This window comes from Periplaneta americana, chromosome 2, assembly GCF_040183065.1.
Source record: "Periplaneta americana isolate PAMFEO1 chromosome 2, P.americana_PAMFEO1_priV1, whole genome shotgun sequence".
Lineage (NCBI taxonomy): Eukaryota > Metazoa > Arthropoda > Insecta > Blattodea > Blattidae > Periplaneta > Periplaneta americana.
The window spans coordinates 104,378,179-104,450,267 of record NC_091118.1 but is presented as its reverse complement, the minus strand read 5'-3'; positions in this window follow the sequence as shown (position 1 = coordinate 104,450,267).

The following is a 72,089-nucleotide window of genomic DNA, read 5'->3' as shown; positions in this document are numbered from 1 at the left end:
TATCAAAATTGCAGCAGAGCAGAGCATAGGTTATTATGAAATTAAGAACAAGAAACCGTGGTTTGATAAAGATTGTTGCACGGTAGTAGAAAGAAGAAAACAGGAAAAATTGAAATTCTTACAGGATCCAGTTGAGAGGAATAAAGATATTTATTCCAATGAAAGACAGGAAGCAAGTCGTACACTTAGGAATAAAAAGAGAGATTACTTGAAGGAAAAACTCAATGAGATAGAAACAAGTAGTAAGACTAAAATATTAGATATTTATCTTAAGCCAAAAAGGAATTTAAGAATGGATATCAGGCAAGGATAAATGTGGTCAAGGATGAGAATGGTGACTTGCTTTCAGATTCTCATTCAATCCTGAACAGATGGAAAAACTAAATGTACATAGGCCAAATAGAAGTCATCAGAACGAAATTCAAATATAAATTGCTGAGCCATTTATACACGAACCCATACTTTCTGAAGTCAAAATTGCGATAGAAAATCTGAAAAAGTACAAATCTCCAGGTATCGATCAAATTTCAGTACAATTAATACAACAGTGTGGAAGCGCATTATCTAGCGAAATTTATAATCTTGTACTAAGTATTTGGGAAAAGAAAATTGTACCAGAACAATGGAAGGAGTCCATAATTGTATCTATTTTTAAAAAAGAAGACAAGACTAACTGTAGCAACTATCGAGGAATATCACTTTTGTTGACGTCGTACAAACTTTTGTCCAATATTTTTTCGGAAGATTAACCCCATATGTAGACGAAATTATTGGGGAGCATCAGTGTGATTTCAGGCGTAATAGATCGCCTATTGATCAGATTTTTTGTATTCGACAGATATTGGGGAAAAAATGGGAGTATAAGGGTACAGTACATCAGTTATTCACAGGCTTAAAAAGGCATATGATTCGGTTAAGAGAAAAGTTTTATATAATATTCTTATTGAATTTTGTATTCTCAAGAAACTATTCGATTAATTAAAATGTGTCTCAGTGAAAATGTACAATACAGTCCGTACAGACCAGTTTCTGTCAAATGCTTTTTAAAATCACTACGGGCTAAAGCAAAGAGATGCACTACCACCTTTACTTTTTAACTTTGCTATAAGGTCCCTGAGCTAAATAACGCCATGTATACCTCTAACGCCACCCTATTAATTTTTGTTAACGACACAAGTTTTCGGTAGTGCACTACTGTAGCCTGCATTCTCTTGGAATCTAGTGATGAAATGAGTTGCTAGCTGTCCGCTGACATTTACGAGTGACATGATATTCTATCATTTTCCTGTTGTGTCTTGACAGTGAATGGCTGTTCTTATATCAAGGTAAGAGACAATATTTTATTTTGTGTGTTGAGCAAATAATAATTATATTAAACAATATATTTTCGTGATCCTTAAACATTCTTCTATGTATAGAGAGTATTTGCTATCTATAAAATTTGAAAATATTAGAGAAACAGGCATGTCATGTGGCGTTAAAGGTCTACAGACAAAATTTTAGGTTATGTTAGTACTAAGGCTGACAGTACAGCATCAGCAGATTATTCTGGCTAGGAGAGGTGCAAGAAAGAGCATCTGGTTGCACCTGAGCACGCAGAAAATTTCACAATCAATTTATTGTTACATGCGCTAATGCTCTTTGTACACGTATGGTTATCTTCAAAAGCCAGCGTTTGTAGCCGGAGTGGGAGACAGATTTGCCTCTTGGAACAGAGACTGTCATGGGTGCCAAGGGCTCTATGACAACTGCTGTATTCGTCCACTGGCTTGATCAATTCGCCCGATATAAGGTGGCAGGAGAGGTGGCGTTGATATTTGATGGAGCATCATCTCATCTGGACGCAAACATTACAAGTGCCATTGATAATTACGGAATCACACTGTATTGCCTTTCCAGTAATACAACACATGAGCTGCAACCCATGGATAAAGTGCAAGCAGTAGTTGGATGTGTTTTATATGTGAAGAAGATCGCGTTGAGAACATGTCATTATGTTCGTATTGTGCGAGGTATTTACACGATAAGTGTAAAAACATCAGGAAAATCATTAAGCTTTCAACTTACAAATGTTCAAAATGTGCAGTGATGATATTGGTTCAATTGTTTATCGAACTCTTATTTTTTTATTTTACATAACTTACTTTGTTTTACTTATTGGAAAACATTCATATTAAACTAAGATAAATGCTTTCGTGCTTAATAACTTTCTACTGTGTCACATTGTCTCTTTTTTTTTTTAAGTAAGGAGTCACTGGAAAACATATTTTCCTACTCCATCTGTGTTTCAGTTTCAGATCAAGAATCTTACATTAGTATTGAGTGATTTTGTATCTTTTATTAACAGAAACTCAAATTTAGTTGCTTAGTTCAATTTGTGTTGCTTAGGAAAAATAATTCATTAATAATTATAAGTGTATAGGTTATTAGAAAATAGGTGGCGTTAATTGGACAACCTATTCCTAATAACGCCAGTTTACAAACTTTTCCTATTTGAGTTCTAATTCTTGTTCGGTATATAATATATCCATTTTCATTGTGCTATTTGGTAAAGTTAAGATTACAGTTTCTATTTCATAATTTTCGTGTTTGTACATAACTTATTTGCAGAGCAAAAGTGACTGAAGTGTTAAGGTGGCGTTATTTGGTACGTGTACCTTAGTATACTCCCTTAGGAAAGTCCAGTATAACAGAGAGGGCTTGAAATTGAACGGGTTACATCAGCTCCTCGTTTATGCGGATGACGTGACTATGTTAGTAGAAAATCCACAAACTATTTGGGAAAACATGAGAATTTTACTTGTAGCAAGTAAAGAGATAGATTTGGAAGTAAATCCCGAAAAGACAAATTATAAGTTTATGTCTCGTGACCAGAAAATTGTACGAAATATAAATATAAAAATTGGAAATTTATCGTTTGAAGGGGTGGAAAAATTCAAATATCTTGGACCAACAGTAACAAAATAAATTATATTCGGGAGGAAATTAAACGCAGAATAAATATGGGAAATGCGTGTTATTATTCGGTTGGGAAGATTTTTGTCATCTAGTCTGCTCTAAAAAAAAAAAGCTTAAAGTTAGAATTTATAAAACAGGTTCTTCTGTATGGTTGTGAAACAGAGGTTAAGGGTGTTTCAGAATAGGGAGAGTAGGAAAATATTTGCTGCTAAGAGGCATGAAGCTACAGGAGAATGGAGAGAGTTACATAACGCAGAACTGCATGCATTTTGTTCTTCATCTGACATAATTAGGAACATCAAATCGAGACGTTTGAGATGGCAGGGCATGCAGCTCGTATGGGCGAATCCAGAAATGCATATATAATGTTAGTTGGGATGCCGGAAAGAAAAAGACCTTTCTGGTAGTCAAGACGTAGATGGGAGGATAATATTGAAATGGATTTGAGTGAGGTGGGATATGATGGTAGAGACTGGATTAATCTTGCTCAGGATAGGATTCGATGGCGGACTTATGTGAGGGCGGCAATGAACCTCCGGGTTCCTTAAAAGCCATAAGTAAGTAAACTTCTGTTTTATACTTTAAATTCACAATAAATTCGTAACAACGTCACGAGAAGCCATACTTTAACATGAAACTACACGTGTGTATAGTTTTATCTGAATAGAAAATACTACTATAAAAATAAAGAAATAATCCCACCTGAAACCAATTCACGGTAGTTTACAAAGAACCGTTGCGATTGTGTGTAGGACTATGAGTATTTTGTTTGTTTATTGATGTTTAATCAAACACTAAGCGTGAAATAGCTAACTGTTGGAATTATGTCACAAAAAAGAAGTTTAATGAACCTACGATTCATATTTTTATAACAGATTGGGGCTTCAGTTTCAAAGCTCTCAGGAAAGCTTCCTCGGTACTGATGTTGCAAATCACAAGACCCATTACCTACTGAATATATTTCGGGAAACAGGTGGTGTTAAATACTCATTCGGTCTATCTGGGGGAAAATCCAGTCTAAATTAGTGAAATTGTGAATTAGAGAATTTACTGCAGCTGGATTTCTTCGAGAATTGAAGAAATAATGATATTGTACTGTTGAATAATTTCAAGGGAAAAATTGTTCCGGGGCCGGGAATCGATCCCGGGACCTCTGGTTGAACGTACCAGCGCTCTTACCAACTGAGCCACCCGGGAACTCCACCCGACACCGTCTCAACTTTTCCCTTTATATCCACACAACTCGCGTGGGCTGACGAAACGCCAGAGACCCACATCGAGTGCACACAATCTCTGTGTGACTTGGAATTGTGGTTTTCTTTTAACGTACACAGCGACGTATATATTATACAAATCTAGTCTTTCAGGTGAAGCTCCCTGTAAAGCAGATTTGAATAATTTCAAGGAAAAAATTGTTCCGGGGCCGGGTATCGATCCCGGGACCTCTGGTTGAACGTACCAGCGCTCTTACCAACTGACCACCTGGGAACTCCACCCGACACCGTCTCAACTTTTCCCTTTATATCCACACAACTCGCGTGGGCTGACGAAACGCCAGAGACCCACATCGAGTGCACACAATCTCTGTGTGACTTGGAATTGTGGTTTTCTTTTAACGTACACAGCGACGTATATATTATACAAATCTAGTCTTTCAGGTGAAGCTCCCTGTATGTATTGAATGAAACTTACAGATAAATAATCGAAATCCAAAACTGTGTATGCAGTGAATTATGTAGCAAGACGTGAGTCGGGTGCCTAAAATCGCTGTAAGAAATCAAATGTTGAAATTAATGATACTAGCATTAATGAAGCAAGTGGTGCAATTTGTGTAATATGAATTTGACTGAAGGTCAAGTTTCGGATTAATAATGGGATAATGAAATAATTACGAAGAGAGGAAAACTGTGTAAATTGTAATGTATTGATAACAAATTTTAAACTTTTTTGAACTTTGGTGTGTGGATAAGCTTCAGGGCTTCTACCCCGTTGTCTTGGTGTCATTGGCTGACGTTTCGACCGCTGTGTTGTGGCCATCTTCAGAGCAGTTGTTGGATAAGGAAATAGTCTGCCAGATCTTATATATATAGTAGTCTCGATGGGGGAGAGTACTTGCTGTGATAGGTCGTAGGTTCTCCTTCTGGCATCTGATTGGTCCTACGTTGTCCAATCCGGTTGAGGTCTGTATGAAGGGGAGTATTCATATTCATACTTTGTTGAAGTAAATCAGAATTATTCAATTATGTTATCTAAACACACTGAAATATGAAATATTGACTTACTTGTTATGGATGTACTTTCTTTAGATATTGATCGTGTACTGGCTGTGTGAAGACTGTGTACCTACGTCAGGGGCGTATTTTGCGGACTACCGGGGCTACCGGCGGTAGCCCAAGGAAATTACAAAAGAAAAAGTTTATAATATAACATAATGTAATAATTTTGTATTATTAGTTTTACCATAGTAATTAAAATTAAAGTAATTGTTAGATTTATATGCGCTCTCTGCTCTCGAAAAGAAACAAGTTGTCAAGGCGGCATCGCTGGAGAAACCGCTTTGCTACGTGAGTTAGCCTGTGACCGTACGGCGCACGCCGTCCTGTCGCACAACTGCCCGTCCCCCCCTCTCCCTTCTGTTTCCATCGTGCAATGTAGGCCGGGCGAGTTGCCGCTCTCGTGATCGGTTTCTTCGCAGGTGCGAAGCAGCAATACCTTAGTACGCTAGCAATTGAATGTGATTGTGTTCTTGCAGTGCATTATTTTAAATCTGTGATTTGTTCGAGTGTCTAAGAGTTATATTAATTGTGAATTATTAAGTTTTTAATTTCCCAATTAAGTGATATTGTGAAAAATATGGCAGAACAAGTTTCTGGAGAGGTTTGTGTTGAAAATGACCGTGTAATAAATAGAAGGTCTATTAAAAGTGCCTTTTAACCGTCGTATATAACAACGAGAAAGTTGAAATTGTGAAAATGGAAAGACCAACTCCTGAGTTAAATTTGTCCATGGACGTAAATGAAAAACAGCGAGAGTACACACGCCATTTCACTTCAACATCATATGGAAAGTGGAATTGGTTGTGTGGTAGTTCTAAACTGTCTAAACTGTTTTGCTGGCCATGTTTGTTATTTAGCCGCGAAACTAATGTGTGGTCAAATGAGGGGTTTTCTAATATGAACTCCCTTCGAACGGCAGTCCTAGAATACGACAAATCAAAAGCTCATATTTGTAGTAGCATGAACTTTGCAAACTTTGGGAAGACAAGAATTGATTTACAGCTAGATAAGCAAAAAGCTATACACATCAACCAACACAATGCTCTTGTGAAAAAAAAAAATCGGGAGATTTTACTGCATCTTATTAACGCAGTCTGCTTTCTAGGAAAACAAGAATTGGCTTTTCGGGGTCATAACGAGAGTGTGGAATCAGACAATATAGGAAATTATATTGAATATTTAAGTTCCTTAAGTGAATTTGACCATTTACTGGCCAATTATCTTGAGAGTTCAACAGTATTTCGTGGTACTTCTCTCGCAATTCAGAATGACTTAATATTTGCTATAAGTGGGGTTATGATAAAGAACATAAAACATTTTGTGGCCATTGTTGTTGATGAAACAAGTTACTGCTCTAATCAGAGTCAATTGTCCACTGTTTTAAGATACGTCGACAGTACTGCCAATGTTCAAGAACGGTTTATAGGATTCACAAATGTCAGTTCGGACAAAACTGCTGCTGCTTTGTTTCAGCATGTGGAAGGTGTTATAGCAGAATACAATGTCGGCAATAAGTTAATTGCACAGACATACGATGGTGCTTCAGTTATGGCGGGAAATATTAATGGCTTAAAAACAAAAGTTCAAGGAAAGTATCCTCAAGCACTATTTGTCCATTGTTACAGCCATGTTCTCAATTTAGTTTTGCAACAAACTATTTCATCCATTCCAGAATGCCGCATTTTTTTCAAAACACTGTCGGGTTTAGCTGCATTTTTCTCATCATCTCCTAAAAGATCAGAAAACTCAAGGAATTTATGAACAAGAAACTCCCAAAAGTAGCACCAACTAGATTGAATTTTACATCTCGGCTTGTAAATACAGTAAAGGAATACAGAGAAAAACGGACTGCTTTCTTTAAAAATATCATTTGTAATGACTCTGAAGAAAACTGGGATGATGCTGTAAATGTGCAGGCTCAAGAATATTTGAATTTTTTCACACAGTTTCAGAATATATTTCTTCTTGAAGTCTATGCTAGAGTGTTCGCACATACAGATGTGCTCTACAATATTCTTCAGACAAAAAGTCTAGACATAGCATACTACTTGCAAGAGGTATCAAAGTTAAAAAAAAATACTATATCCGAGTTCAGACGTAGTGGGTTTCCGTCCATATGGAGTAATATGGAAAATGAAAATTCTTCAGCCAATACAATGGAACCACCATTAAAGCGAAGAAAAGGAGATGATGAATTGAAATACAGGCAGCTGTACTACAGCATACTAGATCGTATGCACATGGAAATTACTGACAGATTTTCTGATTATGGAAAGCTTCAGTTCACACATCTTCTAGATTCTCAAAAATTTCCTGCTTATAGGAAAACTTCCCGAATGAGGCACTAAACAAATTATTTCAGTCATATAACAGTCACTTTGAACAAGTACGTTTGAAAAATGAATTAAGTGTAACATATTCAGCAGAAGTCCTTGATTTTTCGAACAAACCTATCCATGAAATATTATTTGCCATATATGAAAACCAGCTGAACCAAGTTATTCCTGAAGTCCTTAAATTGGCAACATTAATTGTGACAATACCAGCTACGTCAGCATCGGTAGAAAGAACATTTTCTGCGTTGAAGAGAATAAAATCCTACTGTAGATCAACTCATACACAAGAACGTTTATCCGGCTTGGCACTAATATTCATTGAAAAGTCATTTCTACAGAAACTTTGCAAGTGGGCCAACTGTAATTTCAAGGACGAAGTCATCAACGTATTTTCGTCCCAATTAAGACGTCTGGAATTCACATAAATATGTAAGGAATTTTAGAAAGTATTTTGTGTAATAATAGCGTCAGTGGTAGCCCAAACCCTTTAACCAGTATACGCCACTGACCTACGTATAACTCGGTTTATGAAGGAAGTAAATAGTGCGCGTATGAATACACTACGTCACATGCTGTATAGTGTGTTCTGTAAATTTGGTAAATTTTCATTAATTAAGGATTTATCTTTTTTATAATATTTCGTAATGTATTCTTCTGCTGTGTTTATATGTGTGTTATCTTTTTATGTTTTAATTATTGTGAGAGTGTCATTTATTGAACCAAGTTCATGTCCATTTTGAATGAGATGGGATGCATATTTTGACTTTGTTCTATTGTGTTTAAAATCGGAAATGTGTTCTTTGTATCTTGTTTTAAAATTCCGTTTTGTTTGCCCAATATATTTGGCATTGCAGGTTTTGCAGTTTAACATATATACTCCTTTCATGTTAATTTTATCGATGTGGTGTAACTGATTGTTGATATTATTATTTATTTTATTGTTGGTTTTATATACTAATTTTATGTTTTCTTTTTGGAAAAAATGTGCTAATTTGTTAGAAATTATTTTATTGTATGTTAACGTTGACCATGTTTTATTATTTTCTTTGGTGGATCTGGGTAAAGTAGATGAACTTTTCATTTTTTGTTCATTTTCTTTTTTAGATATTTGTTTATACGTCTTGTAACTTATAATGTAAAGGTTAACACCTAAAACATACACAACAGTAAAGTCAATGACTGAAATAATAAACTTTATATATATATATATATATATATATATATATATATATATATATATATACATATACATATATATATATACATATACATATATAGATTTTTCTGAAAATTTACATAAAATTAATTGCAAAATATTGAAGTTATTAGTCCAAGTCAATTATTGCACAGGAATTATATACTGTAACTAGCTTTTACAAACATTTGCAAAACAACTTATTAATAAATAAAAAGAACGAGTTTGAAATACTTTAGTCAAAGTCAATTATTGAACAGGGAGTATTAGCTTTCGAATTTTCAGACTGTGACTTAAGGAAAGAGGCATGTATTCTCTGCGTTTGTTAGAGCTGCTATTTTTTATGTCCATCGTTACGCATTTCTTTTAAGGCAAGATAAAATTTCGGATAATTCGGAATACAGTCCAAAAATTTAATTAACATATGTAAATGCATCTTATGATGGATCATTTGAATTTATCACCACATTTTCCACTATTTGCATTCACTTCTACACTCAATGTGTGAAGTATTAATTTCAAAGTGTCCGAATTAACACAAATTCCAAATTAGTGAAGTCCGAAATACCGTATTTAACAATGTAAAGTACTGTACTTACCAAAGAATAACATTTCCGTAAGCAGTCTACGGTCTGGAAAATTACTCTAATTGTTTATCATTTTCGCAGGAAACATGTTTATATCTGTGCTAAGGGCAACAAAGTTAATAAATTAATACAATGCAAAATTCCTCTAAAACTTAATTGTTCAAAGCAAATCCATACACCCTGCATAACTGTGAAGCAATATCAGATGAGTCATTACTTTTATGAATGGGAAATACAAGAATAATAATTGAAGATCTATCTTTCCAAAGAGGGTAAGTGCCAGTTTTTATGATTTCATTTTATTGAATGTAAGGGAGGTACATCAATATAACCATATCATACTAAATGGATTCTGTCATAGTGACTCATTCGTGCACCGAAAGATGTTATTGGAGGCATCTCAATACGCATTTGGCAGTGTGTTTTTCACCAATATCTCAGAAACCTGTTTTTGGAGCTTAACCCCTTTGAAAAGATATAGCTTCAAATAGGCCTACAATATATGATTTTGTAAGTAGCTGCCAAATTTGTTTAGGAAAGAATATATACAGTTTCATGTTAATTATTAAGGTGAGTCAACGACGTTCCTATGTCTATGTGTAACTCATTCTTTTACATGAAGAATCAGTGTTCATTGGAATTTCTATTGTCTCTGTAACCTGGCGTGTAATTGTGCGCCTATCGCTAAAATATTTCTATGTTGTAATATACAGTGTATTCATCGAGTTTGGTGGTGTTTCAAAAGATTATACAATTGCAATGAAACACGACAGAGATATGAAGCAGCCAACAAGTGAAAGAATGACTCTCCAATTTTTTATACTATCATGGGTGCAATCAATCCTATAAATCACACCATCTATTTTTCATTGGTTCAATAATTCATTCATTCATTCGCTCAATAATTCATTCATTCAATAAATTATTCATACTATTACTTATTCATTCATTTATCCATTCATGCATCCATTCATCCATTTAGAGAAAACTGGTACATACATCAAAAGCCTATGGAATGGAATTATATATTTTTTTAACTTCTTTGCTATGAATGAGCTCATTATTAACCAAATGACCACGAAATATCATTACATGTCAGTTTTTAGTTTTTTGTTAATTACCAGTATTATTTTATTTAATGACACTTTAAAATATTGAAGTAACTAAAAAAATAACAAATTAATGAGATTGTTTCTCGAAATAGTTTAATCTTGAGTGATAAAATACAAATTCTTTTACAAACATTGATTTGGATATTGTATGTTCTATAAAAATAATTTTCTTAGCAATGTAACTTCAGTAAATTTTTGTATGTAAATTTTCTACGTAGCAGATGACGAAATAATCAATATAGCCAAAACTTGAAATAAATAATGTATAACCTGGTTCTGGTAACATACTGTAAGTACTAAAATACTTAAGATGACTGCAAATAATATTGCCAAACTTCTAACTCTTACTTTTAATTTATGATTTATAAATGACAAATTTCCAAATAAGTGTTAAAACGCAATTATGAAACCTATATTTAAAACAGGAGACAAAAGAAATATAAACAATATTATAGACCAATAACATTAATTCCATGTAATTATTTCAAAATTGCTAGAAAACTGTATTTATTATTTATTTGAATATACATTTTCTTGAACCCTATTTTACCCGAAAGTACATTAGGGTTATAGTTATAGCCTGAGTTTATATTATTATAATGAAAATTCATTTGACGTGGATAACCCAGTCTTGCTATTTACAATTAACAATTATATATACTACAATAATTTGAATTATTTACAAGTTCTTAAATATATTACATATAACATTACAAAACTCTTTATAGCAGCACGTTTTTGTGAACAAATTGAATAATGGTTTGTCATATATTATATTACAAAAATGTAAATGTCCGACCAAAATAAATATTTTGTTTTCGAACACTGGACAATGAAACAGAAAGTGATCCACAGTCTGCTCTTCCTCACAGATACATAAATAGCCATTGTCCTTATGCAATTTAAATCGTTCTAGGTAAGCCCCAAATTTCCCATGACCCGATAAAAATTGTGTTAATATAAAATCTGGTATAATTTGGTTTCTATTTAAGCGGGTGTCGACGCTGGGAAAGAAGATTTCTCTCGTAACTGAACCCTTTGTACTGCACAGCCACTGATTGTTCCACCTATTCATTATGTGCTCATTTATTTTTCTTTTTGCATATGAATAAGGACATAGACTATAGCTCAAATTTAAGTTCGAAACTGCAGCACTCTTTGCCAGTTCATCAGCCCTTTCATTTCCTTCTGTTCCACTGTGTCTTCGCACCCATGAGAAACAAATGTGTTTGCCGCAATGTATTACATTTCTTCTGATTTCTACTGCTAGAGGATTTAAGTTAATAGAAAACTGTATTGAAGTTCGATTAATGAAAAATCTTGATAAACATAATAATATATTAAGTGATAATTAATTTTGTTTTCTAAAAGATTTCAGTACAGATAATGCATTACATCAAGTTACTAAAAAAATTGTTAGAGAATTTGATCAAGGTACCTAACAAATGTATTTGTATTTTCCTGGATATAAGAAAAGCATTAGGGGAGACGGCCTCCAAATATGGAGGGTAGCTGCGAATATATTGAATAAGCAGTCGTGGACAGGTGATAAGGGGTGGTCCTCCAGTTTGGGAGTTGGGCGAAGGGCTAACAACCCATCACCGTAAAAAACAGCTTGGTACGAATTCATACAATAAGCCTCGGAATGGGACTGACTTTCTGGCACGACCACAACAAGGGAATAATGTTATGAGATTTGATACTTGGAAAGTAAATAGTCTTTATAGAACAGGAGGGATAACATTAGTAGCAAAAGAACTAGCTAGATAATTATAGAACAGACTTCGTGGGAGTACAAGAGGTTAGGTTAGACGGGAATGGCATATCACAAATAGGAGATTACTTGTTGTATTATGGGGAAGAAACAATAATCACAAATTAGGAACAGGATTCTTTATTCATAAAAGAATAAAATCAGCAGTAAGAAAGGTCGAATTTATCAGTGACAGGTTATCGTATTTATTACATAAGGGTAGATGATGCGATATCGTAGTTATAAATGCTCACGCCCCTATAGTAGAAAAAGACGACCATATAAAGGACAGCTTCTGTGAGGAATTGAAGCATTCTTTTGATCAGTTATCTAGATATCACATGAAAATTTATTTGGGAGATTTCAACGCTAAAGTAGGATGGGAGGATACTTTTAAACCAACTATTGGAAAAGAGAGCCTACATGCAACTAGTAATGACAATGGAGTTAGGTTAGTCAACTTTGCGACATCAAAAAAATGTAATTGTCAAAAGTACAACATTCCCCCATAATGATATACATAAATGTACTTGGACTTCTCCTGATGGATTGACACTCAACCAAATAGATCACATCTTGATAGATAAACGGAGATATACTAGTATAGTAGATATTCGAACTTTCAGGGCGGCAGATTGTAATTCTGACCATTATTTGGTAATTGGAAAATTAAGAGAATGACTATCAGTAGCCAAGCGAGTAGACCAAAAAAAAATTAATATTAGTGAATTCAATATTCTGAAATTAAAGGTCGAGGAAACTAAGCAGCATTATCAGGTCGAAATTTCGAATAGGCTTGCCACTTTAGGAAGTTTCGACGAAGTTGAGAAAGTTAGATGTTAATAGCGTGTGGGAAAATATCAGAGACAGTATCAAAATTGCAGCTGAGCAGAGAATAGGTTATTATGAAACTAAGAAAAAGAAACCGTTGTTTGATAAAGATTGTTGCATGGTAGTAGAAAGAAGGGAACAGCAAAAATTGAAATTCTTACAGGATCCAGTTGAGGAGAATAGAGATAACTGAGAGGAAGGTAAATCCCTATATAGTACTGTCATCCAGAGTTCTGATGAAAATGTAGACACCCATAATGAATTTGATTGTTTTGAAGATACTTTAAATGAACCACAAGTTATGTGTGCAGAATTCTAGTAAAATAAGAACTAAGAAATTGAAGCAAAAAAACATTCTAAATTTAATTTTCTAAGTTTTCAAGTTAAATATTAGTTTTAGAATAAAATTATAACATCCATAGGATTATCCTGATTCTGTGTTGCGATTTTAAAAAATGGACACTTGCATCTTCGTTGTTTCAAAAACGAACAAATGTCTATCTTACAGTAGTTTCAAAAGTAGGCAATGTCATTCTTAGGTATGTTTTGAAGTGCTTTAAAGTAATATTTTTAAATGGAGATCTGAATTATTTTGTTAATAAAGTTACCAATATGACACAAAAATGTTCATACTTTATACTAAAAGTTAACATACCGGTAATGAAAAAAAATGACTCTACTGACAAATAATAAAAATGGCACTTATCCGTCTTTAATACTAGGCTCCTCAAATATCGATTACAGTGGTTACTTTCCTTTGATGTAGGCCTAAAGCTATGAGAGATTAGTGTATGGTAATAGTGTCACCTACTAAGAACTAGAGGAATTATTTCATTTGTAGCCTATATAGGCCTTATCTTTGTTTTTGACTTATCCCGTGGTTAGAAAGTTCTCCTACACGATCAGAAAATTTTAGGCCGGTTATCTTTGAACGTCAGTGCACATCGTCTTCCATGGTGCACCGAGGGCAAAACTACGTGGCTGAAAGATCTACAAGAGGAGAACGCTACAGTGAACGAAAGCAAATAATATTTCCCGCGCTTAAGAAAGAGTGAGGAGAATATTTGCCTGCGACTCCGATCCATGAAATTAATTTCACAAATGATGTACTTTATGACGTTCCTATAACAATCATGTCCTGTCTAATAGAAATAGAGCCTTGGTGCTATGTACCACTGTTGCATCCGCGAGGTGGGCGAGCCACACGGCACGTAATCTCCACATTATATCGCCACTGATGTGCTCCCATGCTTTTCAAGTGATTATTTACTGCACGTCAGAACATAATCAATGCTGCCATAGTAATAATTCACAAAGTGTTTAAACCCCTATAAACGGTTGCAGTCAAGTGGAGACTTATCTCAGGCATATAACGCACCACGTGAGACCCTCCCGAGAGACTCTTATCGCAGTGTTCGCCCCGATACTAGAAACGCCTACTTTATTTTTTGCCGATGTGTCCTACAGCAGGAAAATTATCTGGATTCAGCTGTTGCCTAAAACTCATTGTGCGTAATAAATTGCCAACAGTCCACTAACTTTTCAAAATTAATGCCGTAAATTACAGTCCAGTGTTTGAAAGATATTTATAACTTATAAGAGTGTAAACACAAAAGATAACATACAGGATAATCGTAGCTTAATAACGACTTCTCCACTTCAGAATAATCATGATGTAACTGAGCAGAAACTGCAAATATCATTCAGATCAAGCACTGTACCTATTTATGCTTCCCAGTTTCAATGACTTCAGAACGTCGTTTCACAGAGACTTCGAAATATAACGTTTCTGACACACTATTATTTTCATTAATTTGCTTCAGAATTATGAAGTCAGGATATCTATCAATATGGTTTCTCCATCTCTATATGTGTTCATTGTGATGAAAAGTGACTGGCGTTCGCTATGTACACGGTTAAAAACTGTAACATTGTTTTAATAGAGATTAACTTGAAAAACTGTAGACAAAAATGCACAATGATGTGACCTAAGAAGGAAACTATAGGTAATCATGATGGAAAACTGCAAGTAGTAGACATTAATTGACCAAGCAGTGCAGAATAATAGAGATTAAACTAAGGAATATATTATGTAGGATGAACAATATGTCATTAAGCAGAAAACTAGACAATAACAACAATTTTAAGTATATGAAAATTATATAATTGAAATGCAAGTAAAAATTTGCATGTTACTAATAAAATTGCTAATTATGTTGAAATAGTACATGATAATTATGATGTCACTACAATAGCTGTAGTATAATGAGAATGTAAACAAGTACAAAATTATCAGAACGTAACCAAAAGAAAAATGAATGAAACTGTGTATTTAATTAAGGAAAAACTGCAGGAAGAATATTTTATAACGAAGTGCAAAACAACGCAACAATTATGAGTAACTTATGAAAAACTGCAGGATAATAAGTGTGTTATTAAAGAAAAAGTATATAATAATGACAATATAATTTTGTCAAGATATGACTTAATAAAAACTAAGTTAATTAGTATGTAACTAATAAAAGTGTAAAATAATGAAAACCTATTTTGAAAAAAAAGATAATGAATATGTAATTAAGAAAATGGTGCAGAATGTTTAGGACACAATAGGACATGAAGTAGGCTAGTGGGCTATAACTGAGTAAAAACAGTAAGATAATGTGTACCTATGTAACTAAAAAAAACTGTATAATAAAGAGAAAATGAAGAAAAAACAAAATGATAATAAGCAGGGAAAGGATTTATATGTAAATACATATTTACTTATAAAGCTAATATAATTTATATTTTGCATTATCTTTATGTTTCACAATGTGTAGGGTTGAAAAATCCTACTTTTATTTTCCATATTTTTCCATATTTTAGAGTTTAGTACATATTTTCGTTAATTTCCATATATTTTCCATATTTCATATAAAACAGTCCATATTATATTAGGTTTAACAATAAAACAAAACAAAATTCCATTAACTTTTAAAAATACATTTCAACAATAGAGATTTAAACACATGTTCAGTAATCCCTTTAACATCAGAGTTATTTGAAAATTAGCAGTCCTATCAACAATGGGAAAGTAAGTTACAAAACTGTATTAATTTAATTTAAAATTTTTAACAGACTTCAGTTGTGCAGCTCAACAGTTAAATGCCAGTCAGAGTACACATAGGTTCAGTTTTGTAAATCATACTATAAAGACGGTAAATATGCCAAAAGTACGTCATTCAGTCAATTTAAAATCAAAACTAACAAGTTACATTTCAGAATTTAAAGAAGATGGTTTATCAACTGACAATAAAATATTATTTTGTAATTTGTGTCAGTGTGCAGTATCATCTACACAAAAGTTCCTGGTGCAACAACACATTACAACTAGTAAACATCAGGCCAACAAACAACTAAATTCCAAGCAGAGACAATTGTTTTTAACACAACCAACAACATCGAATGTAAGATCTGAGTTTAACATCGACCTGTGCCGTTCTCTCATCTCTGCTGATATTCCTCTCTACAAACTAAAGAATAAGGTCTTCAGGGAATTCCTTGAAAAATATACTCAACATACAATCCCGGATGAGTCAACACTTAGGAAGACGTATGCTCCATCCATCTACGATGAGACAATACAGAAGATAAGAGATGAAATTAAAGATAGTTCAATTTGGGTTTCCATTGATGAGACTCCCGACAAAGAAGGTAGACTTGTTGGTAATGTAGTTATCGGTTTGTTAAGTGAACAATATTCTGAACGAATTCTTTTACATTGTGATGTTCTAGAAAAGTGCAATAACAAAACTATAGTTAAACTGTTCAACGAAGCTATGGGTATCCTGTGGCCAAAGGGTATTATGTACGATAATGTGTTATTCTTTATTAGCGATGCTGCCCCTTATATGGTCAAAGCTGGACAAGCATTATCTGTTGTATATCCTAAATTGACTCATTTTACTTGTGTGGCGCATGCATTTCATCGTGTGGCAGAAGTGGTCAGAGACAATTTCCCTAAAGTAGATTTGTTGATTTCATCAGTGAAAAAAGTATTTCTCAAAGCTCCCAGTAGAGTTAACGTGTTGAAAGAAATGTACCCTGAAATTCCATTGCCACCAAAGCCAATTTTAACTAGATGGGGTACATGGCTAGAAGCAGTTGAATATTATGCCGAACATATAGACTCTATTAACAATGTTCTCCTTGCATTGGACTCTGAAGATGCAGTCTCAATTGATACTGCGAAAACAGTTACCTGTGACATAAGTGTGAAGAATGACTTAGCTCACATTCAGCATACATTTTCATGCATCATAAAAATGCTCAAAAGTCTCCAAAATAGGCACCTTTCACTATCTGAAAGTTTTGAAATTATAAATAGTACTGTGGAACAACTGAATCGTGGTAGAGGTAAAGTTGCAGATGCAGTAAGAGCTAAGGTGGACACTGTACTTTCAAAAAACCCTGGATATGAAGAACTACAAAAGGTTGTTGCTGTGATGAGTGGTGAATCAACAGTGAAGATTAACTTGGACTTATCCCCAGCAGACATTGTGAAATTGAATTATGTACCAGTTACTTCTTGTGACGTCGAACGCTCTTTTAGTCAGTATAAATCTATCCTCAGAGACAATAGAAGAAGATTCACTTTTCAGCACTTGAAAGAAATGTTTGTAACCTATTGTTATGGTAACAGACAATAAAAATTGTGTTTTGTTGAAACTACATTGGAAGATAAGGTACGTCCATTATATTTTTTGTTTAGTTTGATTAAAATGTACCAATATTTAACGTACATAGTCATTTTTTTATAATTTTAAGTCCATATTTAATTCCATATTTTGGTAAAAATCCATATTTAATTCCATATTTTGGTAAAAATAACTACATATATATTTACATATTTCATATATTTTTAGTCCATATTAATCCGTTCCCTGATAATAAGCATGTAACCAAAGAGAACATGCATAATAATGATGGGAGTAGAATAGTAGGATATAATGAGGAAAAACTGTAAGAAAATGAGTATGTGACTAAGAAAATTGTATGATTATGAGAACCTACAAATGAGGAAAATCAGAAGTATAATGAGCATATAACTAAGGAAGAATTGCATAATGATGTGAATGTAAATACTCGTATGTAAGATAAGAAGTAATTGAGGAAAACAGCAGAATAATAAGAGCGTAACTGAAGGAAAACTGTATGGTACCGGTAATAATTATATTAAAAATCATTAATATAGTCGAATTATGATTATGTAAGTGGGAAACGACTGACAATTATTAACTAAAGAGATTACAATCATTTTGTGACACGAAAAACTGTACGACATCGTCAACTCTTGATAATACACCTTGGTACAAAGAAAATGTACAGGACTTAATGCTAACTTCTCTTCAAATCACCATGCAGCATAATATGCTATATATTATATCTGGAGCCAATTAATTACCTTCTGTTTGAGTTTATAAAGAATCAGATTGGAAGGTACTTAAAGGCCTACATAAATTTTCCTGCAAAGTTCTGGATCGGAGTTTTGTCACAATGGAATTTGAACCATTGAGAATTTGCAAATTAATACTTTATAATAGTTTCTGAGGGGAAATAAAGAAACGTAAAATGTTCCTTATAGTATGCAGATTCCGCTGGATATGTTTCTTTGATCAATATATTAATAGTCTCTTGACTTTTTAAGATACAATGAACTTTACTTTCTAATATTCTAAGCATAATCTATCACATCCATTAATCAATGTCGAGAGGCTTATACATTAATTTTATTCATATAATAAAATTGTCGCCTATAGTACCTAGAATGTGATACAGTATTTAAAGTAATGCAGATAAGGGAAAATATAGATATAATTATCATAATATATAAAATTCTGAAAATTCCGCCTTTGAGTCCTGTCCAGCTTTAGAATAAATTGCTTGTATTTAGTGAAGATGAAATGATACAAGAGAATAGACAACACCGACACAGCGATAACAAAATTCATGCTGTGAATGTGGGGTATGAAGTTATTTATCCATAAATCTTCAGATATAATGTAACATTAAATAATTTTAATCCAATGGGTATACATATATATACATTTATTTCTGACGTTTATATATCAATATCAATTCATAAAACAAATGTATGAGAAGTAACTTATTCAGCATTATTTATCTCCAGACAGAATTGCTGACGTTGATGAATCGTTACGATATTATCAAAACTTTCCTATTGTTTCTCTCCATCGTTACTCCTTTACAACATAAACGGAAGAAATACCTTTAACATGATTTTGAAACATGAACTGTAGGGTGCTATGAGAACTAAACAGTTGCAAAATAATTGATGAATAATAATTTACGTTATTATTAGATAATATAACTCAATTCTTTCATAAGATTTCATATCAATTAGTCTGTTCTCATACAGGGTGATTCACGAGGATTTACCGTCCTTTACGGAGCTTATTTATGAAGGCATTTTGAGCAAAAATGTCATATAAACACAGTTCCTATTCTCAATATTTTCAGAGTTCACTAATTTAAAGTTGTTTGTAAAATACTTTTTTTCTTTAGTTTGAAGGTAAAAGAATAATACAAATAGAGAATGAACCATTCAGAAGTATCATTTCTTTCATTGGCAGGTATTATGGAGCTAAAATGAAGGACTCAGAGCCAAAGGCGACTAACCTACAATTACAAAATGAGTAAATAAGAGTTGATATTAAGAAGATCCTGACAAAAATGATTGGTTTCACAATTTATTTTAATTCTTCTACACTGAATAAATACAAAAAAAAAAATATCATGAATCTATAACAACACTGTATAGTTTTGAAAAAAGTCTTAATAATGAACAATACAAAACTGTGGGTTTGTCGCCTTTGGCTCTGAGCCCTTCAAATTTGCTGTGAACTCCTTAGTTGCTTTGTACAAACTTCTTTTTCTATTTATAATTAGAAAATTACATTATTCTTACGCACTTATCACAACAATTATTACAAATCACACCACTTCCATCGACTTAATTATTCGCAATTCAATTTTGCATCCTAATTTACAGTCTTGGAGAGTTTACAACACGTTTTAAAAAATGTCGCCGCACGCTTGTGAACGGCATTCGTCGCTCTACGTAACTGCACACGGCTAACTTTGATTTCCGTAGCGCTCGCGCTGGCTGCTGACTGCACGCTGACCAAGATCACGCGTTCACAGCAATGCGTTCCAATAACGAAACATAGCTCTGTAAATATTGAGAATAGGGCCCATGTTTAACGACACTTTTTGCTGAGAATGTCTTCGGAAATAAGCATCGTAAAGGACGGTAAATCCCCGTGAATCACTCTGTATAGTAATTATTATTGTCTTCCCACTTTATAAACCCAGACATAAAACACATTTAATACTGAAATAACAGTAGCAAAACTGAAGGCTGTGAGATTAGCCAAGCGTACATGGAGAAATGAATACAAGTCATGATATAAGCTTATTATATCGAGAATAAAAAGAAAACCCATCAGCAATACTAAAATCCTCAAGTGTGACCGATTCATAAGCAGAGATATGATCAAGTTTTACAATTCAATTCAACATAATCAGCAAGAACCTGCATGCCCATTGCGAACGTTATCATTCAATCGCGGGTGTTGATACTCTTGGTATCGGGAGATTTAGCATTTCCTTTCCTACATTCTCCCGTTTGCTTCACTATAGACATTTAATTATTAAGACACCTACACCTTTTCCTAATTATAAATAATACCACTTTGTAAAACATGTAGCATCGGTGATGACAGATGTAAATGGCCAATCGGATACAAAGTTCTCGTAATGTTGATCGAAAACATCGAAGTCAAGTCCCAATTCTCCTAACAGGATTTCGTTTTTTTTATCTGGCGTCTGTTAAAAAGCGTTTGAGCTTACCATAAGGGTTCAATTATATCAGCCTGTGCTCCACGAGTAGGGTGAAAAGATCACATCGATAAAAAAAAAGAGGACAAAAGCTTCAAAAGGGAGGAATTGTTCTAAAAAAGAGGACAGAAAATATGTACTTAGATTTAGGCTTAGGCCTATATTATACTTAAAATTAATGTCGATATCTATTTTATTACAACATATTTAAAGCACAGATTTAGGCTCATATCATACTTAAAAGTATGTTAATATCTATTTTATTGCAAAATAATTATGAAAACAATTAATAATAATAATAATCACAGTTAGCTACATATGAAAGTCGAGGGAAGTATAATTATTAAAGAGAATAGAAAATATCTATTTAGATATACATTTGCATCTCGATCTCTCGATTTACTAGCTACCTGTGAGAAACGATCATAACAAGGGAGAGCAAAGAGAGTTATTATGATCGTTGGCAAAGAGTATTTTCCGTCGATGCTGCTGCCACCTACAGGCAAGTTACTTGAAAAGGCGTCAAATCAAGTCATTTCAAAATATCAGGCATTTAGTTACGAAAGGACATTTCTTCATTTTTAATAAAATCCGCCCGGACCCCTCATAAAAAGGAGGACATGTCGGGATGAAAGAGGACGTCTGGTCGCCCTATCCAAGAGAGATCAGTGGAATTCATTACCCTGGTCATGTTAGAGACTGTCGGAAATATCAAATTTCAAATTAAATTAAAGAATCGCATTCTTTATCACAGAATTGCTTGCTAAATACCTGTCGAGTTGTACAAGTAAGGCTTAAGCCATAAGAAGTAATAAATATTCTATAAGTTATATTATTTTTATTGGACTATTATTTAACGACGCTATACTATATCAATTACTCGACTATTTAGCGCCGATGTGATTGAAGGTAGCGAGATGGTATATGGCGAAATGAAGTCGAGGATATTCTGATATTCGTCATACGGTTGAAAAAAACCTCGGAAAAAAACCAACCAGGCAATCACTCGAACACACGACCGAGAGCAACTCCTCCGGATCGGCAGGCAAGCGCCTTATCCGAATGAGCTACTCAAGTGGCTAAGTCATATTATCAATTTTACCCTTAACGCGTAATGTATTTCTTATTATTACTATTATCATTATTATTGTCATCATCATTATTACTGTTATTTCATCTTTCTCTCTCTTCTTTTCCTTCTAGTTTGTGTTATAGGCCCAAGTATTTAGTGTTCTCTTTTCATCTTGTTGATACTTTATTGACTTACATGTAATTTTCATTACACACTCTTTACTACTTGAATTACTATGTGTTATCTGGTAGGATGGATGAGAACTTGAGAATGCTCTATGGCACTAATCCTGTCAGATTAAATAATAGATTATATAAGTAAATAAACAGATAAATAAATACATACCTACAGTCCTAGAAAAAAGTTTTGTCGCACAGATAATTTACAAGTCCCAGAAAGAGGCATAGCGCATGATCAGTCATACAATGAAACAAAACTAATTTTATTAGTCCTTCTCTTGTGAACCAGGTCGCTCGTCCTCTGATCAAGTGCATTGCCTCCTTTGTAGGACTTATAAAGTTTCTGTGCGACAAAACGTTTTTCTAACACTGTGCATTTTGAACACAAAGTAAGAAAATAAATATTACTTAAATATTGTTGTTGTTTAGTCAACTGTCCGAAGACAGGTTGAACCTCACAAGTGATACCAAGAATATACCACCTATGAGGCAACTAAGCCAGAAGATAATATAGAACACTGTTTCAGTAATGATGAATTTCATGGCTATGAAAGTGAATTATTTATTTACACCAGATCTGCAAAGAGAAACTAAATCTAAATTAAGATTTTACGTTTCTCCGGGGGCGACGTGTTGCACGTAACTCAACTGTAAGGGAAGGGACAATGTAAAACAAAATCTAAATTTTAAACTTATCTGAAACAAAAACAAATTATAGAGCGAATTAGATAATTTATCACATACTGGAGGCTTCAGAATCACAATATTGAAGTATGTATGCAATCTTATTTAATCTGACGGGATTAGAGCCATAGAGAATTCTAAAGGTTGAAGATGGAATGTAGTGTGAAAGCCGAATGCAGAAAAAAAATAATTAATATAAAAATCATAAATTGAAAATAATTTATTTACATTTATAATTTTCTGCCAAGGCAGGCATTTCACTGGAAATTAGCATTCTCAATTATTACCTATTTTATGCCTTTCTCTTAGAATCTGCATATGATCCATATATCTTACTGTCGTCTATCATCTGGTATCTTCTTTTGCTTTTGCGCCGAACTCTTTTCCCGTTCACCATCCGTAAACATAGGCCTAAACATGCACACTTTCGGTACTCATAAACATGCACAGATGCGATACACATAATCAAGCACACATGAGGTATACACAAACATGCACATATGAGATACATACAAAAATGCACATATGAGGTAGATACAAACATGTACACACGCGGCACACCGAAATATACACACATTAGGTACACACAAACACGCACGCATGATTTACACACAAACATGCGTACATGCTGCACACCCAAACATGCAAACATGAGGTACACACAGACATGCGCACATGCGGTACACAAACATGTGCACACACGGTACACACAAACATGCACACATGAGGTGCACACAGGCACGCACACATGACTTACACACAAACATGCGCACAAGCGGTATACCCAAACATGCATGGTACACAGACGTGCACACATGAGTTACATACAAACACGCACACATGTACAATGCACACTTGAGATAATCTAGCAGTTGAATACATTTTATATTCATAGTATTTATATACATATACACATACACTAAACATAGTTACATACACATCCAAAATAACAAGTATACTGCATTGAAATATAAACATATGCCGATACATTACACATGCATAAGGTACATACACACATTACATATATATATATATATATATATATATATATATATAATATATAAAATATAGCACATATTCCTCTGACTGAGGTTCTGGCTGATATGTGCATCCATTATCAGGCAGTATATCTCACTTGACGATATGTTTCAGAGGAATAACAATTGTTTGTATGCATTTGAAGTCTGACTAGTGTAATATGTTGCTAGTCGGTGATGTATGCAATGGAGGGGGAAAAGAACTGGCCACCGTATCGCATTATCTCCTGGCCTAGTTGCTTCATAAGTGGTGTCTTGTTGGTATCACTTGTGAGGTACAGACCTGTCTTCGGACAGTTGACTAAACAACAACTACATGCAGTGGGCCTACATACTTACCATATATACCTACATACGTATATACCTACATACTTTCCACACGTACGTACATACGCGCACACAAATATGCACACATACATACCCATGTAGAGACATACATACACGTAGAAAAACAGTGTTAACAATTCAGACGAATTGAAACGGTTCGTAAATTATATTTCCAAAATTAAAATTTCTTTCTTGGATTGTAAGTTAGAAAATATAAAGAACATTGTAACAGAATTGCAAGCGTTCAGTGGAATGACAGTTCCGCTATATACCGTAGGCCATATGCAGTATCTTTCATTCCTCACTTAACGGAGAGACTTTTAACGACTGGTGGGGTCTTGTGTTCTCAGACAGCCGCACCCGTTTCGTGGCAGTTCCGTCTTCACGAAAGCTAGATTGATGAAAATGACTGGAGTCGTATAAAAACAACATTCATGTAGCGGGGAATTAAATGTGCCGCTCAGCTACGTCAACCATCATTTACCGCCTCGATTCATAATAAATTATGGCCCCACATTTTTCCACATCAGTTTTCATTTCTTTTCACCTTCTATCATATTTTCTTCGTGATATACTTGTAAGTTTGTTAAATCAATACCTACTTCACTTGCTACTATTGGCCAGAAGTTTCTTGTTTCTCTTTCCTATTCCCTATTCTCTCTTTCTTCTTCATTCATATAGTCTTTCCTTCAATTTTTCCACATTTCTTATACTTTTCATTCACTACTTATTTACCTCTTAATTTCTATTTACACTCTCATCTCTTCCATTTCGTTCGTGTTCTCTTTCTCTATTCAATTCCCAACCCATTACTGTCTTTCTTTACTTTCTACTCTATTTTTAATATATAATTACTCTTTTCAATTTTCGCTGCTACATTTATTCTGTGTTATTTTTCTTTCTTACTTTCCTTAATAGGTAAATTTCTTTTCTAGCCTTTTCATAAATATCATAGTGCTACCTCTCGTTGCTAATTATTCTAATCCTTTCATTTGTCTTTTCTAATTTTATTTACCTTTATTTTTCCTATCCTTTCTTTAATGTCTTGTTCTGTGTAGTTATTTCCCATTTTTCTTCTCTCTTCATTCTTTTTCACTTGTTTCTGTCTTCCCCATTTTTTCTTACCTGTATATATTTTGTTTATATTTACTTATTGTTCCTTGTCTATTTTTATTTCATTCTTTCCTTCCATCTCTTTATTTCTTTTTCTTTCCTGCTTTCTTTCTTTCTTTCTTTCTGTCTTTCTTTCTCTTTCTTTCTTTCTTTCTTTCTTTCTTTCTTTCTTTCTTTCTTCTCTCCTTCCCTGTGATGTTTATTTATGTTCCTACTTGTTTTATTGTTTATTCTTTCTCAGTACCTTTGGCTTCCTCTTTCTTCTTTGCTATTTTCTCTCTAAAATATCCCCATATCTCATCGTTACTTAATCTATTTTTTTGCTTTTCTCGTCCCTTTCATCGGCGTATGCAGTTATTTCTTCTTTTATTTATTACACTTTATTTCCTACTGCTGTTTTATTCCCCTTTCTTGCCGTTTGATATAATGTTTTCTGCTTCTTTATTTTCTTCAATTTCACTATCTATTTTCTCGTGTCTTCCTTTTAAAATATTCTTTGCTTTCAGTGTTCCTTAAATTAATTTAGCAATTTCTTCAATATTTATTTCTTAAATTCATTTTTCGATTGGGCCAATGGTTTAATGCAGCAAATAGACAGATAAATAAATGAATAAATAAATAAACGAAGAAATAAATGCAACAATTAATTGATTAATTTCAATTAACTGAATAAATAAACAAGTTATGCCAAATTTGTTTTTTTTTCATTTTAACATGATAAATTAAAACATTAATTTAATAATTATATTGCATACGCAAACATAACAATCTAGGCATTTATTCAGTACTACAGGGTACTATATGTTTTCTTTCATTCCACCAACTTTAGTATTCCTCTAATTTCTTTTTTCAAAACGCAAATTCTGCTTCCTTTCTTATGCCTTTACATTCATTATCGTTTCTTATTTCCTTCTTTATAATTTCTTTATTCTGATTTTCCCTACTTTCTTTCGTTTCCCCTTTTCCTGTAATTCCATTCTTTGTCGGATCTTTCCCTATTCTTATTTCTAAGTGGATCGGTGAGAAAAATGAAACATGCAAGGCACCACTCAAGAGCTGCACTTGGTTCATTTTTTCTCTCCCACAACCGACTATAACAGGTACAATGATTGCTTTATTTCTGGACTCAATTTCACTTTATTCCTGTATATATTACGGTTTAAGTTGCCGATGTCAGATGTCAGATTGTTCTCGTGGTGAACTGAACTACAAGCACAGCCGAGAAGAACACAGATTGCTGTTACCGTCACTTAAACGGCCAGCCACTTAAGACAGACGAGAATATTAACCTCAGTGTCAGTAACCTTACGAGGCTGGCTACCAGGCACTAGAACAAACAACTTGAATTCATCAGTTAAACAGAAACGTGAAGATTATGTTACAGAAGTTATCTATCGCTTTTGTCTTGTGCTATCCTTGCAATTAATCGTACACGCTGAACGGAAGAACACAATATACAATATTACATCGGCACGAAAGTTTTGCTTCCTATCTTTTTTCTCTCAGAAACTTCAATTGCTAATTTTATGAAATTTAAGTGAATTATTCCTAATTTTTCATAAACATCCTGTTTTTCTCTACGAAGGCATCGTCATTTTCTACGCATCTGTTAATGGGAAGCTATATTCTATCACGGCAAAAAAAAAAACCTTATTGCGATTCTGCAGATCAGCATTAATATACTTTCTTTCAGTTCATATTGGTAGACTCAAGTTTCGTCTCCTGTAACGATGCGTGACAGAAAAGCATCCTTATTTGCATAACGTTCCAGAATCTCCAAATAAATGTCTTTCCAGGCCTGTTTTACTCGCCTGTCACCAGGAGCTAACCTTTCTGTAACCAAGCTTCTTAATGATGGCTATCAAAGCGGTTTTCCGTTGCATACTGTATCATATAGTTCACGCATTGTGATACGACGGTGTTCTTTGATGAATACGTTGATTCGACTTTTGTTGCATTCTGTCACTGCCGTTGCTGGCCGGCCTTATCGAGGATTGTCAACGAAGTTCGTTTCTCCGTTCTTGAAGCGTCTCATCCAGCTTATGTGTGCCAAAGTAGGCCTACTTGTACTAGATAAATATTAGATTATAGTAAATGAGAAATAGTATCCAATTGAGAGCATATAATTTAAAAAAAATGTCTAAGTTTAGACTTCAATAACTTTTTTCAGTTTAAAATTGTGGTTTCGCAACTGTGGCACTGAGCTACTCAATTATGTCATAAAGTGCATTAACTTGTTATTAAACAATATAAAGATAAGTTAGAAATAGAACAAATAACATAAATTTACTTACAATTATAATAGGTTATGTTCCATTATACATATTTTTTCATTATTTGAACTCATAAAGTGCAGAGAAAAACTACATAAACTGTAAAATATATATTATATAGTGTCATAAGTTCTGGTGATAAACATCCCTGTTCAATAACTGGATAATAAAAGGTTTCAGCTTGAAAACAAAATGATTACTAATAATAACAGCAAAATTACAATCATGAGCCATAGAATTTAAAAGCTAAAACAAGATTAATGCCAAATAAAATTGTACAGAAATGCACTCTTTGAGACAATCTGCTAGAATTTAAAAAATGATATAATTAGAAAATATGAAATTATACACACACTTTTCAACATAGTCCCCACTACGTTTAATGCAAGTTTTCCTGTTATACTATGTTGAAAAGTGATGAAGTGTTTGTAGTCTTATTGTACATATTCAATTAATAAAACAATTATTAGGGTTACTTTTTTACTCTCCCTCATATGTACCTTACGGAATAATTAATATTTCATAGGTGCAGCGTGTAAGCCTGTATTTGTGAAGTTATTCCGTCTCTCACTTTCATTTGATTATGAAATAACACAAAGGAAATCAGAAATCATTCCCGGGTGTGGAGCAGGAGGATGTAAGGTAAAAGTTTCAATTATATTTCTAGCATTGAAATGTTACAGTTTCTTTTCATGTATTTTCTTTAGATTTGAAAGTAACTATCGGATTTTGTTTTTTATGATGTTAAACAGAAATTTATCTAACAGTTCACCCTTTCATTCTTGCGAGAAATTTGCAGATCGTTGTTTCTTAGTTACATTCCCATCCATAACTCTGCTGGATCGCATTGTTCCGTATTACCCAACGGGCAAGCGATTTTCGTAAGTCATTTGTTTTGCTGTGTTGCAACGTTCACTTCTCAGAACTCAGATCAGATTTGAACTAGATTAATGTAAACCGAGTTCAGTATTATACAACGCGACCAAGTAGTAATCCCAGTTCATTTTCGGAACTTGGTTCTAAATTAATCTCCAGTGTTCTGTTTATATATTACTTAGGGCCGGCTGCATAATGTTTCAAGTTAAAGAAGCAGAACGTACGTCTAAGCCAGGCCTGCACAAACGACACTCATTGAGCGCGGCCACTCCTTCGGAGCGAGAGAGCCGTCTAACAGCTCGCCGGAAAGGTACACCGGAATGACGTAGGGCTGCTATAGGTAGAGGATAATCCACGCAGCTATCAAGTGTAGTGTGTATTATCTGTAGCTATTTCACTTTGCCTATCTACGGCTACATAATGGAGGAATCTAAAAGACGGTAAAATGATCATCGGCTAATTTTTTCAATATTGCATGGGAAAACGTTTATTTTTTCACAGCAGCTGGACTCAATACTTATCTGCCACAAAAGTTTGAAAGAAATATGAAAACATAATGCGTCATTACTAGTCCACACATAGAGATACGGTGGTTTTGTTGGTGAAGATCGCAGTAAAAAGCTTCATTAGTTGAAAGTTGTACTATTACATGAGGTAGGTACGTTAGAATTTATTAATCTTCAAAAATATAAATATGTCTCTTCAGAGAAAAGGCCAACTCATTGTTATATGTTGAATAAATTAAGGGATTTCAGTCGCATACTTACACTTTTCATAAGTCAATTTCGGGAAGGTAATATAGTTCACTTTCTAACGATAGGAAGTGCTCGCGATGAAGCCATGTTAAACGATTATGTGCAAATATTAATTGAAATTCAAAATTAATTTAATTCTAGGTTCCAAGATCTTGTTTTAATTGGAAAGAAGTTTAAAGTTGTCATACTAAATTCCCTCAACACCAGTTGAAACAGTATCATACGATTTACAGCTTGAACTTATTGATCTTCAATGTGACCTAAGTGCTAACGACCGTTTGAATAATACTACTAGTCTGATTGAGTTTTACAAAACTAAACCTCAGCAATAATATCCACGACTATACAAGCTGCCTGTGAAAATGATTGCTATGTTTGGCTGAACATTTATATTTGTTAGCAACTCTGTTTTCTATTATCAACTTTAATAAAGGAAGACATGGAACATCTGTAACTGATGTTTCATTACGTCTAGTACTGTTCCTTCCAGCTGCCAATAGCATAAAATCCCGTTTTGATGTACTGATAAATAAAAATATAACAAAATCATATTGTATATTTAAGTAGCTATAGAGTTTCTATTATTTCTGTAAAATAAATATTTCTTTATTAATTAAGATATTTTTGTAAACACTGAACGGGAATTCATTTTATGAACACTCATATTAGTACTTTTGTGTACAATTTGTACGAGATCATCCCATTTTCCAGTCCACCCTTGTACAGAGCGCAGCCAATATCTGCATTCCGCTCTCGAGCTGTGAACCGATTCGGAGAGCGCAAACCTTGTGCAGGTCTGGTCTAAGCCCTGAACGACGAAAAATCATCTGGAATAGGTGCAATATGTGGTAATGTCATTAAGCATTTTCATATTACAAATATAATTATCTTTGTGATTATCTATAACAAATGAATTATCTCGAATCATTAAGAAAATTGACAAAAATCGAGACTTTCAGATCATATCTGGTTAGCATCCCGTCAGACTACTGCTTAAGATAATATGGTAGATATACAAGATAAGAGACACACACAAACTGTTTCTGATGCAGAAAGATAAATCACCTCTTCCTTGTGGAGCAGCAAAGTCGGACATGCTGAACTTGTAGCTAGAACGCTACCGCTTAATCCATGGGACGGTAAATTATTTCATATGGCGCTAATGTTGCAGTGCAGAAAGTTATGTGATGTGTTAACTTAGAAGTCCATTATCAGATTTCCGACGTCTACTCTAAGTCTAACATAGCTTTTATGAATATTCAGAAGACCTCAGGGCTTCCAGCTCTGTCTGGGGAGTCCTAACACTTAATGGCTTGGCATATGTGTGGCGTCAAAATTTATAATCGACAGAATACAACAGACAGTCGCGTCCACTAGCTACCAAATAAGCAAACCCGCATTGATCATTCGAGTGTTATTTAGTACAAATATCCCAGTTGCTCTTAGTTTCCAATTTGTTCTAATAGTACGTTGGCAGGCTATGCAACCATTCTGAAATAATGTGTTTCAAGTCCCTAAATCCTGCACAAAACGCACAACACTGTAATTTAATTCTAGAAGACTGAGGAAGGTTGCATGTTATGAACAGAACTTGCTCAAAATTGAAAAAAGTGCAAAAATGATGAGACTATTAAGCTTTCACGCCTCTCAAAGGCATAAAATATATGACATTAATATACAAAAGAAAAAAAAAAGACTTTCTTAAAGCTGTAAAGATTGTATTATTGTATCTTTTAAGTCTCGTTACCTAGGCATTATGTTTTCCTCCAGTATAGTAGAATTTTTCTATTTGTTCTTTTTTTCTGAATCTTTGTGGTCATCTGGGATGCCAGGCAGACAACTTCAATTGTTTCTCTCTACGATACTAGACAACTGTCTTTTACATAATATTATTATCAGTGTCGATAAATACTTTTATTTGCAATTTATAGAAATCTTGTGCACCAGATATGCTATAAAGATGTCCAGTGAGTAATTTATAACTTTAGTAACGCTACTGAATGTGATAATAGACAGTACATTCCATATACAGTTGCCTTGTTATTTCTGCCATTTGAGATAACTAAATCGATAATCTGGAAAGTTTCGTGTTGTGCTGTTTTATTATTATTTTATTTTTTACTGATGTTCCCCTAGGGATTGCAGTGGAATAAAATTCCGCTTTGAACATCTTTAAATAATGCAGATACCATTGATCATCTTTTATAGGTCACATTTCCTGCATATCTGATGATATTAATTTGTACGCATTGTTATGCCTAACAAGATACTTATGTTTTGCTAGTCCAGGACCTCTTGAGAGTACAGGATCGGATATTTCTTCAGACTTTTGGTATGATACATTATGCATTTATTACACGTAGATAATATAAACACCATCATATATCAAATTATTCACTAACGTTAATAGAAGCTACTTAACAATGTAAAGACATCGGAATATTTTCATAATTAATGTAACTCATTAAGGATGGAATATTTCATCTTCACTTCGTCCACATTTTTTACCTAATTTGGTACAAATACATCGTAATCTAACGAAAATAATGTTTCTTTTTTAATTTTTAACAATGTAGTATAATAGATACAGGCCGTGACCATACATCTTGATAGTCCTGTACATGTATCTATATTTTATAAAAACAGGTATGAACTGTAAGGATACGTTTCTTTTCCTAAAGAAATGTTTCTTTTTTTCATAATTGAATCTTACTTCGTGTGGAAAGCCACAAAACATGATACACATAGTCCAACTTCACATTTCTTGCAATGTGTGCGATCTACACTTGAGCAGAATTTGTCTGCACATCTCCGCCTTTTATTCCCTGGAACAGGTTCAATGAAATTACCTTTTCGATCGACTCTCACATCAGGAGGAGTATATCCACCATATTTCGAAGTTGAAGAGCGTCTGGGAGTCTTAGGGATATTTTGCTAACACTGAAGATATGTTTGCGCAATTTCCTTTCTGAAGTTCAGTTGAGGAATGTTAGATCGAGTCCCTCTCATAAGTAGTCAGGCATTGCAGTGTCCATCATCCAAGAGAATACAGGCTACCACCATCTCTTATCTCTTATTCCGATACGTTATGTATCTATATTTTGCATCCATTAGATCAGTTTTTCCCATGTATGTATTGTGCTTTGTGATTAGATTTGGACATTGAACTTTGATTGTCTTTTATCTGAGCGTAAATACCGATCAACTGATGTTATTGTATTGAGTCCATATACTGCTGAGGCTACAACTGGACTGTTCATCCACTTTGCCAGTAACACTCTTCTACATTATTAAGTATAGTCCCAGACAACCTGTTAAGCAAAATAATTCAGCCATAAAGAAAAATGCACTCACAAAGTTTAGTGTAACCATATGAAAACACAAAAATGTTCCTGGCTACACTGGACCAGTAAACTATATTCCAACAGGTTTCATAACGCCATTCAGTTAAGTCAGTGCATCTCTAAACAAAAGGATAGAAGTTCCAATAATAATGAAAAAGTACCGGTAACAAGAATTAAAAAAAAAAAAAAAAACTTTTCCTCTAGATTGTGTCATGTTCTTTACAAAAAGCAATTCAATAACGAATAAACACTGACACGAGCATAGGCGGAGAAACAACCGTTTCTTTGGGGGGGAGGGGCAAAGCAAAACTGTAGAATCCCCATATAACGGGGTTACGGGGGACATCATTTATCTCATAGTTTGACCGTGGTACAGTATATCCGAATATGATTACTATATTTTCGACAGCATGTTTCTTACAGTGTTACATCCACATCCACGATGTTTCGGACCGAGTTGTATAGGACTTGAACTGTAGGTCTGCTGCAAATTATAAAAGGGCATAATTTAAAACAATCTCCCTCTTTTTTCTCTCTTGTACAGAAACACATGCATACATCAATAAAACTACGTAATAGTGCTAACAGAAACTTTTTTTATATGAAGTTTATCTTCCTGAAGATATCATATTTTATTTAATCTCGTCTTTTAAGTTTACACATTATACCGGGATCACTTTTATTTTTTCTGCATTGCTGTGCAGTATGTTATTCATATTTCTCCAAGTGGCGGCCTGAATATCTGTAGACTTCTAACACATGAGTACAGGCTGCTACAAAATAAACATTACAATGCTTCCATTCCTCAAATGAGATACAGAAAATCTTATACATTCAGAAATTAAAAATAAATATGCCTATTATAGTCCAGACACATGATCTGAAAACATTAATTCATCATTTTAAGCACAGAAACTTAATCTTAAACAAAAGCAAAAAACAAAAAATCTTTTGAATTCAATATTTTCTAACTTCGATAGAAAAAAAGAGCTATGACAAGTTTGGGGGGGGAGCGTGCCCCCCCCATCTCCCCCCATAACTCCGCCTATGGACACCAGTAGAGTGAAAGAATTCTCTTCCCATTTCATGAGACAGCTTTGCCAACATTCGGAATGAAGTCAAAACAAGTTTCATTCCCAACAATGGAAATTATTTGGAAAAAAAAATATTTAAGCAGTGATTGTTGTATAGCTGTAGCCATATGTTCACACTAGTATATAATTGGTTAAGGCTTACTAATGTTTAATCTCTCTTCATTTGTATGGAATTATCTTCATCTGTTTTCCACGTTCGTATTGATGTTTCTGTGAAGATGATAGAAGAAATTCAGGATCATTAAAACAGTAGTTGGTCCATTTTATCTTGGACACCCTGGAACGAAGTACACTTATCACATTCAACAGACAATTGCTGACAGATGGTGTGGGGGTCGTAAAACCAAATAATATAAACGGGCTTTTACATCACCTACAACAAAATGTGCAATAGATAAAAAAGGATGGAGGTTATAAAAGAAGAAGCGTTTAATATTCGTGAGTCTGTGATGACAAGAGAGTATAGATCAACGTCATGTCAACAGGAAAAGCAAGCCACAACAACAACAAGCAACACAATGAAGAGAGAGACAGAGAGATGGGACGATAAAAAAAAGAAGGGGGACACTGCACAAAAGGATCAGGAAGAAGGAGTATAATGAAACGCGGGCTTTAAAAGAATGTCGCTTGTGACAGGCAGTGACACTACACCTGTAGCGATGTAGTTAACAAGATTACCGCCCAGGCGCTGTCGTCGCCTTGATTCTTGTTGTGACGTGCACGGATCTGATGGTTTATTCGGTGGGATACAAGCCGATAGGAACGTCTTGGAAATCATTACAACGAACTACTGTATAATACTTTTCCAGTTTACTCGTAATGTCTGTAGTTTTTATTACGAACTGTTTTTGAAATATGAAACTGCGTATTATCGGAGTTCAACCGACAATGCATGGGTATTGCAAGATAACAGTTTCAAGTCAAAATGCGATATAAATAATATAAATATACAGAGTGGAAGTGAAATACCCCTGCAGATTTCCAGAGCGAATAGCTCATGTTGTATGTAGCAAAAAAATTTAATACCATATTGGTGGAAAGTCTGTAGTTTTCTCAGAAAAAAAGTTTTTTTCTAAAATTTTAACATCTCCTCATTCGGTAACTATTGAGAGTAGGGTCGCCATTTTTTTTCTATAACGATAGAAAATGTAATAAAGAATCATTTATTCCTTTGACTTATTTCAATAGCGTGGACGACTATCAAGTAAATTTAATTTAAAAACGATTAATCTGAAACCACTGCAGCGACCAGCTTGCAACATTGTAGCCAGAAAGGAAGATAAGAGATAGTTCATTAAGAGGTTAGGTACTTACAGCTTACAGCAGTAAGATTTTTGGAAATATTAAACATTTTTTTCCTTCATTACTTATCTTGTACAATAATTAAAATTGGTAGCTATGTATAAAACATTGTTCTTCTGCTATATGAAAAATATATTTTTACTATAAAAAAAATATATATTTTTTTTCAAAATTCAAAATGATGGTAATTTACTGTGCAGTGATGAAGCGTTTCCCTCATAACTCATAAACTTGTTAACTTTTTCTTGTTCTCTCTATTTTATTTTATTGCTGAAACTCATGTTTACAATATCATGCTCTTTCAACTACATTCCTTAATAAATAATATATTTTTATTTTGTGTTAGAAGAAAATACTGATATTTGACCGTTTTTTAAATGAATTTATGTTTTATCAGACAATCTATCAAAGATAGAGAAGTGAGCTTGCATCGTATTTTAGATATGATATTCATAAATACACACAAAAAATATCTTCACAGAATGTTTGATAGATTTTTAGTTATGTTGGAAACGCTTCATCACTGCACATTGAACTGAATTTTGAAAGAAAAAAAAGTACGGTATATAATTTTTTTTAAATCATAAAATATTTTTTCATATAGCAAGACAGTGTTTCACACATACTAATTTTCATTACTGTACAAGATACAGTAATGAAGGGAAAAAATGTTGAATATTTCCACAAATTTTACAACTGTAAGCTGTACCTAACCTCTTAAGAGTGACAGAATTGAGTTCGTTGACCTCTTACATCTGTATTACGAGAAGAAAGAGCGGTGTATTATCGGAAATGTTGCCAGACTGCTCAAACTTCCAACTTAATTTTCTAATTAACCGTGCATTAATCACAAAACGTAATATTGATTTCCTTTTCATTTAAGTGTACTCTATCGTCCCTTTCTATCTGCAGGATTATTTCACTTTCTCTGTATTTATTAATGGAAAAATTATTTCATAGTGTTTTCGAAAAAATAAGAGCATTATGGTAAAACCCGCTATGGTAAAATCAATTGAAAGAGGATGAGATGAGATGAGATGAGATGAGATGAGATGAGATGAGATGAGATGAGATGAGATGAGATGAGATGAGATGAGATGAGATGAGATGAGATGAGATGAGTTGAGATGAGATGAGATGAGATGAGATGAGATGAGATGAGATGAGATGAGATGAGATGAGATGAGATGAGATGAGATGAGATATTAAGACTCCCAAAATGTAAGTTAAGTCACAGATAAGCTTCCAGAAAATCCAGTATGCAAAAACATAGGCCTACAGCTAAACTCATGGTTAAATGAAAAATAGATAAATTGGTAACTTAGATTTATGATAGACAGTAGGCTTATAACTAGTTATGAATTTAGAATAGCATATAAATATTAACTCCATTTCAGATTGAAGTTTACTGAAGCACTGGAACATAAAAACACGCGCCAAAATAATGTTGTGCAATCGTGAAGGATGGAGCAACTTGGAGATGCAAGGGGGTAATATCAATGCTCGGAAAAAGGATAAGAATTTAAGGAAAGTAGATGTATTTACATGTGCATGCAGAAAATAAAGTCCTGAAATTTGTTTCTCGGCACGAATTAGATGTGGGTGAATTACGATTAAATTTGAAATGTGATTTTTACCATTATTTTTTCAACCACGTGTTAAATTAAAACTCAAAAAATGTTCGCATTTAATTACCGATTCCTTTCACAAACATATAATAATAATAATAATAATAATAATAATAATAATAATAGTAATAATAATAATAATGGCAATAAAAATAATATATTATTATTTAATTAATCCTGGCAGAGTTCAGACCTTCTCCTTCACTCAATCAGGTCTACAAATATCGTTTCCCACCTCTAAAGGATCAGGCCTGTTATTTCAACATAGCATTTTTAACAGCACAAAGACAAATTTTACGCCATTAATCAATGCATCTTTGTGGAGTCAAATATAGTTAAGTAACATGATAATGAGTGTGAGTAAATAGCTATTTAATGATATATATTAAAATTAAACAAGTGAATAGGCCTACCTAAAACTGTTCGGCTTTCTTGGCGGTACATTTTGTAATATGAACAAGAAACTGGCTTTTCCAATTTATTTCAGTATGGAAAGAGAGAAAATGTGAAAATTACAGTAAGAGATCAGGAAAGCTTCACAATAATGTGAACATACATACATACATACACACATACATACATACACACATACATTACATACATACATACATACATACATAACTGTAAAAATGTAATGCGGATACATAACAAAAATGTTGAAGGGAATGCTATAAAAGAATATTTTGGAAAGATAACCTTATAGCGAAAGAGTAAATCTTAATGCAATAAAATATGGGCGTAGGAAACACTCGACTATGAGAGAGAACAATCTGCAAGGAGAAAACGACTACAGACTGACTTGGAAATTATAGATTGGAAAATATTAGAAAAAGCGATACCACAACCACCAGTACCACGCACATCACGTATTCGTCTTTTATATGGATTTGTAATAGTTTACCGGAAGTACAGCAAGTTGATGTTCCAAACCAGTGGTAGTCAGCACTAGCTGAAATGGGTAACGGATAAGAACTTTATCGGAATATGCACCATCGTGCAGAAGGGAGAGGGAGAAAGCATACCCGTCATCAACCTCGGATGCACGTTAGTGCATCTCTTATCCGCGGGTAAGCGACGCTAGCCCGAGGGTGTACTGTGCTGATGACCGCTGTTCCAAACTTTGTTCAAGAGTAGGAGTTTCAAGGAAATTTCGGAGTAGCTTGCAAGTGCCGAAGATAATTTCTTTCAAAAGTTTTTCTTTCATGGTAATGTCTGACTTACTTTAATGTTACCTAAGTGTCCCTATCTAGGACGAACGGACCCCAATTAATTGTAGCGTTGTGCTAGAGCACCTTGGGAAGTGCTCCACAACACACAAGTACCCTGCCTATGACGGTTGTAATAATTAATGGAGCAATTATGGAATGCCGTCAGGGTAAACGGGAGTACTCAGAAAGAAAGAAAGAAAGAAAGATAAATAGCAAGGAAAAAATATTATTAGTACTACTTGGCACATTATTTATTGCGAATTTTGTGATATAAGATGAGGCAGGTTATATTATTATGTCGTTATATTTTTGTTACTGTACTTGGTGTTAACTCCTTATTTCAGATAATATACTTCTGTATCCAAATTCGTTTTATTTTTTTACGAAAATCTACTTTAATGTGCCATTACGTCTAGATTAAAGATTTGAGACGATAAGTTCTAATGTACGAGTATGTATAAACTACTTTACACGTTATATTAGTATTACTACTAGTAGAGAAAGAGTTATGATTTCTGAAGAATAATAAATAATAAACATACAATATATATGAAACACAGTTGTAAGAACACTTTACAAATGATGATAATTAAGATTGGTAAAATTCAGACATGTTTCGGAGGGTGCCCCCTCCATCTTCAGTGACATTACCACGACGCTGGTTCAGGTGTTCGACCACGATGTAAAGTCGCTTAAAGGAGACTGTCACTGAAGATGGAGGGGCACCCTCCGAAACATGTCTGAATTTTACCAATCTTATCATCATTTGTAAAGTGTTCATACAACTGTTTTTATATATATATATTGTACGTGTATGTTTATTATCTAACCCATGAACACTGTTTAATTGACCTTACATGTGTGAGTTAAATATAGAAGCTTCTGAAGAATATTTTTAAATGTCCCAGTGATGATGAATGAAAGAGAGAAAATGAAAAAGCCACTTGAATAAGTAAATATACTAGGCCTACACACTAGAGATGAACAAAACTAACTACCGCTCGCTGTGTTCGTTGCATTTGTCTTTCGAGTCACCTTCTCGTCATTTTCGTTCGCTTCGAGACTCGCTCATCATTCTCGAAATAGAATTTGGTCGGCGTGGAAAGATTTCGTAACTTTGAATGCCATACATCATTGAAATAAATAACATTATAAATGTTCAAACGAGACAAAAAGATGAAATAGAACAGTATCTTATTTATCAAAATGTTCTGGTTCTATTATATATTATATATGGCTATATAAATAGAAAAAAGAAACAATTCTCGAATAAATTTGCATTTCTAAGAAACATAAAACATAACGTTAATAACTTTTTACTTGAGATTGCACACTTGATCTCAAACATATGAAAAGAAAATTCCTAGTCTTTTAGTGAGGGCCTAGTAATTAAATAAATACTGGGGAACGGATTATTATACACTGAAAGGTAGAAATGATGTTTCAAATAGGCTACTTCATTGTTTATACATATTATATAACAGTTGCTAAAGTAGATAAAAGTTCAGTCAGGTATAAACATTCAAGGCTGCTTGACGTTCGGGGCTTCGGGAGTGATCAATCTCGAAGTCTCGAAACACTCACAAGCAATCTTTACGTCAACGACGCGACGTATACAACATTGTCGTGAGGATTTTCGACTTTGCGGGCGCTGTTAGTCTTGATTTCTCGATCGTTGTTCATCTCTACTACACATTAATAAGAGGAAAGTTCAGATAGGGGAACAGTAGGAAGACTGACTAGCTTGGAGATCGACTATCAATGATCATATAAGTATACTAAGTAAATGTGTACCGGTATTTAAATGTAAATAATTAATATTTTACCTTTAACAGCATTATTTAAAGTTCGCTACCAATTAAGCATGATATATTTTAGTACTTCATATTTAAAGGTAATGTTGCATCTTTTGAAATAATTTCCATGTACTGTAATACCACTCTACTGCTAAGTTTATATTACGGAAACAAATAAGTAGAGTTTCATTTACATATGCTGTAAAACTTAGGCATGTGAGGGTAATATCTCTTCATATTACCAGCGATACATGAAAACTCAAGTCATAAAGTGCTGAATTGCATGGCTAATGCAAAGGTGACATAAAACCTTATTGCAAAATAGAAATAAAAATACAAAATTGAGGGAAATACGAGAAATAAAGAACCTTATGAAACGTAAAATAGCACAGTAACTCTCAGCCTTGCAGCTCAAATACGACACAAGGATTACAGGCGAGCATTCTCATAGGCAGGTTTCCGAACTTCTGACATATACAGAACTATTCCAAAATGGTTTGTTTAAACTTTGTGGTCATGCACAATCTGCAATAAGGACGGCAGCTTTTAAAAGATACCATGTTCATAGATTTCAATTTCGGCAATGTGGGTTCCGCTCACTGCAGGGAATTCTACTTTTGTTATACATCAACATTAAACGTTCTTAGAATTGTCCCAAATGGCACACTGCCATAGTCATTTCCCCCCTCTATTACTACTATTTGAAGTCCTGGATGCTTCGGCCCGTTCCGTCCTCTATTTACAACCATTAGCATACAACATTTATTATTAATAGTGTAACACATTATTAGAAGAGTAGGAAAGAATCAGCTAAGGCCACAATTAGTCAAAGAGTTAGCTCAAATTAAAAAAATGGTGCAAAACCACTCCATAAAGGAGTACAGAACCATTAGTGAATTAACCCTTAAATTGGCAAAACTTCATTTTTCACACTAGTTTATTAAACCGTGTCGGAGAGAGAAGAATCCAAAAAGGATAGCTGCCCTTGAAAAAGGGGTACCGAGCGGTAACAGCACCTAAATTAATTGTAGATCAACAATATTCTATTTTAAATTTAAATTTTATTTTTATTTTATTTTAATTTAATTTATTTTTGGGGGCAGCTATCCTCGATATGAATAATTTATTTTTCATATATAGAGCTGCACAGATGGTTATTTACAATTAACAAGGAATGTCTTAAAACATTAATGGCTATATCTTGAAGTTCCGAAAGATCGATATGGAAACGATGAAAGAAATTTATACAAAATCTTGATGTAGTGCCCCTTGCACCAAAGAGTAAGCCAATTACTTCCCAGCGACAAACGGGTATGCGATATTTCCCTTCCAGATAAGGAAAGCAGGGTTCACAATGTCTTTTCTTTTCCAGATCTACTTCTTGTGGTTGGAATTCGGCACCCTCACATCTTATAGTGGGATCGATTATGAAGCCAATCTTTTGATTGTTATCAATTGCTATGATGTCGGCACGTTTGGTGGAGTCAGTGGATGAAATACAATGTATAATATCAAGGGAAAAATTGTTCCGGGGCCGGGTATCGATCCCGGGACCTCTGGTTGAACGTACCAGCGCTCTACCACTGAGCTACCCGGGAACTCCACCCGACACCGTCTCAACTTTTTCCTTTATATCCACACAACTCGCGTGGGCTGACGAAACGCCAGAGACCCACAACGAGTGCACACAATCTCTGTGTGACTTGGAATTGTGGTTTTCTGTATTTCCCTTGAAATTATTCAAATCTGCTTTACAGGGAGCTTCACCTGAAAGACTAGATTTGCGTAATATATACGTTACTGTGTACGTTAACAGAAAACCACAATTCCAAGTCACACAGAGATTGTGTGCACTCGTGGGTCTCTGGCGTTTCGTCAGCCCACGCGAGTTGTGTGGATATAAAGGAAAAAGTTGAGACGGTGTTGGGTGGAGTTCCCGGGTAGCTCAGTGGTAGAGCGCTGGTACGTTCAACCAGAGGTCCCGGGATCGATACCCGGCCCCGGGACAATTTTTCCCTTGAAATTATTCAAATCTACTTTACAGGGAGCTTCACCTGGAAGACTAGATTTGCAAAATACAATGTACTTCTTCATAAATGTCAAACTTTCCAGACTTCTTGAGACATTCAGCAATTCGGCTTCTAACCCAGTGATGACGATTGTTCCGCAACAGTTCCCCTTTTCTGCAGAAACCAAGAACATGCGGAAGGGTTTCGTACTCGTTGCAATGGCGGCAACGGGATTTTTGGCTCCTACCAGGGACACTACGTACTGCGATGACATTGCAATTCATTTTTATGGCGTTAGTCCATTGAGAGGTGGAAAGGCCTTTCTTGGTTGATATCCAGGAATTTGATTTTGACCATTTTGAAAAAATGCGAAACACCTTTACCACGGTGGTTAAGTTTTTTCCATTTTTCAAACTGTTGATTTCGTAGTTTCTTCCGTAGATTCCGCACATTAGGCTGTTCCTCAGAAGGGAAACCAATGTGTTGTATACTGGCTCTTATTTCTTGTGCGAACTTTCTTGTAGTCGCAAGAAGAGGATCATCAACAACTATCGAAATGTCCATATTTTATATGTTGTGCAATATTATAGTACCACAGTCTAGTGTATACAGTCACGAAGCTCAATACTTACTAAATATGCATCCATAGATAGTTGCTAACCACCAGGATCGCTACTATCGCCTCATCACAAACCCTTTCCCTAGCAGACGATAAAATGTATTGTACTTTCGATATCGTGTTCTTTTGAAAAAAATTACATCTTCCACTATTGAAATATCAAATACATAAGGTTTATATATTATGTTCATAAAATTTAATTATATTACATTTTATAAACTGACCTTCCTGGATCTTTCTTACAATTTATAGTGCTACAAACGTATCCTTGTTCCATATTATTATTGGTTTCAAATTATTGTATCTTAGCCATTTACAGTTATTACAACCGATAACGAACATTTCACAGTTTCGGGTTTTCTATTTTAGTGTATGGAGCTCAGTGAAATATTATACAACTTTATATTGCGTATAATTGCTAAGTTTCATTTAGTGTAATGTATCCATAAGTTCCGTTTACTTCTTGTTACATAGTATGTTGCAGAAATAAGTACAAAACTGTGTTATTTTAATGTGAAGAGAATTTTACATGGTAACTTAATCTGTTCGCATCAACATTTTAAGTTTAGAATTGAAGCTATTTTGAGGTTTAATAAAAAATAATTTATGTTGTGATTTTAAATTAGCACATCTACCTTCCTTAATTGTAGACAGATAATTTACCATACCACTCCTATGAAATTAGTGAACGTACGATTGTGTTACTTCGTCTCTTATGTAGTAGATAAATACAATTGTAATATTAAAATACAAACTGAAGGAGCGCTGTATCATACATGACATTATGTTTAATTATAATGTATAATTGCGAATATAGGAATAGTTAAGTATAGTAAATATAACCTAAAATTTTCATATGACATAACACATATGTAATGGCAGGGCATTGGAGACCACTAAAATTAGACAGAAAGGGGCAATTGGTACAGTAAACAGAACCTACAATTTCAACATATCTAAATATTATTGAATCATGTATAAATGAATGTACAAGTATTTCGCAATATTTAATCGAAATAAAGGCAAGTATTACACATACGAACAACGTAATTTTCACACCATAAATAATATTACACCTTCACACGCAAGTGAATTATGTCTGAAGTGTCTCATAATCATTGTTTTAAATTTTATGAATGCAATTACACTACATATTAGAGAAATACATGTTACTCTTTATGCATTCCAATTAATTTATATGGTTGAAACGCCGCCCTTCGTGATCGGGTTAAGGGAGTCACATGGTCTGCCTTACGGCCTGTATTAGATCACGATGGCAGTGGCACAGTCTATTGTTCCTAGTACTCACAGCGCTCCAAGCAGCTAGCAACTATTGCGAGAAATGCAAAAAACTATCCTAAGCTTCGTGACTTTATATATTAGACTGTGATAGTACTGTGAAATTTTAATTTTCCTACCATTTCTTTTTTCTATTGTTCTATCAAAAGTATAGCATATAGCCTATTAACTTGTTGTACCCTATAGGATACATTGCCAATTTAAGGGTTAAAGGGATATAAGGTGAGTAGTAAGATATGAGGTTCAAGATAGATACTTTGATGATCTTTGTAATCTGTCCGCAAGGATACTTGAAGAAATAAATGAATAATTCGTTTCTATTTTAAAAATCACTAAAATCTATCTTCTCTTCGATATCGTGTAGCACCTAAATGAAACCCATCAAAGTTTGTAGTAGACGTCCTGAATCACACTGTATAGAAATGTAATTTAGATTTTAGATTATATATTAATCAGCATTTTCAGTATCACGTCCTCTTACGTGGAGGAGACTGAGATATTAATTCCAGTCCGTCATTCCAGGGAAGTTTAGTAATGTAATATTTTCTATTCCCTTAACCAAACTTATCCATTGGACTCTCTTTTTCAGTTTAAAATCCACTATAGAAAAAAAAAACAAATGTATCATGCAATCTGGTTATGTATCTTCCTTCTCGTCTAAGGTACCTTCTTTTTACCTATCTTTCTTCTCTCCTATAGTATCTCTATGCCGTCAGTCTATAATTACACAGTTTAATGCAGAGGTTCCAAATCTTTTTTTGACTGACGACACACTTTACTGAACGCCCACGATATTTCGGCACACTTACTTGATTTTAATAATAATAATAATAATAATAATAATAATAATAATAATAATAATAATAATAATAATAATAATAATTACTACTTTTCTTCTGGAGAAAATGGTGGTCGAACTCTGTGTAGAATATTTTATAGCGGACAGGGAGATGGGGTGTCAAAATTTTCAAAATTAGTCCTGAACTGTGTGAAAAATATTAATTTCTGTTCTAATTTTAGGATAAAAAGAGATTACTGCTCACTGCACTGGAATTTTGTCGTTTTTAACCTTCTTTTCGTTCAACAAAGACTTCCAAGCTCTAAGCGGAATTCAAAGAAGAATGATGAAAAGTGCCGTTCCAGCGCGTTTCGCCAGAAAAAAAGCATTTATTACAACTTCTATGTAGTGCCGGACATCCAGTATTGTAGCTAGGTTGATGTTAACAGGCAATCGAAAATTCTAAAAGAACAAGCAGCAACGTGAATGGCATTAGAAAAAAGAAAACAAATGTATGTGTCAAAAATACCAATCTATCTATGCAGGATGTCCGATAAAAGATTTTTTATTATCGTTTTTTTAAATTCGCCTATTTAAATTAATGTGAAGTCTGCGGTTGGTGGGTTGCAGAGAATTTTTCTATACATGGCCTTATGGCTGAAAAACTTAATTGAGCATTGTTGCAGGTGTTCACGTTTTATTGGTAAAGTCTGTCTCAAAATAAAATGTACCATATCAAAGACTTCGTTAGAAATTTAAAAAATGCGTTGTAAAGAGACTTTCTTGATGCAATAAAATTTATTTTTCAATTCCAAAATTTCGCGACACACTCCATGGCGCTGCGCGACGCAACCGGTTGGGAACCCCTGGTTTATTGTATTATTAAGAATGTAATATAGGGTCTAAATTTATTCTTGAGGCCAGTGCTGTAATTATATAACCCTAAGAACCGTAACTACGCATCTTCTGTGTTTGGAGAACGAAGATTGAGGGAACTCGACTTTAATTCATAAAGAATCAAAGTATGCGACGTTGGAGAATAAAATTACAAAGATTGCAGAATGGAGTATGCGCATTTGCTTGCAGTTGAAGTAGTCACTTCTACGAAACGACATAAATATTGTAGCAGCGTTATTCGAAGGAACAGACAGAATTAAGTGGAGTATTTTCAAAGCTCTAAATTGCTCTCCAAATTAGAGCGTGTTTCCTGAAAGACTACACTGATCTTTATAATCAAATCACAGGTAATTCAATTACTACATACTGATGTTTATACCTCTCCACCTACTTCTTATACTTTCTCGATGGCACTTGATTTAACTTCACATGTGAAAATAACCTGAACGTAAATTAAACATAAATTACAACAGACAATGCTTTTATATACCTTAGACAGCATTATTAAAACCAGGTACATTTAAAAGCAAGTTAAAAAATGGAATTTGCGAGACTGTAACTATACCTATTAAAATTCGCGATAGCGACGACTAGATAGAATTAAAGGATTTGTCAATGTCTTACCGACGAAGAAATGAAAACCTTTACGAGTAGGAACATTTGTTCCGATTTAAGATGATATAATCCCATAATATGTATGACACTTCTGATTTTTTATTATTACAGATAAACAGTTAAAATATTTCGATGGTTGGCCTATGCGATTAGAATGAACAATATTATTACACAAAACATTATTTAGTTATTCATTCGTACTTTAGTGTGCGAAAAGTACTTTTAGTACTAGAGAAAAGTACTTTTAATACTAACTTTCAACTCTTTGCGCCAATTATCAATATTATTTTTCACCAAATGTTACACGGCAGCAATCACAACCGATCAACAAAGCGGTCCTAACAATTGAAGACCTACTTTAAAACATGAATGCTTTTGGTTATGATACGTACACAAAGAAATAAATTTCTTCACCAACTACAGTATTTTATTGAAAACTATATGAAATAATAAAAAATTAAATGTCGTTATAAAAATGAGAAACTATCGAGTTCGAACACAAGACCTCTAAATCTGCAGTCGAATGCTCTACCACTGAGCTACAGCACCGCTTTTAATATGATAAAGTTTCACTACTAAACTTAGGGGATTACAGCAATGGATAAGTGAGGGGGAATTGTCTCTACCAGCACAGCGTTATTTTACTACTCAATTAACTTCTTATTCCCAGAACATGAATTTTACCAGAAATCGAAAAGTATTGGAAATAAATTTGAATAAGGAACAAAAAAAAGTTTCCTTCCCAAGTAGGATTCGAACCACGAAGGTCTTAGTTACCAGTCTATCGTGCTTTGGAGTGAACAAGGCTCTGAAATCAGCTACAAGGGTCGGTCCGGTTTTTTTTTTGCCACTACTGTACATCGGGATCGAACCCGGGTCCACAGGATTATAAGACCAACACTTCATCCACTAGTGGCAGCTCCATGAGAAAATATTATAAAGGAGGAAGTGAGTGAAAGAGAAATTAATAAAAACTAGATGTATACAAAAGGCCAAAGACGATATTCATATAGGAAGAAACAGAAGAGTAAGTGGTAATTAAGAAAATGGAAGATAGAACGAGTGGAGAGTGGACGAAAGACAAAAGGTAAAAAAGAAACAAGAGAAGAGGACGAAAAAAAGCAAGAGAGTAAGGAAAAAAGAATAAGGAAAGTACGGAGGAAGGAGATCAGCAAAGAATTGGAAAGGTAAAGAAAGGAAAAGGAAGAAGGAAATCGGAGAGAGACAAAAAAAGAAAAACGAAAAGAACGAAAGGAAAGGAATGGAGGACGAACGGTAGAGGACGGAAGAAAAGAGGAGAGGAAGGACGAAAGGGAAAGAGAAACGACTAGAATAGGGACGTAGTGAATGGAAAAGGAGAAAGAACGAAAAGAAAAACGGTGGACGTAAGTAGGGCAAAGAGAACGAAAAGAAAAACGGATGAGAGGATGAAAGGAAAATAGATGAGAGAACGCAAGTAAAATAGAGAGATCAAGAAATAAAAAAGGGTAAAATCAGAATAAATAAAGAGAGGAGAGAAAGAAACAAAGATAGGACGAGAGAAAGAAGACAGGAAACGAGAGTTAGGAACGAGAATGCGAGAGAGAAAAAGAGAGTGAGAGAAAAAAGATGAGGCGAGAAGAAAGAGAGTATGAAAGGAGTGAGAAGATGAAATAAAGAGAGGATGAAAGAAAGAGAGAAAGGAAGGAGAGTAAGACGGAATTAAACGAAGAAATGTAGTTGCGATGACATAGTAACCGTTTGAAAAAATACCAAGAGAGAGTGAAAGGATGAAGATGAAAGAAAAGATGAGAGTTGAGAGGTTATCAAAGAGATAGAATGAACGACAAACAAAATAAAACGAAAGAAAAAATGGGAGGTAGAATGAAAGAAAAAGTGTGACATAGAAGAATCGGAAAGAGAGCAAATGGGAGAAAGCGATAGAATGAGAGAAGTAGAGAGAAAGAGAGGAACAGACCGAACAAGAGAAAGAGAGAAAAAAGGGGAAATTAAAGAAATGGAGTGAATGAAGGAAAACGGGAAGCTTGGAGAATGAAAGAGGGAGAATGAGAAAAAGGGAGACTAGGTAAAATAGAGAAAATGACATAACGAAAAAATTGAGAAAATGAAAGAAATAGGCAGAAGAAGAAAAAATGAGAATGGAAGAAAAAATGAGTAAGAAGGGAGGAAAAATGAGAATTGGTAAGTGAAATAGAACCACCAAAAATTAAAGTGGGAAAATTTGAGACCAAAACATTAAAGAGAAGTATTGTTCAAAAGAGAGAATAACAGAAAGCGAAATGAGAGAAATGAAGAATGAAAGAAGACATTACAGGCAAAAAATGACAGAGTGAAAGAATGACTGAGAATGAAAGAATAAGATACAGAATAAACGAGGAGAGATAGGGTAGAATGAAATGAAAAGACAAAAAAAGACAGAAGATTATGAAGAGTGGAGGGCAATACAGAGTGAAGTATAAAAGTTAATTAATCTCTAAAATTTAGGTAAACATACAGAACATGGATGGCAGGACAAAGAAAAAAAACATAATGAAAGAAAGAGTATAAAGAACTTGTAGAGAAATGGAAACAGATATGATATTAATTAATTGTTGCATGATGAATCAAAGAAAAAGGAAAGAGAAAAAACAGAGGAATAAACAAATAAAAATAAAGAAAGACTTAGGGAAATAAACAAGAAAGAAAGGAGGAAAAGACGTATAGTCGTGAAGATTACAGGTGCATTGGTAGAAAGCGGGAGCCATGCACAACATTCAATAAAATTGAACTTTAACTTGCCGGATTTCAATCCTCGTCTCCTTCCTCTGTGGAAGATCAATGCACGAAATATTCTTACTCGCGTATTAGTAGAAGCGCGTTCATGACTGCATTCAAAACTAAAATCCGCCACTGAAGCAACCCACATTCCAAAATAAACTCGATCAAGATGGACGTGCAGAATTCCTATTTTCCTGTTGGCACCGGCATTTTAGAACTTCCTCACACGCTGCCTCCATCTCCCCATAGGCTACGATGTACGGTGGGGGGAGGGAGGGAGAATCGAATCCAGTTTTCCCTTTGCCGAACTCTTGAAGTCATCTTCCAGAAATTTCTCTCGGTCCTCTAACACCTGTCGAGTAGAGACGTGAAATTTCATCACCAACATTCTTCCCAATCCGTTGCATTCCTGGTATGACGGTCAGGGCACACGCCTCAATGGGCGGTACAATGCTCACTCACCCGGCAGTGTTCGGACTGGACACTCAAGTAAAAGGTGAAGATTATGCAAGTCAATCGCAATAAATTACACTTTCATATCATCATTATCACCATTATCATCTATCACCTTGGCCGATGACTTCGTCTAGAGTTTAGCGAGCGGGACTCGCACTCCGAGTCCCGGAGTGTTCAGTTAGAACTCTGCTGAGCCAATTAGCTGCTTAAGGTTCTCGGAGATTTTCAGCAACTTCAAGAAGAATGTAAAGTAATCCCATGATGAATAAGTGGTTTCATACTTCTGATTGAGGTTCTGGCTGATATGTATATCTATTATCAGGCAATACATCTCACTTGACGATATGTGTCAGAGGAAGAACAATATTGTTTGTAAGCATCTGAAGTCTGATTAGTGGAATGTGTAGCTAATCGGCGATGTATGCATTGGAGGGGGAAAGGAACTGGCCACCCTACTCCATTATCTTCTGGCCTAGTTGCCTCATGAGTGATGCCTTGTTGGTGTTACGAGGTTCAGACCTGTCTTCGGACAGTTGAATAAACAACTTCTGTCTGTACCCAAATATATTCTACGCGAGACCCAACTGTTGACGTACAGCGCATTCCGAATCTCACCAGATCGGTGGATAACAATGATGTCACGCTGCAGCGAAATAGGAACAAAACTGCTGTCATAGCGAGTGTACAAGTTGTTGTCTGTGCTATGCTAGCAAGATTTTGCGAAATTTCCGTACTCTCATATCGTTGAAAGAAAAGAGAGCATAAACAATTTATTTCTTGAACCGGTAGTAATAACTGGTCCGTTCACATGTTCGCTCATAAGCCATTAACATATTGTTTTTACTTTGTGCTCATTACAAACAATACAGCAGAACCAAAGCAGAACACACCGCCATGACACAACAGTGCACGATGTCATTCGTCTAATTCCCGCCCTATACAAGAACCATTCAGATTCTCTGATGGATACTGCCACCACCTCTGCAAGCTGATGGAATCTGTGCGACACCGGTGGAGCATCAGAGAGTCTTCGTTGAAATTCTGAACACCGTGATGCCATCAATACAAGGAAAACCAGGTGGCTGTAGGGAAAATGAGGGGAGGGGGGAAAAACAAGGGAACACAAGGAAAAGAAGAAAAACAAAAGGAGAACAAGAAGAATGTATGAGAGGGGATACACATGGGAAATACGGCAAATACTTGAGAAGGTAATACAAGGAGAATAAGGCGATTGCAAAGAAAAGAAGGGGAAGAGTATGAGCGCAAGGGATGGACAAAGACAAGACAATAAAAATAAGGTGGAAGACAAGGAGCACAGGGGGAAAGACGAGGAAAAAAAAGACGAATATATGGAGAAAAGAGTGAAGACAAAGAGAACTCGGGGAAGACAATGGGAGAGGAAAACGTGGAGAACAATGTAAAGAAAAGGAGAACAATGGAAAGAGCATGAGAACCAGGGAAATACATGAGGAAAACAGGGAAAATTAGAGGAAGACAGGGATAACAAGGGAAAGGCAATGAGAACAAAGGGAACACTAGGACAACAATGGCAACAAAAGTAGAAGAAAGTGAAGACATGTAGAACAAGAGAAGAAAAATGAGAATTCGGAAAATACACGGAGAACAAGGGAAGACAAGGAGAACAAGAGGAGGACAGAAGGAATATGGTGAGTCAAGGAGAATATTAGAGACATAAGTAGAACAATTGGAGCACAAGGAGAACATGGGGAAAACAAGGTGAAGCTAAGGAGATCAATGGGAAGGCAAGGGGATCAAGGCGAAGACAAAGAAAAAAGGGAAAGAAAAAGAGATCAAGGGGAGACGAGAAGATCAAGAGGAAGACAAGGAGACCGAGGGGAAGAGAAAAAAACTATAGGAATAGGAGTAGGACTAGGGGAAAAGAAAGAGGATAAGAGTGACAAAAGGAGAACTAAAGGAATACAGGAGAACGAGAGGAGACTATGAGGAGGGAAACAGAGGGAGAACGAGGTCTACAAGGAAAATATGGGAGGAGGTTACATTGAATGTGACAGTGACACCCCAGGAAGCCCTCCTCCATACCTAGTAAGCAAAAAAGCGTAGTTCTATGCCAAGAAGAATATTATTACATCTTCCTCATTCCTGGATAATACTTAAGGCCTACCATCCCCGTCGGTATTTATCATCGTCATCGTCGTCGTCGTCGTGATCGTCATCGTCATCATCATCATCATCATCGCCGTCGTTATCACAGACGTCCCTGTTGGCATTATCGTGTATTAAGAGTTACACCTGTTATGAACTGCAGTTTCTTATTTATTTCTGTATCTAACAAGATCTTTCTTGCTTCTATGTGAATAAGAGCGCTGTGGTTTGAGTGAGCGTCGCGATGTTTAAGAGAACTCATTAGCCAGGGAATAATTTACTACATTAATATATATTCATCACAGGCTATACATAGTCCTACTAAGTTCATTTAATTAGGATATTTATGTTTAGAAAATAAAGTTAAATAACATTTTTTGGAGTTGTACTTGACAATAATTCGTAATAAAATTAATTCACATTATAACCCAAACAATTTGAAATATTACTATATTGTGATTGACAGTACTCATTCATGAATAAATGCGCAGTAGGCTATATCCTGACACCTTTTAAAAATCTGTATAGAGGCTGTTTCCGAGATGGTGTTACAAAATTTCAGGGATGATGGCGAAGGGCAAATGTATCAATTTGAGATAAGGAACCATGGTCCGGAAATGACTGAGTCGAAAGTTATAAGCAAAAATAGTTGTGTGGAAATGGAATTGTAATTTGGCACCACGTGCCCTCCTTCCCTTAACTTTTGGAACAGTCGTGGAAAAATGACATAGGCCGGATATCTCCTACGTGGGTACTTGGCCCGATACAATCTGTGAGCCTGTCTACTGTTCCCAATGGCTCAGCCGTATTCGAAAATCAGGTCTGCTTATTCCGCTCTCGTGTACTCCTCCATTTCACTAGGGCTGATCGACTGGACACTGCAACTTGTACACATACACTGCTGTCTACAGACGTGCATATCAGGATCGACCATGTCCGTTACACATTACGCTATCTGCATTGTTTTAGTGTAGTTTCCTATCCCCACCCCTCACACAGCGCACTGAACGGAATACTGTAAGTAAAGAACGTAAACGACGTCAGATGAATAGAGTATGTGTAAGATTTACAGATAAATACACATAAATAATATGTACAGAGGAATAAAATTATTTCATTTTCACACAACTATTTTTGCTTGTAACTTTCGACTCTGTCATTTCCGGACCAGGGTTCCTTTCTCAAATTGATACATGTGCCCTTCGCCATCATCCCTGAAAGTTTGTAATACCACCTCGGAAACATCCTGTATATTGACGAAATTTAAAAAATAAAACTAAAATCATTCACATGTCTTTTGTTTTTACACACATGTACAAACATCCGGGTTTGTCCTTATTCGTGAAATTTTCAATCTTCTAAATTTTTGTGACGTTCTTAGAAATAATTCTTTCAATGTCAGTCGTGCTAGAAACTATTCTCATAATGGATTCTATGTGAGAATCTTCAAACGTGGTCTCTGTCTAGTTTTATTAAGATTCATTTGTGTAAAAACTGTTCGCACCTGTAAGTGTTTCCAAATATTGACATTTCTTTTACAGCAAACTTACGAGCGATATGGAATTTAAATGAATAATAACCACAGTAAAACTTTTAAAATCGTAAAAAAACAGCGTTAATATTGTAGTTAGATTTTCAATATTTTAGTAAAATTTTGGACTACTTATAGCTTCAAATATTCACTCCTGCCAACCCCTCTTGCTACGAAAGAGGGGAAGAGTATAAATGCCCGCAAGCTGAACTGTTTACATGACGGGCGACTTACTCGATGGCAAGCTGATGTTGACGTCACTGACGTAGACTATATGACGAATGAGTGGGGCTCAAGCGTTCGAGATGAAGTTCATGAACCAGGATGCTGATTTGAGCACTGAACAAATGAAGACATTCTGAAGGAACTAAAATTTCAGTTCTTTTTTCGATACATAAAATTCATACATACAGCAATGGAAAGATTGTGTTCATTTATTCTCTCTATTATTTCCTTCTGCTTTTCTTCCTCTCTTCTCTTTCCCCTTTTCCACCCCTCTATTCTTCTCTTCCCTTCTCTTTTATCTTCTCTTCCTTCTTCTCCTTTCCTGAATTCATCTTTTCATACTTGTTCTTTTAAGTTTGCCTTCTCTCTTTTCCATTCCATTTATCATCGTATTCCTTATTTATTTTACCGTTTTCTCATTTCTCTTATCCTTTTCTACCTATTATCCTTCTCCCCATACTAAACCTTTTCCTTCTTCCTATAATCAAGGTCTTCGTTTTCCTTTTATCCTCCTCCTCCTCCTCGTAACCCTCTTTTACCTTCCTCCTATTCACGCTCCTCTTCCTTTGTATGATAATTATTCTCCTAATTCCCCTTCTCCTTCTCTCAATAAACCATCCTCTTTCAACCCTAAATTCTCTAATTCCCCTTTTCTCTCCTATACTTTTCCTTCCCCTTCTCTCTTTATTTCTGTCCTTCTCGATCTAATCCTTCTGATTTTCTCTCTAAATCTGATTTTCGGTCGTTTGTCTTTCTCTACTTCTCCACAACGTTGGCTTTACCTTCCACAGTCCAAAAAATATGATTTGCCAAAAATTGTTTGGTTAGTAAATGTTAATTTACATGTAAGTACGAGTATAAAATATGACTGGTTTCTGGACCCTGTTAATGTTGGATAGTGTCACTATGAACTAACCTACACCATTATCATTATAGGAAAAATGAACCTATTCTGACTAGCTACTAGGCCTACTAGTGAAGGAAAGACCAATCATGAGTCCTATTACTGACTGTATATTACATAACGGAGAATTACTGAGCTGCTAAACTAATATCTTCTGCAGATACGATACAACTATACAACAATTACGCAACAAAGTAAGCCAAGAAATAAGAAATTCGAAACTTCGACACATGCATGACATTATTGGACCATCTTCAAACCCATCAGCACTATGGCGAGACTTGAAAACAATGGGTATAGGGAGATAAAATGGCCAAGTAAACGACTTTTCTATTTCACTGGACGCTTTTAATAATCATTTTACCACGATACACTCACAACCAATTGACCCCAAGGAGAGAGAACAGACAATGCACGAACTACTGCAAGCGACCTGTCAAACGAGCGAGAAATTTACTTCACATACGTAACAGACTTAGACGTACAGAAAACTATAAAACGGATAAGTACAAAAGCTGAAGGAGTCGACTGCATCAGCAATGTTCTACTGCGTAAAATCACAGACGTAATACTGCCAACTGTGACACACATCTTTAATGCCTCGCTTATGACCTCGACATACCCGACCCTATGGAAGAAAGACTTATGTACGTCCCCTTCCTAAAAATAATAATCCTTCAAACCTAAACGAATATCGGCCAATAAGCATCCTGCCCACCCTGTCAAAAGCATTGGAACGTATTGTTCACAAACAATTGACGGACTTCTTGAACGAACACAATTAACTTGACGAGTATCAGACAGGCTTCAGAACTGGACATAGCACAAACACAGCATTACTTAAAGTTACGGAAGACATACGGTAAGCCTCCGATAAACAAAAATTGACCATTTTGACACTTCTTGACTTCAACAAAGCCTTTGACTCAGTTGGCATAGATCTGTTACTCTGCAAACTCCGAGCCCTTAATTTATCAGAACGTTCAGTGTCGTGGTTTACCTCCTACCTTCAAATACGCCAACAATGTGTGCGGGTCTGTGATCGTTTTTCTTCCTGGCGCACTGTGGGTGCAGGTGTACCACATGGCTCAGTTCTTGGACCTCTACTTTTTACGATTTACATAAATGACATATCACAATCTATTAAACACTGTAGACATATCCTATTTGCTGACGACTTACAAATATATACCTCTGCACCTATATCGGCAGTTAATTACGCAATAAATGAAGTAAAAAATGACCTAAAATCAATTATTTCATGGACGAAAAAGTTTGGACTGAAATTGAACTCAGAGAAATCACAGGCAATTATAATGGGACATCAACGACTTTTAAGTAAATTAAACACAGGTGACTTATCTCCTGTTATCCCTTACAGTGATAGAGTAAAAAATCTAGGAATTTATATGGACAAAATCTTAAGTTGGAATAGTCAAATCACACACACATGTAAAATAATTTTTATGAAAATTCACGCACTAAAAAGAATTCCAAATATTTTTCCGTTTCTTCTCAAGAAGAATTTAGTGCAGTCGCTCTTGATGCCTCATTTTGATTACTGTGACACTCTCTACACTGACCTTAACATGAGACAGACAGACTACAGCGTGTTCATAATACATGCGTTCGATTTATTTGCAACTTCCGTAGATCTGACCGTATCACACCTTCACTAAATATGCTGTCCTGGGTCCGTCTCAAAGAGCGAAGAACTATTCACTCTCTCACTTTACTCTTCAATATTCTTCAAACCTATAACCCTAGCTACCTAGCTTCTCGTTTTCAACATTTGTCCTCATATCATGAAATAGATACTCGCTCACAACACCATATCACACGCTCCATTCCTAAACACAGAACATCCTTCTGCTCTTCATCTTTCACCGTGTCCACACCTGTGGAGTAACGGTTAGCGCGTCTACTCGCGAAAGCAGGTGGCCCGGGTTCGATTCCCGGTTGGGGCAAGTTACCTGGTTGAGGTTTTTTCCGGGGTCTTCCCTCAACCCAGTATGAGCAAATGCTGGGTAACTTTCGGTGTTGGACCCCGGACTCACTTCACCGCCATTAACACCTTCATCACATTCAGACAATAAATAACTTGAGATGTTGATAAAGCGTCGTAAAATAATCTACTAAAATAAAAAAAAAATCTTTCACCGTCTCTGCAGCTCATCTCTGGAACTCTCTACCACAACATGTCAGAGACTTTCGGACATTGTCTAGTTTCAAAAATAAATTAAAATTGCACCTTTTTAATTAGATTCCTTTCAGTTATAAACCCTTTTCTCTGCCATAGTTTTGTAAAAATATAGGCTATATATTTCTTTTTCCTTCCTTTCCCCTTTTTGTTCTCTTTATCAGCCGATGAATTTATTATCATAGCCTTTTTATCGTGAATTTTATTTCATTTTTGTATTTCTTTTCTTTTTTATTATTATTTTATTATATTCCATTTTGATATATTCTTCCTTACGTTTTCCCATATTAACCATTTGTACTACATGAGTTGTTTTCACTATATTCCAATGTATTTTACTTCCTTTCTTTTCTATTATGGTATTATTTTCATGTTGTTTAGTGTCAATAATAATAATAATAATAATAATAATAATATTATTATTATTATTATTATTATTATTATTATTATTATTATTATTATTGTAATATGTTAGTATTCTGTTCTTTAACTTTTTGTTAAATTTTAACTGCTTGTATACTTTGTGACCTGGCAGAGTGTAAGAGAAGACCCTATGACCTTAACTCTGCCAGTATAAATAAAGAATTATTATTATTATTATTATTATTATTATTATTATTATTATTATTATTATTATTATTATTATTACAACTGTGTCTGATGGGTAATGCATTCATTCTTTGATAGTTTTCTCCCCAAGAGCAGGTCTTCCACTGAAAACACAGCATTTTTCAATATTCCATATTTTCCACCTTCCTCTTATTCCCTTCATATGGATAAAGCTGTCTATCATTTGATATCTTCTTCTGTCCCGTCCCGAATTTTCTCCCGTTCACCATTCTTTCTAGTGCATGTTTCAGTAGGTAGTTTCTTTTTAGCCAGTGGTCCAGTCAATTCCTATTTCTCTTCCTGATCAGTTTCAGTATTATTCTTTCTTCACCCACTCTTTCCAACACAGCTTCATTTCTTATTCTATCTGCCCATTTCACACGCTCCATCCTCCTCCATATCCACATTTAAATGCTTCTATTCGCTTCTCTTCACTTCGTCGTAATGTCCATGTTTCTGCTCCATACAATTTCATATTCCACACAAAGCACTTCATTAGTCTCATCCTTAATTATTTTTCTAGAGGTTAGTAGAAGATGCTCATTTTTCTAGTAAACCTTTCTTTGTCATTGGTATTCCCCTTTTATCCTTCTGGCAGCAGCTCATGATACCATTTACAATACATAGCAATTAATTGAAGTTGTCCACTTGTTCTGCCTTATTTTGTATTCGCGCCTTTAACTGCTTTATTTTTCTTTCGATTACCATGGTCTTCCTTTTGATTGCATTTATCTTCATCCCATACTGGTCACAGCTGTCATTTAGCTCCAGTAGCATATCACTTACTATCGTGTCCTCTTGTACTAACAACGCCATATCAGTAGGAAATCGTATGCACTTTATTCGTCTTCCTCCTACTATCACTCCTCCTTAGTTCCGAAAACAGTTCTTCACTAAATCCTCCAAGTAGATAATGAACAGGATAATTAGTAAAGCGCATTCTCATTTCTTCTAGCTTGACTTTGATTCGTTATGTAATATAAAAATTAATGAATAGCCTTCTCTCTTTTAAATTGACACCAATATTATTCAGGATCACCAGAAGTTTATTGCAATCCACTCTGTCAAAAGCTTTTTACAGGTTCACAAATACCACTAATTTCACAACTGGGACATCTGGCCGACATCTACGGCTGACCACTAGGATCCAGAATACAAAGCAAAGGTTAACTTAAAAATAAAGTACAATTTGATTTACAGAGAAAGATGAGATAAAAGTACAATGAATAATAATTGAAATGAAGTAAATAATATTATGTAGTATTATACAAGTGATTGTGCTAAAGAGACAATGAATCTCTCAGTACCATTATACAAATTTTGTTGGAAAGCATAAGAGAAGAAAGAATGGTTTTTGTTAACTTTATTCTTCCCTAGGTATCATTCGTCTATTATTCGCAGCAATCTAATTGCATCTCTCGTACCTTTTCAATTTCTGAAGTCAAGCTGCTCTTCTTCCAACTCTCCTTCCATCTTAGAAAATGTGATGGGTCATAAAAATTAAATATTCAGCAGCATTTCCAGAAGCATGGCTCTTTCTATGCTTAAATATTTCCAATCCCTAGGCCTGAAGATGATAGTCACAGACAATATTCAAGGGAATTTAGCAGTAAGGGAATGAAAATGGCAGTGATAGTAGAAGCAGACATGTTTCATAGCTGCTTTTCCTTAATATTGTCACCGAAAGTGTTAGGAATCGAATACCGTTTGTTTCCCTTTGGTGAAGAGGCGTTAATTAATTGGAGTAGCTGTTTGTTCCGGAGTTCTGACTAGGCAGTATGTGGGAACGCGAGGCAGCGGCAGTAAGGGTAGAGTCTGCAATTAACTTCAGTCAGTGGAGGAGACGATGTCGCAGGAACTATACCATCCCCATAATTTATTAATTAGTGTCATTGCTGCGTAATAGACCCTCGCATTCAACACGATTCATTTTTCTGTCTGTCTCTCTCCTTTCCACTCAAGAGTTTACTGCTCGAAAATGAGAAGTTGTATGTGCTCCCTTAAACCGCTCATTAAACGGGACGACGACGTTATCCTTGTCTCCTGAACGGAGTCTTTCCGATTACACGCAGGTTTTATGGCGTTATTAAAGCTGTGATATCTTTCACTGGGCGGCCCCAATTCTACTACTTTATAGAAATTGAGATGTAGGTCTGTCTTCCAGAATTTCGTTACAACCCCGCTTGAAATACTCGTACGCGTGCTTCGTTTAATTGTCGTACTGCACTCCACAATATTCCGAACCCCAATATTCAACCCTCAAATTAACGAAGTACCCTATGGGATACAGCATGCTAATTTATGTCATAATTTTAACAGAATAATATAAAAAGATTTGTAGGAAAATATAAATTTAAGGTGAATTACAAAAAAACTTCATTAGAAGTTAGAATAAAAATTTTTCAGATTTATTTTCATGAAGAATACCATTCATTTTGAAAGTTATTTGCTTTCATAATAATGAAACATATTCTATGAAACATATAACCATCGCAACCACTCTTCGGAAGGCAAAGTGGTAGGTTAGGAAGAAATACACTGCAGACATTATAGCCATCGATCGCCGGAATCAAAGAAGCCTCATTCTTGACCCCACTGTCCGTTTTGAGAAGGATGTTCAACAAGCCAATAACGTTAACGACGAAAAGAAGTCTATTTACAATCCATGTATTCCTCACTTCAGTGAGAGACACAAAATGAATATTAAAACACGGGAAGTGAAAGGACTTCTTTTTGGCGCTAGGGTAACTTCATTTAAGTTAACCAAAACCATTCTCCTTTCTATTAAATTTTCTAATGAAGACAATAACAAAATTTGTTTAATGGTATTGATAGATTCATTATCCATTTTATACCACTTTTATAACGCTACGTAATATAATTTTTTACTTCATTTCATTACTCTTCATTGTACTTTAATCTCATGTTTCTCCGAAATCAAATTGTATTTTATTTTTAAATTTATAATTTTGTTCTGTATTCTCTCCGCAAATCAAATTGTCTTTATTTTTAAGTTAACCTCTGCTTTGTATTCTTGGTCCTAGTGGTCAGCCATAGATGTCGGCCAGATGTCCGAAATTGTGGAATTAGTAGTAGTAGTGAAAGCAAACTCAATGAAGTGTAATCCTATCAAAATATATATTTTAAAAAGCTTCCCTCTTAATGCTTTTTATGACAAATACTTATTCTTGAACATATCCATCCTCAGTTCGAGTTTCAATGCGAAGACGGGAGTAACAATGTTAGAACGATCAGCGGGTTTTCATGTGAGCATAAAGCAGTAGCTTCTTCAGATCATTGCAGGTTGCAGGTGACAGCCAATAAAATATCAGATTTGCCATGTTTTCGAACAATAGCCATAGCATCCTGATATAGCTGCCGCATGTTCCGTGAAATACCTTGAAATATAGAGGGCAGAATCACTATTTTTTCTGAAGAGAAATATTGCTGAAGTGATCGGGAGAGCACAAAATCTTATAGTCCTTTTATTTGATCAGTAAGTCATGTCTTTTTCCTTTCCTTAGAAATTTTAATCTTTGCGCTTCCACCCGATAATATTGGTCTACTAAATATTGCCGAGTTAAATTGTGTGAATAATGAATAACTTATATGAGACGGCCATGGTGGTTCAGTGTCTAGATCTCTTAACTTATAATCCTGGTTCGATTACTTGTGTACCCCCCATTTATAACGTGCTGAGTAAGCCCATGGTCCAAGTAACAAAGGAGTTTTATCCGGGAACTCCTGTTCCTCTGTGGCATCCGAACAGATCTCCATCATCATCTCATCTCATCTCATCTCATCTCATCGGGTTTGTAGCGTAGACCAGCCTCCTATGGCGCAACTTGGGCAACGACTCTGTCGGTAATTTAGTCTATAAACTGGCTTCATAAGGGTGAATGACGGAACAGTCAAGTACCCGCCATTAGTTAAAAATATTGATGTGTGAGAAATGGCTACGAACAGTAATGCGAAATCATTCAAGCTGAAGTAAATTCATTCTAGTGAACTTGTTTTGCTGGCGTGGGACACTGTGTTGCAATTGTGATTCATAAGGGAAGAGGAGGGGATATATTATCATCGGATCATAGTGAGGGCCTTTGTCTCCTCGCACGACATAACGGTTATTTCGATGGCTTACCATCTTCGGAGACAAGAACACCCGCAATTTCCTCTGCAGAAGGTTTATTATATCGTAGTTGATCTAACTCGATATGATCAACGAAACTTAAATCTACAGATCGCACGTTTTCTTCATTCGCAAATATCTGTTCTGAATTTCTATAGGAAATAGCATAAAGATTGTTGGCAATAATATCTGACAACATTTGGAGTGTATTATGTGTCGATGAATGCTGGACAACAATTTGTCCACATAAAATGTTCATGTTGAATAAATGACGTACAATTGATCATAAGCTCGTAATGAATAATAATTGTTAGTGGCAGAAGATTAGATAATTATGTAAGTTATTTATGTATTATCCCTTGTACTTTCAACAGCATAGGCTGTTGTGGGGAATCTATTGCTGAGATAGGAAAATGGAGCAAATGCTATAGGAGAGTTGCAATGTCTTACATGCGTCCTAAATAAGGAAAGAAGGTTTGAAGAAACATATTGTCCTAAAGTTATAACAATTCTTCGTGAATTACTCTGTATTAATTTTTCATTTTCACTTTGAAGGAATGTCTGACATGTTACTCGAATAGATAAAACAGAAAATGAACATATTATAAGTAAGCTGTTATAATTATATGCTTATTACTAAATAAACAACATAAATAAAATGAAATAATAATAATAATAATAATAATAATAATAATAATAATAATCTATACTAATAATAAATCTGTAGCCGAAATTTTTCTGGTAATTTTCGATTTTCCAAAAATAATTGGTGTTAACATGTATAATTAACCATCCTGAAACCAAAAATCGCATTTTTGAAATTTTTGTTTGTATGTCTGTCTGTCTGTCTGGATGTTTGTTACCGTTTCACGCGATAATGGCTGAATCGATTTATATGAAAACTGGAATATAAATTAAGTTCGTTGTAAATTAGATTTTAGGCTATATGGCATTCAAAATACTTCATTTAAAAGGGGGGCTATAAGTGGGCCTGAATTAAATAAATCGACATATCTCGCTTATTATTGATTTTCATGAAAAATGTTACATAACAAAAGTTTCTTTAACAATAATTTCCGATAAGTTTTATTCTATACAAAATTTTGGTAGGACTGATATTTAATGAGATAAATGAGTTTTAAAATTACAATAACAACGCCATCTAAGGCGCTGTACTGAAATAAAAACAAATGACTTCGTCTATAAGGGGCCTTGGGCAACAACAATCGAAAGCTATTAAACATAGCCTAAGAGAATGTTTCTGTGTTTGTATGAATTAATATCGGAAGCTAATTAATTGTTTAATTATTATTTCACCATTTGAAAGTGTAGTTTCTCTACATGGACATAATTCTACAATGTTATTTAAGTAACTTAAAAATTAAGTATCTTACGCAGTTATGAACATAGACCTAATTTAAATTCACTTTGAAACAATTGTTCGGTTTTTTTTTTTTTTTTTTGTTAATGTAAGAACTCTGTACGTTAGGTTTCTTACTATTTAAGATGTATCGATTGCCTGACGGTTACCGTGCTGCCGTTGTATCAGAAGTTCGCGAATTTAAAACTGGTTGAAGGCGATGAATTTTAAGGAACGATAAAATCCTTAGGAGACTTGCTTCGGGAAGAAAGTAAAGCTGTGAATCTATCTCGTAGATTTACGTAGGCCTATGGTGCAGACCACACATTACCCCCATACTGGTTGGATGGTCGTTCATCTCTGCTGAAACACGTGAACGTGATCAGTCGTCTGGTAGGCCGTGGGCCTTCAAATGCTGTTGTCGCGCCATGGATTTTAATGAGATGAAGTGTATATTATTTCTGCGAACTATACATTGTATGTAGCAAAAAATTCCAAGTACTTTAAGACTGTGACCTCTGTAGAAAGTGCAGTATATTGTACTTAACGGTATATAAATTATTATTTACGTAATAATATAAATATAATATACAGCCTACTTATAGGAAATATTTAATTTAAACAATTTCTATCTGTAGCATCTTTGTAGGATATTCAGTATACTATATTTGTTAAATTGTTTATTATTTGTGCAAGTTATTCAAGCAGTCTATTTTTAGGATATATTTTCTATTTCAAATAATATTTTTCTGAAACTTCTATACGACTTGCATCTCTGCAACAATCCAGCATGCATACTGTATATAATACACTAAAATGTATTTGTTGGGAATAAAGTGCGATAATGACCATTAACGCTTATTTTAATCAAACCTATATTGGACGTCCAGACTAATATTTGCCAAATCAAGAAATATAACCATCATTCGTATTTTGGACGCGTAAATATTGCGAAACTTACGTCTGTGCAATTGGGAATCGTCCAATGTTATGTTCAGCTTAACTGAAAGAGACAACTGAATTTTTATGTTAATGTTGTCATCAGAATAAAGCTGTGAAATTACTTTGAAATTTCACGAACACTTGGTAAATTTTATAACAAAGAATGAATGACTACGCTTTACAGGAAAAAATACACGTCATGTTAATATTGCTGTCAAGTTGTTTCGGTACGAAATATTTATTAATCTGTCAACTTTATATTACGTAAATTTCTTTTTTATCGGTAAATTCGTCTACAAAACTGGCTTCATATGGATGAATAGCGAACAATCAACTACTCACTATTAGTAAAATATATACATATATTATTGAAATGTCTCACAATGCTTCATATCAGAGTAAACCTAGCTCTTCACTAAACAAATACGTAATTATTAGAAAATGTAATAAATAATTTCCTCGTTTGATTGATGATAACGGTAAAGACGACCAACAGTAATAAGTTGAACATATTATTAAAGTATGAACATCGTCTTATATTTATTTCTGTACGTCTTTTAAAAACTGCATTTGGAGTTACACTACACCTGAATAAAATTAACAAAATGACACTTTTTTATTGAACAGTAATTTCTGACTCATCGCCCAATCAAATTTTGTTTGGACTCGGACTGTACTGCTGCAACAGTTCTCAAGGTCACTTGCTTATTGGGAACATCGTTTATGTCAAGGAATTGTTCATCTGCTACTTGAAAGCGTTTGTGGCGTACAATTTCTGAAGTTTTCCGGATCATGTTCCTAATTGATAAAAGTCGCTATCCTTCTTCTTTTCAATCATTACGACCATGACAATCCTTGGAGCAGCTAGCTTTCTGTCCACTTCACAGATTTTAAGCAATACGGTTTTCCGACATCTACAGGTGAAAACTTTTTATTAGATACCCTCAACATTTAATCAGTTTTCTTTTAAGTTGGTTATTTAATTTAACGAAGCTATATCAACTACTAGGTTATTTAGCGTCGACGGGTTTTTGGTGATAAGGAGATTGTATTTGGCGAGATGAGGCCGAGGATCCGTCTTACGGTTGGGAAAAATCTCGGAAAAAACTCAACCAGATAATTAGCCCAAAGGGAATAGAACCAACATCCGAGCCCAACTCCGGATCAGCAGGCAAGCGCCTCAGCCGACTGAGCTACACCGGTGGCTAGCTTGTATTTTCAGGTACAGCGTATTCCGAATCTCATCGGACCGGTGGACATCAATGACGTCACTCTGCAGCGAAACAGGACCAAACTGCTGGAAGGTTCGATGGCTATCACGGTGGCTGTACAAGTTGTTGTCTGTGCTACGCTAGCAAGATTTTGCGAAATTTCCGTACGGTCATCTCGTTCAAAGAGAAGAAAGCATAAACAATTTATTTCTTGAACCGGTAGTATAACTGGTCCGTTGATAGGTTCGCTCATAAGCCATTCACATACTTTTTTTTCTACGTTGTGCTCATTACAAACAATACAGCAGAAGACACCGCCATGACATAACAGTGCACGATGTCATTCGTCTGCTAATTCCCGCCCTTTACAAGAACCAATCAGATTCACTGATTGCGGCTAATGGATATTGCCACCACCTCTGCAAGCTGATGGAACTGGTGCGACACCGGTGGAACATCAATGACGTCATCTTTGAAATTCGGAACACCGTGATGCCATCAGATTGCTCAGCGCTGAGATTCGGAATACGCTCGTATGTACACGAAATGAGTATATTGTATAATGTCGGACTATGGATGATTTGAATTTTAAAAACTTAAGTTTGATTGTTCTATCAAGGCCAAAGTCCGAATTTAGGGCTTTGGCAAATATTAAATTTCCAAATCTAGATATGATTAAAATAAAGGTCCAATGACTATTTTCTCACTTCTCTCCCAATATATCTATCATTTATGCAAACTGATAAAGAAAAATACAAAAGTATGTAATTTATATATCTGCAGCCTGTATTTTTGGCGCATATATGTTGTTTGTAATTACTACATTTGTAGCAAATACTGCGTTCTTCATATATGAATAAGTGTTCATTATTTGTCCAAACAAAGCAAGCAGTACTGTAAATTTAATTTATAAACATTCTGTATTTTCGGTTTAAAGAAATTCTTGGATTTTTCTTCCGACTGTACGATCCCTCTAGGAAATGCGGCGTACTATAAATGTTAAGGTATCTGTTATTTATTTCCCAGCCAGCGCTTCGAGGCGCTAGTATTGGCAGCAGGTCTCTAATCCAATACTAGAGAAGCTATTACCATCCTCCGGCAGGGTGATACACAACGCTTCCTGATTCTTGCACTAATCCGCCTGCTTTCAAGACGAGCGTGGTGGCGACTAAGCCTGCTGGTGTTGATGATCCATGTCTCACGAGCCTGGCATCGATGCCACATATAAACAAAACAGAACTTGTTAAGTTCCCACAAAGGGTAATAGAAAATCCCGAGGATCTATTATATGTTGGAAGATAAAACATATGTCACTTTAAATTCTGTAACTAGTAACATTGTGGAAAAGGAACAGTGATTAAATTTCCGTAGAGTTCCGAATAATATTTTTGTAATTGTGACCAGTTGCAGGAAATGGGACCTAAAGACGGATTTTTATTTATTTATTTATTTTTTTGTGGTTTCAAAAAGAGGATGAATTACTGAGCATTTAAAAACATTCATGGTTTTAGGTGTTACAGTTTTTAATATATTACTTATTGAATGTTGATATTACATTATGTACTTTTCGAGAAAAATGCAATTAAAGTTTTCATTTGCTTTCTTAGATTTAGGTATTTAAGAAGCACTATGTAAAACTACTTCCCAGTTTAGTACGTAAAAAAAGCCTACAGGTAACGCAAGATGTCAAAACATATAAATGCAGTTTTTACACCGCAAATTCGTTATTTTATTCTCCTGTAAAACTTCCTTTTACGACTTTAGGTCTCTTTTCGCGCAACGGGTCACAATTAAGAAGCAGGATCTAATAACAGCATTAAGGTAAAAATTTGCTTTTGAGAATAATTAGATACAATATTTAAAATTGTTATGACAAACCAATACATTTAGTAATAATTTAATATTCAAAATTTTGTGTTGTATTGCATTTAATTGCAGCAATCTGTGCAATAACAGCGTTAATCGGCTAACGCTCTTTTTGCACCCAGCTCCTCCGTTACTCTACATAAACCATTCATTCATTCATTCTCCAATCTTTCCTATTTTTCACTTTTTTATTTAGATCTCCGCATATTATCCATGTTGCCTATCATCTGATATCTTCTTGTGTCCCGAACCTTTCTTCCGTCACCATTCCTTTATCCTTCGGTAGGCAGTTTCTTCTTAGCCGTGGCCCATCCAATTTCATTTTCTCTTCCTGATTAGTTTCAGCATTATTCTTTTTTCCACGTACTCTTTCTAGTAGAACTTCATTTAATATTGTTTATTCATTTCACACGCTACATTGTTCTCCATATCCACATTTCAAATGCTTCTAGTCGTTTCTCTTCGCTTGGTCGTAATGTATATGTTTCTGCGTCATCCTATCGTGTATAAATATACCTCAAATTATATTACTCACGATAAATATCATACAGTACTCCAAATATTTCTGTGATAAAATTACACGCCTCCCCATAGATAAAAATAATCAAAATTCATACATTTGTCCTGAAAAATAAACAATCCTGATGTTCTATAAACCATAGATGGTGGGCAAATAAAATTATATCAGACACCACGCATGAAAATGTTTACGACAATAGGAAGATTACGAATTATTAGACAAGAATAAAATTAATGAACACATGTAGATAGAACCTTCGGTTGAAGAGTTAAATTGAAGAAATGTACAGCGAACACAGCACATTTCAATATGACAAAAGATTAATACAGCTCGTAATAAACCATTAAGTTATCTCGAAAGTTCTTTTCCTATAACTATACTTCGGTCATTTCTAATAGTAGCTGTTTAGACATAATGTCAAAGTCGTGGAGGTGATGACAGAGTATGGACCAAAGATGGCATTTTTAAATGGGAAAGGAGTCATATGGCATATCACATAAGACCAATCTTCACTCAGAAAGTAATTGCCACAATCAGATTTCACATCAATTATGTATTGTGGTTGGAACTGCTCAGAAACTAGCCATGTAGCCGTCAGCCGAAACCTGAAACCGACGAGGAATCTCAACATTGGCCTTGGGGTCATTTGTCAAGAGCCCGTTGCTTCATTTATGACCATGTCTAGAATGACTGAAACCTTAGACTGAAGCATAATAGAAGAACAAGGATTCAGGCCTGAACGGTCACCAGTGAATGACTTATTTAGACTAAAACAGGTAATGGAACAAAGAACAGAATAGAAGAGTAATTTAAAATGTTACCTTGCATTCGTTAACCAGGAAAACGCTTTTGATAAAATATGAAGACATAAGCTTCCTTGCTTGCTTATGGCTTTTAAGGAACCGGTGGTTCAACGCCGCCCTCACGTAAGTCCGCCATCGGTCCCTATCCCGTGCAAGATTAATCCAGTCTCAATCATCATATCCCACCTGCCTCAAATCTATATTTATATTATCCTTCCATCTACGTCTCGGCGTACCCACAGGTCTTCTTCCCTCCGGTCTCCCAAGTAATACTCTACATGTATTTCTGTATACGTACTACATGCCCTGCCCATCACAAACGTCTGGATTTATTGTTCCTAATTATGTCAGGTGAAGAATACAATGCGTGCAGTTCTTCGTTGTGTAACTTTCTCAATTGTCCTGTAACTTCATACTTCTTAGCCGCAAATATTTTCCTAAGAACCTTATTCTCGAACATCCCTAGCCTCTGTTCCTCTCTTAAAGTAAGAGTCCAATTTTCACAACCATACAGAACAACCGGTAATATAACTGTTTTATAAAATTTAAATTTCAGCTTTTATGAAAGCAGATTGGGTGACAAACTTCCGAAACGAATAATAACAGACATTTCCCACATTTATTCTGCGCTTAATTCCCTCCCGAGTGTCTTTTTTTTCATGACTCTTGCTCCAAGATATTTGAATTTTTCCACCTCTTCGAAGGATAAATTTCCAATTTCGTACAATATTCTGGCCACGAGATATAATCATACACTTTGTATTTTAAGAATTTACTTCCAAACATATCTCTTTACTTGCTTCAAGTAAAATTGCCGTGTTTTCCCGTTTGTGGATTTTCTCTTAACATATTCTTGTCATCCGCATAGACAAGAAGCTGATGTAACCCGTTCAATTCCAAACCCTGTCTGTTATCCTGAACTTTCCTAATGGCATATTCTAGAGCGAAGTTAAAAAGTAAAGGTGATAGTGCATTTCCTTGCTTCAGTCCTCAGTGAATTGGAAAAGCATCCGACAGAAATTGATCTATGCGGACATTATTATACGTTTCACTGAGACACATTTTAATTAATCGAACTAGTTTCTTCGGAATACCAACTTCTAAAATAATATTATACAAAACTTCCTTCTTAACAGGGTCATATGCCTTTTGGAAATCTATGAATAACTGATGTACTGTACCCTTATACTCCCATTTTTTTCGCCAATATCTCTCTAATATAAAAAAAAAATCTTATCAATAGTCGATAGATTACGCCTAAAACCACACTGATGATACCCAATAATTCCATGTACATATGGAGTTAATCCTCTCAAAAGAATATTGGACAAAATCTTGTACGACGTTAAAAAAGTGATATTCCTCGAAAGTTACTACACTTAGCCTTGTCCCCTTCTTAAAAATAGGTACAATTATGGACTCTTTCCATTATTCTGATACAATATTTTTTCCAAAATAACAAGTATAAGCTTATAAATTTCGTTAGATAATGCGCTTCCACCCTCTTGTATCAATTCTGCTGGAATTTGATCGATACCTGGAGACTTGTACTTTTTCAGATTTTCTATCGCAATTTTGACTTCAGAGAGTGTTTGTTCGTGTATAAAAGTCTCAGCAGTTTGTATTTGGATTTTGTCCCGATCATTTCTATTTGGCCTATGTATATTTAATAGTAGTACAAAAGAGTTTTTCCATTTGTTCAGGATTGAATGAGAGTCTGCAAGCAAGTCACCATTCTCATTCTTGATCACGTTTACCCTTGCCTGATATCCGTTCTTAAATTCTTTTATGCCCTTATATAAATCTCTAATGCTTTTATTCTTACTATTTGGTTATACCTCATTCAGTTTTTCCTTCAAGTAATCTCTCTTTTATTTCTAAGTGTACGACCTGCTTCCAGTTTTTCATTGAAATAATTATCTCTTTTCACCTCAACTGGATCCTCTTAGAATTTCAATTTAGCCCGTTTCCTTCTTTCTACTACCATGCATCAATCTTCATCAAAACGCTGTTTCTTTTTCTTAGTTTCATGATAACCTATGCTCTGCTCAGCTGCAATTTGATATAGGGAATATTAAGAAAAGAGGTTACCCACAACAAATGAATGCCACAACAAATAAGTATGGGCTACAGGAACGAAGATAATTGCCAAATTTGATTATCAATTAACAAATAATGAAGAGATAAATCAAGGCGTAAGACAGTGATGCAGCCTTTTACCTATGATATTAAATGTAACACCAGAATTAATATTAAAAAATAATGAAAAAGTGAAAGTAACTCGGATGAACTTAGGATACATACATACATAGCCTACATACATACATACATACATTACATACATACATACGCCTACATACATAGATTACATAGTGATCTGTCCAAGGGTCTTTCACTGCAAACTCAGCATTATCCAATTTCTCCTTTTTTCTGTCTTTCTTTTATTCCCCACATGTGATCCATATACCTTAATGTCGTCTATCAACTGATATCTTCTTGTGCCTCGAATTTTTCTCCCGTTCACCATTCCTTCCAGTGCATCCTTCAGTAGGCAGTTTCATCTAGCCAATGACCCGGCCAATTTATTTTCTCTTCCTGATCAGTTTCAGCATCATTCTTTCTTCATTTATATACCATCATAAGCAGTCTCCTTGCACGAGGTGAATACCTCCCTACGTCAAAAATTGGTTCACTATTTCCAAAGGAATGGATGCAAATTCTGAGAGAGGGATAACAAAAAGTTACCTATAGCTGCCTTTTCTAAGGATTACCAAGAAGATACAGTCTACTGATGAATAATTTCGAGGGAAAAATTGTTCCGGGGCCGGGTATCGATATCTGGTAGAGTTCCCGGGTAGCTCAGTTGGGAGAGCGTTGGTACGTTTAACCAAAGGTCCCGGGTTCGATACCCGGCCCCGGAACAATTTTTCCCTCGAAATTATTCAAATCAACTTTACAGGGAGTTATACCTGAAAGCTTGATTTGCATAATACACGTCACTGTTCGTTAACAGAAAACCACAATTTAAGTCACACAGAGTTAGTGTGCACTCAATGTTGGTTGCTTGACGGTTGTCAGCCCACTTTGAGGTCTGTGGATATAGAGGGAAAAATTGGATTGGTGTCTGGTAGAGTTACCGGGTAGCTCAGTTGGGAGAGCGTTGGTACGTTTAACCAAAGGTCCCGGGTTCGATACCCGGCCCCGGAACAATTTTTCCCTCGAAATTATTGAAATCAACTTTACAGGGAGTTAAACCTGAAAGCTTGATTTGCAGTCTACTGATGAATCCAAACAATATAATATTTTAATTGATGTATGCTATTAATTTTAGTGCAATAGTATAATAACTGTTAATGTCTTAGTATCTAGTGAAATACAATAATTTATATGTCACATTTGAATAATTTCATTAGAAAATGAATTTGTGTAGAACATTATTTTCAGGAAATAATAAATTTGTCATTCGGAGTATCACTTATTAGTTACAAATGAATCATTTCCGTAACGTGGACATCTATCCCGATATTTCTCTGCTCTCGAGTTGTTTTATATTCAATTGATCTGCAATCTTCTTACATAAAGTTTATCATTTGCAGACACATTGATAGGAAGTCGGCGGTCACTTTCGATGCTACATTTTTAGTGCTCACGATATTAAATAGTTGCTTTGCGTGCATTTAGTGCGTGTCTACATGACATTTTAGATGAAAATTACAGACTCATTGCAACATTTGCATAAAAATTCCATTAAAACCAATTACATATCATTTCTAAATGCACAACTTCGAAATTACAATGTAAATGGACGTTATTTCATTTTAATTGTTGTAACATTGAATAATACAAAACCTGTTTCGTGAGGTTATGAAGTAATTCTGCACACAATGCGATTTGTACGTGAGTATTTTCAGAGATAGGTAATTACAGAAAATGCTGTATTGTTTTCTTCTTACTTTTCTGATTGAATTCTATCGTTACATTCAAAGTTACACTTTACTGTTGACATTTTTAGCCTATACTACTTATATATGATCTATGGATTTAGGACTAAATTTCCAATGACTTTTTAAACTTCATTTTAAATGTTTCTTAGCGCATTTTATGTCTATAATAAACTACAGGCTATCAATTACTTTGAGTTTCAATTTATCCATCCCTGAAATGCAATATCGCTTAGCTTACATTTTTCTTAAATATCATACCTTACATTTTGCTACAGATCTGAAAGAAATTATGTTGTCTTGATGTTTTAAAACAAAAGCATTTTAAATTTTATGTTACTGACCGTGAAATATCAGAAGGGATACATTATGGAAGGAACTGTATAATACTCAGTCTTCTTATTCTTCTTCTTCTTCTTCTTCTTCCTCCGAGTCAAATGTGGACCATTGCTGTCCCATTCCTAGAATGTCTCTTTCCATCTACTACTTGGGCGACCTACGAGTATATCCTCTTTACCGGCAGGTTCTAAAAATATTTTTTCCTCAACAAACATTCTTCCTAGGCGTTTTTACCAGACTTTTCCTTATCCTCTGATGTTTTCTACATCATTTCTTACTCTTCATCTTTTCTGGATATCAGTACTTTTTATTTTGTTAAA